The sequence below is a fragment of the Ruditapes philippinarum genome, unplaced genomic scaffold, assembly GCF_026571515.1.
Source record: "Ruditapes philippinarum isolate M1 unplaced genomic scaffold, ASM2657151v2 ctg2452_1_1_1_1, whole genome shotgun sequence".
NCBI lineage: Eukaryota > Metazoa > Mollusca > Bivalvia > Venerida > Veneridae > Ruditapes > Ruditapes philippinarum.
This window is the reverse complement of record NW_026854954.1, coordinates 1,554-73,642: the sequence shown is the minus strand read 5'-3', so window position 1 is coordinate 73,642 and position 72,089 is coordinate 1,554. Positions and strand designations below refer to the sequence as shown.

The 72,089-nt window shown below is 32.7% G+C and overlaps 5 protein-coding genes across 8 annotated transcripts; 3 read left to right on the top strand and 2 right to left on the bottom strand.

Annotated features, from left to right (window-relative positions):
• Window positions 1-7,452: 7,452 nt before the first annotated feature.
• LOC132741591 (forkhead box protein E4-like) lies at window positions 7,453-10,053 on the bottom strand. Its single transcript, XM_060729794.1, has 3 exons — window positions 9,659-10,053; window positions 8,348-8,615; window positions 7,453-8,007 (listed from the first exon to the last, which is right to left on the bottom strand). Exons 1-3 carry the CDS (start codon window positions 9,899-9,901, stop codon window positions 7,526-7,528), a joined length of 993 nt encoding a protein of 330 aa, XP_060585777.1. The 5' UTR covers window positions 9,902-10,053; the 3' UTR covers window positions 7,453-7,525.
• An 8,801-nt stretch (window positions 10,054-18,854) lies between these two features.
• On the bottom strand, window positions 18,855-22,896 carry LOC132741589 (forkhead box protein unc-130-like). 2 transcript variants are annotated; one of them, XM_060729793.1, is made up of 2 exons: window positions 22,770-22,896; window positions 18,855-20,238 (listed from the first exon to the last, which is right to left on the bottom strand). In XM_060729793.1, the coding sequence occupies exon 2, from the start codon at window positions 20,233-20,235 to the stop codon at window positions 19,198-19,200; it is 1,038 nt and encodes a 345-aa protein (XP_060585776.1). In that variant the 5' UTR covers window positions 20,236-20,238; window positions 22,770-22,896; the 3' UTR covers window positions 18,855-19,197. The 2 variants fall into 2 exon arrangements, with proteins under 2 accessions (XP_060585776.1, XP_060585775.1); XM_060729792.1 differs by having other exon boundaries at window positions 22,774-22,895.
• A 5,804-nt stretch (window positions 22,897-28,700) lies between these two features.
• Window positions 28,701-36,450, top strand: LOC132741588 (uncharacterized). Its single transcript, XM_060729791.1, has 4 exons — window positions 28,701-29,414; window positions 34,424-34,570; window positions 34,912-35,015; window positions 35,368-36,450. The coding sequence occupies exons 1-4, from the start codon at window positions 28,826-28,828 to the stop codon at window positions 35,752-35,754; spliced, it is 1,227 nt and encodes a 408-aa protein (XP_060585774.1). The 5' UTR covers window positions 28,701-28,825; the 3' UTR covers window positions 35,755-36,450.
• A 2,943-nt stretch (window positions 36,451-39,393) lies between these two features.
• On the top strand, window positions 39,394-47,576 carry LOC132741593 (transmembrane protein 53-A-like). The gene is made up of 3 exons (XM_060729799.1): window positions 39,394-39,484; window positions 44,852-44,970; window positions 45,321-47,576. Exons 2-3 carry the CDS (start codon window positions 44,903-44,905, stop codon window positions 46,357-46,359), a joined length of 1,107 nt encoding a protein of 368 aa, XP_060585782.1. The 5' UTR covers window positions 39,394-39,484; window positions 44,852-44,902; the 3' UTR covers window positions 46,360-47,576.
• A 3,612-nt stretch (window positions 47,577-51,188) lies between these two features.
• LOC132741592 (uncharacterized) lies at window positions 51,189-71,562 on the top strand (the record flags this gene model as incomplete). Of its 3 annotated transcripts, none has more annotated exon segments than XM_060729795.1 (7): window positions 51,189-51,333; window positions 54,995-55,483; window positions 56,022-56,295; window positions 58,631-58,775; window positions 67,147-67,490; window positions 69,746-69,872; window positions 71,453-71,562. In XM_060729795.1, coding segments are annotated over 6 exon segments (1,452 nt in total), but the record flags the coding sequence as incomplete, so codon positions are not given.
• Window positions 71,563-72,089: the final 527 nt, after the last annotated feature.

Below are 72,089 nucleotides of genomic sequence, written 5' to 3'. Positions count from 1 at the left end.
CTTTTAAAGCTGTTACTTATAATACCATTATAAAGCTAAATTTTCCTTTTCTATCACGATAGTTTAAAAAATATATATTTGTCTTAATAGATCTTTAAAATGAATGCCTAGTATTTCGAAGTGATGTTTGAAATAATATCAACAAATGCACTAAATGCCTCATGATGTTGTCCCCTTTGCAAAACCTGTAAATATTATTGCTGTGCCACGTGCCCAATGCATGTGATATGTACGTGCAACTCTTCATCTTGGTGTTCATAAATCGTAAAGGTGTGAAACGCGTGAACAAAACACAATAAGTGCGTAAATAAGAATCCCGTGACCGGAAATGTAGACATTCCGGCCAGTTGACCATATCGATCTGCATGGAGCAATACAATAGACGGTCCAGTACATCGACAAATCTTTAAATAATTATGCTGATTATTGTATATCATTATACATGTATGTCATAGGAAAATGTTGGATGATCAATAAGTTCAGTTATTTTCCAAAGAAACAAAAGCAAGTTTTTTTTATAGAAAAATGTTATCAATCCAAATCAACATTTTATTTTTATGTTATGCCCCTTATGTTGTTATTGTGGTTGTATACCACACTTATATGTAATTATATATATAGTATATAATTATGACTATCAAACAATTTTCAAACATCGAAGAATATGTAAAATAATAATAATAATAATAATAATAATAATAATAATCTTTTATTATAGTGACATGTGTTTTCGTACATGAAAATTACATATATACAATGTAAATAGGTCACCTTAACAACAGTGTAAAATGCACGTGAATATATACAAATGGACAATTGAAATAATAAGAGTCTGTGTAACATAGTTACATATAACAGCTGTTTAGAGGCAAAATTAACGTTTAAACATAAATAACAAATGACTACTTTAAACATTAGGAATAATGGTTCTGTATTAAACTTAATTTGTATAGAGTCAGTATAAACGCTTAATATCATAAGAGTTGTGGTGATACCGTAACATTTAGTTGAAATTTGTCATAGCTGTTTCTCAAATTACAATATATCCGTATTATAAATTAAATAAAAGTTAATACAAATGACCTTTTCAAGAAAATGTGGGTAATAATCGATAATGTTACATGAGGTTCATATATATGTACAACTTTACACAGACAAAATAAAGGATGACAATCTAAGGTATTTACTGATGAAAATCACCGCATACTAGTATATAACATACTACTTCTGATATAATAAGCATTAACAATAAATCATGCACATTTTCTAGGGTGAGTTTGAACCAAGAAAACAAGTTTGTCTTTGTTTGATTTGCGTATAAATTCATCACAGTTTAAAATGTTTCCAAATATAACAGATCTTGTGTTACTATAAAGAGCACATTCAACAAGAAAGTGAGTCTCGTCTTCAACTAGTCCGCTATTGCACAACTTACACAGTCTTTGTTCAGGGGATTCACCCACGTACCGTCCGGTTTCAACCCTTAAGTGGAAGTATTCCGGTTCTGAATTGAGCAAATAAAGCCCGTTCATTTCTTTTTAAGTTCAACTTAACATATTCCTCACAAGTAAACTCAGTTTTAAATGTTCTATATACTGCAAATATTTGTACATATTATATGTAATCATTAAAATATATGCATTAATTTCTTATTGAAATATTTGACTTTATAGAATTTTTTTTTATTACCTCCCTTATTTACATGAAATGTTAAATTCGGTAATATCTTCATAAATTATGTTTTTTGGAACTTACAAAATTGATAAATTCTTAATTTGAGCATCAAATTTATGATATAAAACCATAAAAATATGTTGCAGGATCTATAAAAGGATAATTTAAAGAATAACCTTATAAGGATTGCAATGAGTTTGTTGCTAGCTGGCATGCATGTATATTATGTTAAAACACGACTCAAGTTTGATTTTCTCTGCAGTCAATTTATTTTGTTAACGTTAATCCTCGGATACGGACAAAAGCCATTTTGGGACTTTCTCAACTGCTAAAAATAAGATAAAAAATTTCTCATTTCTCATCTTCTTGAAAACTGATAAAAACAATCGCTTACATGTAGAAGCTATTGAAATATTTTGCTGTTTATATGTGTGTTATTTCTATTGATTTTTTCATATTTTATAAATTAGAATATTGACCGCCAAAATGGCGGCCCCTTTTGATAAGGGAGGAAAATATATATGTATTAACCGAAACAAATATATATAATATTATATTGCTTACACGCTATTACTTCACAAAACAATCACCATTTGTGCTATGTACAACAATCACATTGAGATATATTTTGATAATTTGTCGTGATACCTTCTTTTGAATATTTTCATCGGGTGTATGTTTCCCCGCCTCTGCTCGTAGATTTTCCCGCGAGAAAATCTTTTCAATGCTCAATGGTCAGACAGTATATTCATATTTATTTTTTGTGGTTTAGTTTTAACTTGACACATCTCAGATCTTGATGATTTTTGGTATGCAAACATATAAATATGAAAGCTTTACTTCTGCAGTATTATTTTATAAATAAACATCATTACTATGACGTCAAAGCGCCCTCTATCGGTGGCGGTGAAATTGCGTCTTTTTTATCAATAAACCGAACTGTTCTTCACAATTTTCATCCGATTTCCTTCATTTTAATTTTATAATGTTCAGTAAATGTATGTGTTTGTAATGATGTCTTTCTTTAACATTAACTTAATAGTCTGCGATTCTACGTCATTTTTCTCTACGTTCCGACGTCCATATTTGATGCAAATTATCGCGCGATATCGCATTAAAGATTGTGTAATAAAAAGAATTCAACACGGTGAATTTTGCTATAATTTTCCGAGAGTGTAGTGAGAAAGTGAAGGAAAATATTTATGCAATACAAATATAGGGTCAACGCGTAAGATATTTTGCTATTACTGTTTTAAAATAAAATAAAGGGTGAGTGAAACGTTATGATTTTGGTGACGTTAATAGATGTTGGCGTTCAAAGAATAATACCAAATAACAATTTTCTTACGTCAAACATAACGATAGTAAGTATAAACAACACAGGGACTTGATGAAATGTATTTTTTTAAATTGTTGATTATTTTCTCATTGAAAGCATGCGCTAGATGAGCACATTTACAATGTTTAATCCAAAAATCCCTTTTTAAATACTTTTCTAATTTGCAGGCCACAGTTTCATACATCTTTTAATTCTAATTTTATAATGTGATGTTGTTAAAGTGTTATATTATTATATGATTTAACTAGTTTCAGTCCAAAAAAATAAGATTCACATATTGCTGTATGAATGAAGTAAGAATATTAGGTCGCTTAGCTTATACCCGTAGAATATTTTATTCAGCCTTTAAACACTTTCATAAAATCACATACAGGCAGACGAGCCTCGGTGTCAAAGCACATAGTAAAATACAAATAAAAAAGATATGCATACAAATGTGCCGAAATAAGTGATAAATAAAAACTAGAAATAATATTCAAATATGTTAAAGGGACTCCACTGAGGTTTTTTGACATGATGGAACTGAAAATATTTTTTCCAGATAAATGTACCATTTGATGTAGGTTTATACCATTAATCTTTGTGCAAAATTTCAGAGCATTCGCGCACTTTGTTTTTCCAGAATAATTATTAAAAATGAAAAGCGTTTAAACGCTTTTCACCCGAATCGGGCTAACAAAAGCATAAAAATTACGATTTTCAATTTATTTCAAAGTATATTTATAACTATCTTCGCATATATTTCTGTTTAAAGTGCCCGGCTCATTTATGTAAGAAATTCAAATGTTATGTGTTTGGCTTTTCAACCTCAGTGGAGTCCCTTTAAGAATATTTAAAAACAAACTGTACAAGAAACAGAAACCTTATATTTTATTTTTATTTTTTGCTTACCATTTTAAGTCTGTGCAATACATAGATTATAAAATTATAATCTAATTAAAATGTCATGATAATTAGAAAATGAGCACTTATGTGACAAACTATAAACTATTTTGGAAGCAAATTCATACTGAATAAAAAATATATAAGCAATATTCGCAACTGCAGACTCGAATGTGAAACACCCAATATAACCATTACTCAACTCGGACTCATTACGTTTTTTCATTACTGTACAGTATAACATAGCGGCCCTCAAGTATTATTTATTTCTAAAGAGTTCCACTACATTTTACCTCTGTAGAGCAACCACTTTAGGCAACAAAGGGCATTTCTCTGTAGAGGTTATACTGTATATTTTAATTAAATACAAAATATAATTATTAACTAACTTGTGCAACTTTTGTTACACTGAATACGAATAATGTATTATGTTGACGTTATCTAGTTCATGATTAATACAATACAGTTTTAAAAAACAACAACCTCAAAACACACACCAACAACACATGTTTATCATATTAGCAATAAAATGGACTTCTCCCTCATTAACGGAGATCATAATCAGGTTTTTAACTTTGAATATTCTTCTTTTGCCACGTTGTAATCGGTAAAGTGGTCTTACGCTGAATTCGGAAGGCATGGATTCGAGACACGATTGCGTATTGTACTAATAGATTATCTTTTAGAATTGGTAACTATGTATGAAATGTTTCAAGGTCCACCTCGGACTCCTGTCATTCATTTCCAAAGAGAAGTTGATACTGTGAGAGACACTGGTTTCGTTAAATTCCCTCCGCTTTAATTGAAATACTGTTGAAAGCGGCGTTAAACCCAATATTAAAAAAAATAAGAAGATATAAAACATAAAATGCATAGTTCATTATTTTCATAGTCTCTACATAGCACTGCATTATGTGCAGACAAAAAACGAGCTTCTCCCACAACCAAAATCACACAAATTGAAAATCCTACATAATCGCCTTCAATACAAGGGAATCTGTATTTAATATGCAAAATTCTCCGCTTCTTAACATACAAAATAAATCAACGGATCTTTCGCCTCTAATCGAGAAATGATCGCGGCTTCAGGTCGACTCAAAGATGCGCTAGTAAACGCATATCGCGAGTCAGCTAGTTTAAAATAAATAAGAATATCTATAATTATGTGAAATACGTGAGAAATTAAAGCCATAGCATGAGAGCGTGATTCCTGCTTTAAATCTGAGTCTCACGCTAAGTGCAGGGTATTTAGCTGCGAGAGAAAATAGAATAACTGATGGCTGTTAATAAATAAATTTTTATACGTGTAGAAAATTTTTGAATTAAATGTCTGCTAGATTTTATGATATAAATAAGACTACTAGTGAATCATGACTTACGTACAAATCGTTGCTACTTCCAGTTGATCATATATTTTTGAAACGTAAATTTGATTCATTTCCTACCACAGACATAGATGTTATTTATGTCTCTGTTCCTACTTACTGATATATACAAGTCAAAATTGTTACATATGATAACATGGAAGTTTATGTTGTACCGAGATACACATAACATGATGATATTGCGACTGCATCAGCCTTTTCATTCTTTTTTTCTGACATTCTTTGCAAAATTTATGTTTTTATAATTTCCCCTTAGGTGGCCTTTTAATTATATCTTTCAATATTCTGAATTGTCTTTCAGTCCTCGAGGTATTTATATCCATTCGTTACAGTTTTTTCAGCGATTGATACCAACTTTTGCAGACAGTTTTACCCTGATTTGTTGTGCATGTATATAATTGAAGATATTCATCGAAAAGCAGGCATCTGACAGGACTTTTAAAAGAACATTTTTACGGAACATGTCTACATACTATTGTTGTTGATGGTTTTCACACATTGTTATTCCTGTCAGTATGTTATTTATCGAAAAAGTCGTGAAAATTTCCTTGAGAAAAATATTTGACGTCACCAAAATCATTACGTTTTACTCACCGTCTATTTTATATTCAAATAGTAATAGCAAAATATCTTACGCGTTGACCCTATATTTTTATTGCATAAATATTTTCTTTTATGACTTCACTATGTGTTAAAAAAATTATAGCAAAATTCACCGTGTTGATTTTTTATTATTTCACAATCTTTATTGCGATATCGCGCGATATTTGCATCAAATATGGACGTCAGAACGTGAGGGAAAATAACGTAGAATCGCAGAGTATTAAGCAAATGTTCAAGAAAGACATCATTACAAAGACATACATTTACTGAACATTATGAAATTAAAATGAAGGAAATCGGATGAAAATTGATAATAACAGACCGGTTTATTGATAAAAAAGACGCAATTTCGCCGCCACCGATAGAGGGCGCTTTGACGTCATAGTAACGCTGTTTATTTATAAAATAATACTGCAGAAATAAAGCTTACATATCTACATGTCTGTATACAAGAAATCATCAAGATCTGAAATATTGTCAAATTTCGGTCGGAAAGTAGCGAGCTACCTTAAATAACACAAGTGTCAAACAAACTAATAAAACATTTGCATTAATTAAAGCAACCCTTATTGTATCAATGCTATAATACACATTCTGTTGTTTTTCAGCTATTTAAATATCTTCTTTTCTTTGTTAGTCTATATTTTGAATATTTCTGACCTTAAAAGAATTCAGGGATATAGGCATATAGGCAAAATTAACAATGTTCAATAAAATTTGTTTAACTTGGCATGTTGTTAGAATATGATAATAGAAACATTTTAAGCGAAACAAATTTGGGGGTCACTGTCTCACTCCCGAGTTATCTGTCCTGAGTTATATGCTATAAAATCTTGTTTTGTCTATTCTGGGTCATGTTTTTCTTTTTATTGTTGATCACAATGCATAATGACAGGTAATGCCATGTCTTATTTCTGTTTTTTTTCTCCAGTTTTTTAAAATAGGCCATTTAAAAAAAAAGCACAGGGGAAATAGTCAATCTGCTCTTTAATTTTGCACAGAAGTTAACTATATATATAAAACAATCAAATCAAATCATTGTTTACCTACATTGTGAAAAAGTTCAATTCAGGGGCAAATAACTCAATAAGGAGGATGGTAACGCCATTTTTTTGCTTCAAATGTTATTATAATCTAACATGTCAAGTTTTAAGAAATTCTATTGAACAATTTAATTTTGCCTATATATGTCTGTATGAAAACTCCCGAAAACGTCTCAAGTTAGCAGCAACTTTTCTGTCCTTTTATTGACTTTGGTGTGGGGTTGTTTATTGTTTGTCTCGTGGCGTTATAAAACAATCTCTGAATTCTTTCAATGTCAGAAATATTTCGGCTGAAAAACGCCCATCAATGTTTGTATAGATGTATAAAAGCAGTGAAATATCGGTTTGCAAATAGTGAAACATTCAAATATTGGGAGAAATCAGGAACACCCTGGGTAAGCAATATTGGACAGCCATTGCAATCATATGGAGAATGATTATCAACATAAATATAATAAATTATCATTCAAAACAAAATAGAAACTACAATATATAAAGAATAATTTAATAGAATTTATCATACATATTTACAATTTATATAACATTTTTATACAGAGAGAGATATAGCACATTTCCACCAATATAATTTTTCGATCATGTTACCAACTCTGGAATTGTAAATTCGAAGCCATCTGTTGCTGTGCAAAAGCTTGCATTGTGAACGCTGCCGAGCTTGCCTGGTCGGCCAATAGCTTGTGTGCGGGCAAGGAGGCTGACGATGTCTTTGACTGCTGGTCACTTAAAGCGCATGCGGAGAGGTAACTTGTTTGTGGCTGACTGGCGTAGGAAAATGTACCTGCTGACGTAGATTGCTGGTGCGCCTGCGCGAGCTGAGGGTAAACGTGGGGTTGTGGATAATACATCGAGGACCCACCAGAAGCGTTGTTATACGGGTGAAAGGCGATGTGTGAAGCCGTCATAGGAACGTATCCGATGTTGTATCTATGAGCAGAAGTGACATAATGTTGATTCGTATCTTTTAGGCATTTTCTTGCACGGCGTCTGGCTTGGCGTCTGCGAAAATCACCGTTGGCAAAGTCGTCAATACATGCTGGGTGTATGGTCCAATAGTTACCTTTTCCTTTAAAAGAGAAAAATTGAATAAGACTCAAATGAAATGGCTAGTATTATAAACGATGACAAGTTCTCGTGACCTTTATAGTCGATCTAATCAATGTTATTCAATCAGAATACATTCACTTGATATAGATCCATGTTCACATACATGTATTCTTTGATTGTACATGTAATTTTGTTACCCCAGAACAAGTAGAAAAGCTGCTTAATTATTGAGTCCACGAGAAAAAAAGCTCATTTTAATTCCTTAACATTTGACGCATTTTATTTTTTAATTTTTCGAATAAAATATCTGTTTTTTAAATCATAATACTAATGTACTCTACATATTTTAAGGATCTTACCATTATCGGCTCTTCCGGCTTTGATGAAGCACTCGTTGAGACTAAGATTGTGACGTATACTGTTACGCCACGCCTTCTCGTTGTTGTTGTAGTAGTCGAAATTATCCATCACGAACTGATATATGTCGCTGAGCAGCATCCTACGCTCTGATGTACTAAGGATTGCCATGGATATAAGTGCGATGTAAGATTGGGAAGGCTTATCTGCTGCAATGTCCTTCACCTTTGATTTTTTACCACTCACATTTTTTTCCAATGAAAGCAGGACCTGAATAAAAATAAGAAAACAATGTTAATTTTCTTTCGTAATTCCTAATCCTAGGTAAGTCACGTTAGTTTTTTTGGTGTTATTTAAGCAGAAAAACAAGGAAATGTGATTTTTGTTTTCCTTTTTCTTTTAAGACAGTTTCTTCTTTTATTTTAAAGTACACATCATTCTACGCAATTTCTGTTACAATCTCGTGGATTGGAGACAATGACATTGCTCATTGTTAATGTTGCTAATCAAATGTGTTGCCCACTCGACAATAGACATGTTTATTTCCATTCTATAAATTGTCTACATGTATTACACTCTTTTTTTTATAAAGTCAAAGGGCCATATAAAGCCTACACAAATTCTATTATCTATTAAGATTTAATTTAGAACATTAATAGTTGTTTCTTTGCCGTTAGTAAAATAAAGTAAAGTATTTGCATAGATGACCAGTGGAATAATTTAGATGAAAACATTGTTCTCAGTGAAAGTGTTTTGACATTTAAAACTTTACTCGACCGGAGCTGGCAAAGTCAAAGATTTAATACAAGTGACATTTACTGAAGTTATCTTGATAATACTGTATAGGAGGAGCTTACAAGCCATCTTGGCTTAAATGCTCAGAAGGAGGAGAAGGTAAAGGTAATGACATAGATAACTTTGTGTACACTTTGGTAATTTTTCGCGACAATTATTTAACATTTAGCACTACCCTGAGTCTACTACAAAACAACTTTGCCATTCTTCCCGCTTAAAAAACAAATCTGCCTTCATGAGTTAAATTGGCCCACGTTTTTGTTTTGTCTCAATCCTAATTCGAAATACGAAGATCCAGATACAAATCTTATAAATATTCTAATATTTATGTACATGAAAATGCAAACATTGTTTTAACCAAAATTATTTTTATTGTTATTTTTATGAAATTATTGATTTAATTCGCAATGCATGTGAATATGAAAAGTCAGATGTTTTTCTTTTCATTTTACTTGCATTAAATGTTTTTCTAAAATTATAAATGCTAATATTATTTTTAAAATGAATTACTAGCTTACCTCTGCAATCGAGCTGTCTTTGTCGGACTGCCCCGGCTCCGATCTAGATGGCGAGTGGTCGGACTCAAGCCCGCTGTCCGTTGGTGAAGGGGTCTGCCGGCATCTATTTACTTGTGCCTTCTCCATACTGTCACCAGTCTGAGCTGCGTTGTAAAGACTGATTCCAAGATTCTCCCTTTCGCTTCTTAACTCTTCCCTCGTGATAAAGTCAATACTGAACGGGTGCTGTGTTCTTGTATTCATATTTTTATGTAATATATCAAATATTAATGAATTAAATAAGTAATATGTTTCAAAAAACCAATGTCCAATTTTATAAATAAAATCCGTATTCAAAGTCCGTAATCAAATATTCTTTTCTTGAACTTTTTATGTTCTTCTTCTTAAGGCTTCAGTACCAGTTGTAACGATTTCACTTTGCTGAATGTGTATATATACGGACGACCTTTGACATGACGGTGTTCAGCACTTTGTTGTTCACAGCTATTGCAGCTTGGCAGATTCGCTAATCACAACTTGGCATTTTGGCCATACATCACTCTTCTATGTTCAGACATTAACTTTATTTATTTATTTACTTACAAAAATATGTTTTTCATCAATTCTTTATAAAAAAAAGTAAAATAAAAAAGATATTAAAAAAAAAAGAAATAAATTTTTAAAAAAAATGGTTTTTGCTAGATGCCCATCCTAAGAACTGTTGCACAATGTAGTTTGTATATTTGATTTAAAGATATCTTTTTATAAGATAAATACATATGTATAAGCAATTGATCCAGTATATCTATGTATACCTTGGGCGTGAATTGTTTAATCAATTGATGATTTAATCAAATTATTTAAAAGATCTGAATGTTAAAATTGGTGTAATAACTATTAATAACTACTAACTTGTTCATTCATTCATTCATTCATTCGTTCGTTCATTCATTCATTCATTCATTCATTCATTCATTCATTCATTCAATCATTCATTCATTCATTCATTCATTCATTCATTCATTCATTCATTCATTCATCCCTTTTGTTTGTATGGGTGTATGCTGTACAATGCATTATACTAAATAAACTTTTTGTACTGTTCTGTTATTTAATTAAAACTTTAATGCAGCACACTGAGACGAGAAATTTCAGCCACTATCGCGTTCGAGCACGACTTTGATGGTCACAGTACTGTAGGTAGTTTAGGGATCGGATTCTTGACTGGTTGAACAAGGTTTAAGCCTTTATTAAAACCCAGCTTATACATTATACCAACCACTATTAGACGAATTATTCAATACACCCAGAAGACTATATACTTGCAATTCAAATAGGTAAAAATAAACCATATGTTTCATTTAAATGATGCAGTTATAATTTGGTTTTTCAGAGATGCAAAAAAAGATCTCCCCCCCCCCCTCATTTTCAAAAGGAAAAGGGAAAAAGAAGAAGAAAATAGTAAAAAAAAAAGCGCAAAAATAATAGTACATCCGTGAAAACGGTTTATTGGCATCATTTGTAAATATTGTCGAAACTGTGAACAACATAGGTGAGCAATATTTTACCTGTCACTACCCAATTTTCGAATCCCATTGTCTGCCCAAACAAATTATGATAGTCTCGGTGTTTCATTAAATCACAAAAGAGTTTGTAAATGTTTGACGCAGTTTTATATTGCCATATTACGGTCAGATAGAAAAATCAATCACACGTGATATAAATACATCTTTTTTCCTATATTTATTATTTAATCATTTAATCATATATAGTAGAAAACTCCTTAGATATATCAATTTATCTGGTGACATTTAAGTCTGTTCCGGTGTTCTATTTAAAAAATGAATTCCGCAGATGATATAAAAAAAATATCTTTTTCTTTCAACACTATGCTTTTACAGTTTTTTCCCCCTTCTTTTCGCATCGGGTCCACGAAATGTGGAACCCCATCTATTGCAAAAAACTTTTCTGAAAGAAATAAGTTACTTTATGATCTGAAAAACGTGATCTAATTCTTTTCTTAATCATTATTTCCATTGTATAATATAACATCATGTACAGCAACAAAATATTCATAACTTAACATAAAAAAGTTACAAAATATTTTTTTTAAAGTGACATTATGGTCATTGTTTTGATGGTCCATTTGAGTTGAATTGACTATATATATATATATTGTTAAGTATATTTATAAGAATACCATTTTATTTTCGTTTAATAAAACATTTTTCATAAAACACCTCGTGCGTCAATATATATCATGAATATTAAAATCAATGTAATAATATGAGCCGCGTCACGACAAAACCAACATAATGGGTTTGCGACCAGCATGGATCCAGACCAGACTGCGCGGAGACATGCAGGATCCATGTTGTTCGCTTACCAACCCTATTACATGTAGAGAAACTGATAGCGAACAGCATGGATCCTGATCAGACTGCGCGGATGCGCAGGCTGGTCTCGATCCATGCTGGTCGCAAACCCATTATGTTGGTTATCATGTTGGTTTTGTCGTGATACGGCTCATATTCGTAAAGTTATGTTTCAGTAAGGAAACCATCTTTTTGATATTCAACAATAAAATAATGTCACAATACATATAAGAACAGAACAGAACATATATTTTATAACTGTTCTGAACATATAAGATATGTATACCTGCTACTTAAAGGCCCATTGTGCCTCAGAAATACTATCAATTTTATTTCTCAAAAACTTTTTTTGCATCAACAACAACAACAACAAAATCTCATTTGCTATATACGCTTTTTTTTGCTCACTTTGCAATTGTTAAAATTGTCGGAGTTGGTATTTGTATTGAGTTCAAAATACTTCTTTGTTTACATTTTGCTACCTTTACTACACATAACTGCACGTTCAGTGTCACATTCTCCATTTGTTAAACATATAATATGATTTTTAACATTATTAATACTTTATTAAACACATATTTGGCACTTATTAAGATAAAAAAAATATATGGATTTATGAAGCATAATGTGCCTTTAACACAAGTTACCTTTATACGATTATTATTATCATTATTGTTGTTGTTGTTGTTATAGGAATATGACATTAAAAGAACTTCAACATGAAAACAACAAAGATTTCGAATAGAAATTTAAGTATGCCAATAGGAAACATTTCTTGTAATGTCACGGTGCATTTTCAATAAAGTGGTGGATATTCTCCTCCTTAAAGATACGCCAAATAACATTTTTTTTCTTATTTAATGTTTTTGTTGTTGTTGTTGTTTTCATATCTAAATATCTATTCTTCTTTGAAGATTAATCAAATCATTCAAACTAACAGTGAATAGAAACGTATTAATTGAATGTGGACTTATTCTTTATTCCGACATTGAAAATTAGTACGGTCGGCCGCATCTTACATACGGTTCTAGAAACTTTACGCCATTTTACTTAATGTTCAATATCGACAGGGTAGAAAATCTGAATACCTAAGTTGCATTATTTTTGTATGCGAGCGTTTGTGTGTGTCATTAAGTAAATAAATTCGTTATGATAGTGACTTGTTTTGAAAAATACAAGAAGAACGCCAAGCCCGTTTGTCTCAAAGACAACGTTCACAGCAGATTATAAGCTGGGAATGTCTGAATTTTGTAAACAGAGCATTATATCACATTTTAGATACATGTACATGTACTTGAGTATTACGATGTTATATCATCACATTGGCATTGTCAATAATTTTGTCCACATTTCCAGAACGTGTATAAAGCTATTGATCTGCTACGTGCAGTTTACAAAGTTGTTGTTTGAATTTTGAAAAAATAAGACCTCCAGAGAGGCTTCTTTGAAAGAAATATGTTTGTATATGTCCTTCAAAGGGCAAATTAAAAAAAAATGATATGCTCTAATTATAAGTTGCAAGAATTTGTTTCGCATTCGAGCTTATATAAAAATCATTTATAAAAGAAAAGTTTAAACAGTGTTTTCTCCGAGCTAATTACGAATGATGTGGCGTAATGTATAAACCCGGAAGTGACAAAGTTTTGTAACTAACACGATTTCAATGTTTGATATATCTATCGATATTATATCGATCAATCAAATCAGCACCATGTTTAGAAGAGAGAAAATGCCATGGAAATTGATTGTCTTAAGAATGAGTACCTTATAGAAAGTACTAATATCTAATCTTAACGAGTCTGTAAAAAGGTACATCAATTATTCTTGTTATGTTATTTCCACTGAAAAAAGCCTTTTTATCTTGAATCGATCTTGGTAACAGTTTACAATCCGCCTCTAACATTGGATGTCTTTTGTATTTTTTTTTTGGCGGCAGCGAAAACAACTTGAAAAAACTGCCTTATCATAAAAAGCTGTAATGTAGCTAACGATTTATTCATTTATTTGTTTCTATTACAAAAAAAGAAAACATTATGTCATTGCGATAAAACAGTTATAGTATATGAAACTCGTTAGTTACGGGGGTATAACACTGGCTGGGGCGACATCTCGGGATGTTTCTGCAAAAAAAATTGTCTCGGCCTAACGGCCTCGCCATTTTTTAGCAGAAACACCCATTGATGTCGCCCCAGCCAGCGTTATATCCTCGTAACTAACTCGTTTCATGTACTATAACTATTACGTACTTCTCGTACTTCTCATGTTTATGAAATTTAAATGTCACTTTAGATTCTGGTTACTTTCATGATAAATGGACAAAAGGAGGTATCGTTTCTAAAAGGTCGATGTTAATGACGTAAAAAATCTACTGGGATATTACGCCAGTAAGTTTCTTTTCCAAATTACGATATTCAAACTTTAAAATTGGACAATGAACATAAATGTGCTATAGATATATATACTTTTATTTCCTCCATATTTGGAGAGCAAATTTCTATCATGATTAAATGGCAAGCTGACAACAAAATCGTATGTTGCACTAAATATTTGATGGGTGATGATTTTAGTCTTATTTGAGCTCGGCGCCGGAAATTCCATACGTCCGAGATCTCAGCGTCCATGCTGGTCCACTGTAGATATCACATCGTGGACGTCTTTTTCATGCCGATCTTCCTTAACTTGTTCTTGGTTCGTTGGAGGGAGGACAATACTGGCAAGGCACCATGTACCGTGACGGCAGCAAACATGCAGCAAACATAAAACGGCTCTTTTTAGCGCCACCCTCCCGAGTTGGTCATGGCATGTCAACCAGAGCTGCATTACTGGTACTGGTACTGGTACTGCAGTACGTACTGCAGCGATTTTGCAAGTACTGGTACTGATACTGAATTACTCTTACAAAATTTTGCTAGTACTGGTACTGGTACTGCATTACTGTCTTAAAAAGTGGTACTGCTACTGCATTACCCAGTACTTTTGGTTTTGATAGAAATTAAAAATAGCATCAATTTTTCTCATAAAATAAAGCTGTAAATTACATTAACTACATGTTATTTTTGTGAAAAAGTAAGTTATCAAATCTAAAGATAATTTGCTGCAATATTCATTCAAATGTTAACAGAGTATACATCATAAAAAGCACCAAAGACTTTAAGTAAAAATTAAATTAAGATTACTAGTAAAAGAGCAAAATAAACACTTATTAATTTCTTCTATTCTAAATTACAACTACAACTACAAATATTTTATTGCATTAAAACAACATGTTCCAAAGCAATACAATTTTTTATACAAAGACATGGTTTACAGAAGAGCACAATAATATAATATATGTATCTGCATTAAAGATGACTAGTTATTTCGCAAGTTTGCAAAGATAAACGTCTGTATCACAAGTAATAATAGATTTACAAATTTTTAACCAGCATATACCACTTTGATTTTTGCTAGTAATACTAATTTTGTATTTCAAACTACATTTATGATAAACAGAAATCCCACCAGAGTGTCTCCCTTTTCTAGAATTTATAGATTTGTTACCATATAAGTGTTCAGTATAATAGCCATCGATATTTAAATTATAATTAAATAATCCCATTTCAAGTGAAAAAAGTGATATTGTTAGCACCATAAAAAGTTGTTATTTACTTTGGTATAAATTGAACAGAGGTGTGAAGGTGTGAAAGGCAACAAAAGACTGTTGTGTTTTAATTGTATTTATACAGCTGACTGGTTATTAAACAATTAGATATGACATGAATATATGTTGAAAATATTGTTTGTAAAAAGTATGTTAAAACTATTAAGTTGTAAATATGTTATGTTAACTTTAAAGTAAATTATGATTTTATTTCTTTGCTGAATAATATTTGCAATTATTTGTTTGACACTGTATTTATTCAAACTTTGATGAATATATAAAAGTAATGGTACTGATACTTAATTACTTCACCAAAAAAAGTACTGGTACTGCAGTACCGAGCTAAAATCTAGTACTGGTACTGGTAATGGTACTGCATAATTTGCCAAGTACTGGTACTGGTACTTAAGTACTACACCCTTAGTACTGATGCAGCTCTGATGTCAACCAATCGTCTCTGGTACTTGAGACGACTTGACCTTGACTTGTGCCTTCTCCGCGACGTTCAAGCCTCGGAAGCGAGAATATTTGATGGGACTAACGAACTTTAAATAAAGAATCCGACACGATTTGTTAATTTACATGTATATACAGACCCTGCGCTAACGTGATAATTTTAAAGCTCAGATGAAGTGATGATAATATATCCCGGTTCGTATGATAGCTTTATAGATTTGTGAAGTAAAAACTGTTAATTTTTCTTCGCGCCCTTGAATCATGTGACATTGTTAGTAAATAAGAGTTTCATGTAACTTTTGTAAATACACGTACATGTAAAAGGTAAGGTCCGTAAGTATAACTGACAACAATTGGCATAGGTTAATTAATAATTAATCTTTCCTTCACAGGGAAGGGTTTTGGCATGATGAACTGGAATTTTTCCTTCGAGATTTTTTTACGCTATTTAATTTAGTGATTTGGCGACTTTATCTTAATTTCTTATTATAACATTGAAAAGTAAATCGAATACTCTTCAATAATTATGGTTAATTTACTGTAACAGATGGGGACCCCATACGAGACTCTTGTCTTCTGAAACTTAAATGAACTCACAATATTGAAATAAATTACTATCTGAATTACCATAGAGGAATATCTTTACCTATGTGTGTGCGCGCGCGTATGTGTATGAACAAAATAAATCGGGTTCCCGCTTATGGGCCTCGATGGTAAAAAAAGTTAAACGAGGTTATGAAACGAATAAAACATGTATTTAGAATTACATAAAATGGGAGTTCAGCGGACATCGCACTAATTTACAACATTGACATGCGACGTAAAACCCAAAACAACATTGACGTCTTCCATATATCTGACGCACTCGTGGCCATTCCTACTTCCTGTTGATTCTTGAAAGTTCTCGCAACAATACTGGACAAGTGAATAAGTAGTTACATTGTCTGACTAAGGTCCCTCTTCTCCAAATCCCTCCAGAGGCGTGCACGTCGCGGAGAAGGCACACGGCAGGTCAAGGTCAAGTCATCTTAAGTACCAGAGGTGATTGGTTGACCTGTCGTGACTAACTCTGGAGGGTTGGCGCTAATGAGAGCCGTTTTTGTTATCGTCAGTATGGAACATGATGCCTGGCCAGTATTGTCGTACTCCTCTACCACCAACGAACGAAGAATGGGCTACAGGAAGATTCAGCTTGACAAAGACGTCCCCGATGAGACTACCTTAGTGGACCGGCAAGGATGCTAAATTCCCGGACATATGGAATTTCCGGCGCCGAGTATAAATAAACCGAAATAGAAAGAGACTAAGGTCCCTGGGGTCACTGGTCAGATCCCTTGCTACTCAAACTTAATAATAAAGTCTCTCCGATAGTAGTTTGAACCAAGTATTATGATTTTGTATACTCAACTCTATACCTTTCTCATGATAGAACAATTTTGTTTTGGCACATAATACTTCAATAATGAAACATTTTTCCTGTTTTATAAACAAACACGAGTTTTATAACGTTTAAACTATGGTTTTAGAGCATGTTAGATACTTATCAAATGAAGAAAATAGCACTGAATGTAAAAATTATTTGAAACAAAATGTAAACAAATTAGTATTTTGACTTCCATATAAAATACGAAATCACTATAACTATACTCATTACCAAAAGGCAACAAAACCAAAATATAAAAAGCTTATGAGAACTAAAAATAAAAAATGTCTTGGGCATAGTGGGCCTTTAATCGGAAAATGCCACATCTACAACAACATAAAATACAGTATTTAAATAATATGGACATTGGTGTTTATCATGGAATTATTTGATTGTCTTTCTGCTTATAAGATATTATGTACACCAAATGCTGAAAATTCCAAAACATTCGAACTTTATTTTTTGGAATAATATCTAAAAATCGTTCTGTTGTTTTTCAGTAACTGATCACGTTTGTTGTTCCTAGCAAAATATTTTACGATCACAAATCAACGCGTGCGGGGTTCCTCACTATCACCGTTTCTTTTTAGAATTGCTTCTTGAAATAAGTTAACAATAGCATTTTATTTTTATTTATGTCTCATTATTGCACAGTATTAATGTATTAAACTTTCTTTTTACAAATTAAAAATATTTATTGAGCCTAAAAGAATTATATATAAACTTTAAAAACTAAAGACACATGAAATGAAAAAAATATGGTAAAATAAAATAAAATATTTGTAATTTTAATTTTTTATTTGTAATATTTGTAATTGAAAAACAGTAACAACGTAACAGCCACCGTAAAAAACAAACATTTACATTGATAAAGATTAGTTTTACCTTAAACTGCTTCTTAGATAAGTCAAAAACAGTCATCTAAATAAATACCTTACAATAAACAGAAATAAAAATATACCAGAATTAAAGTACATGTTACAATTATCATTTCCCCTTGTGGCTGAGGGGTTGCCTTTAAGGGTCGAGGCATCAGAATTGCAGCCACCGTTTATGCCTGCGTGATAGTAAGAGGCGACTAAATGAGTTCCAGCATGTAGGTGGGGGTGGGTGTTAGATGCCTCAGACTTAATTCCTAATAAAGGGAAAGGAATTTAGCTCTTCTTCTTTTATTGACAATCCCTATTGCTTATTTTGTTTACATTATTGTTTTCTTTGTCTTTGAATTTTTCTTTTTATACAAGCACAAATATTGATAAGGTAAGGTTATTTAAAGAAAGAAAAAAAGAGAAAAAAGAACGTGAAACGTATTCCAGTATTTTATTGTACATATTATAAAAACAAATAAATATCGTGTCACAAATATATTATTGATTTACATTTTTTTTAATAGTTATAAATAAAGACTGCTTAACATGAATTCGGCATAAAGGTAAAATCGGTTTTGGAAAGTCTGTAACGTTAGTAACACAATAGAAATATGATGAAAAATACTGCAAAATCGATCATAAATCGCACATAACATAGAAATTATTACTTATATCTTGATCTATTTACTTTTCTTAAAATCTCAGTACTTTTTTTCCCAAGTTTTATTTTCTGGACATATTTTGGTTCATCTGGAGGGATCGAGTGGATGCATCTTTAAACTGGATTTTTTTTCTTGTTATTGACCGAAATATGGAGGCTGTTCGTACGATTCTTGCCAGTATTGTCCGTATGTTTGAGGTGGCAAAGCATTGAAATGACGTTCTACATAGGGATAACACTCCGGTCGATTAGTTTCCGTATTACCACACACATTTACGTTAACATTCACGTTCACCGTTGACTCTGCAGGTGGCGACGTCATGCTACAGTTATCACGACTGAAACAACGCCCGTAATACGGTAAACTTGTACCGGGATACGTCATTTCTGTTTTAGCTGAGTCTTTGTATTCTGAGCTGGACAAGCGCTGCCCTTGTTTCTTGCAGTCTTCAGACTGGGTACAAGTATTTGGGTACCAAAAATCAAATGATTTCACCTGCTCAACGCCCATTGTAGAAAGGAAATTAGACGGAACTATCGTTGAAATCATAGGTACATATCCATCATGGCAACAGTTTTCAGCCGACGGGGTTGGTGGTTTAGCAACCTCGGGGCTGTTAGAGCACAACCGTTGTAAATCTTCATCACATTTCCTCACTTGCCGACGGGCCCGCCGCCGCCGGTAATCGCCTTTTGAGAAGTCATCTATATTAGCTGGATGTATGGACCAGTAGTTCCCCTTTCCGTTTTCACTTCTGCCACTTTTCACGAAGCACTCGTTTAAACTTAAATTATGTCTAATGCTATTACGCCAGCTCTTGTCTTTCATTTGATAATAAGGGAAGTGTTCCGCAATCCAATGGTATATCTCGGACAAAAGCATTTTCTTTGCTCCAGACGATTGAATAGCCATTGAAATGAGTGCAATATAGGACAAACCAGGCGATTTCGAATCACTCTCTATATTTGAATCACTGTTTGAAATGTTAATGTTTTTTGTTGTATCTATTTTTCTTTTCTTTGGTTTGGACGCATGTCCATCTTTACAGATCTCTTGGATTGATGATGATTTAATTTCTTGTGTAAGTTCTGAGTTTGATGAAGCTTCACTAGCACCCAAATCACATTCAATTACTGAAGTTAACGCCGGCAAAGTAAGATTTTCTTGGTACATCTTCTGTAAAAAGAAATAAGATTATAGTTTTAAGTATACGAATAAATGATATATAACAACGTGTTATATATAATCATGTTGTTTTCCGAGACAAATTACTGTATAGATTGTCAGCATGCGATAAAAACATAGTCTTTTTTTTTAAATCAGAAAGGACTGGAGCTAATGCAGAAAAAAAACAATAACAGGAGCTTACTCATAACTTCAGCAGAAAAAAAAACAATAACAGGAGCGTACTCATAACTCATCATCATCATCATCATCATCACCATCATCATTATCATCACCATCATCATTATCATTATCGTACGTCGGTTTGTAATAGTTCTAAGGCATTGTCTTTTTAATTCAATTCAAATAACTTAAGGCTTTTTTTATTTTCATTTCGACATTTTATATTTTTTGAACACTTTTATACAGATGAGTTAAAATGAAGGCCCATTGTGGCTCAATAATGCTTTCATGTTTATGAGTCAAATACATTTGAGCCGTGTCACGACAAAACCAACATAGTCTGATCAGGATCCATGCTGTTCGCTTACCAACTCTATTACAAGTAGAGAAACTGATAGCGAACAGCATGGATCCTGATCAGACTGCGCGGATGCGCAGGCTGGTCTGGAGCCATGCTGGTCGCAAACGCATTATGTTGGTTTTGTCATGGCGCGGCTCAATTTAATTTATTTTTGATGTCCTGTTATAGTTTCACATTTTTGGAACAGAATGCCAGAGAAGGGATAACCAGAGTCACAGTCAAATCCTTTAACAAATGGACTGTGGCTTTATATATGTTGTAAAAGTTTAAAATGTAACATGTTGCAAGCAAGCCCTAACATCCCTCAACGCATTAGAAATTTATTTTAAACAATTTCGCTGTACATAAGTTTTAATAAGTTGTGAAGAAATGAATCGTTAATTGTTACAGGTACAAGCATAAGGCATATACAATAATAATGTGAAAACGACTTTTGTATTATTTTCCAAAAGGCGAGTTTGTTACGAAATATTATTGTTAAATATATCAGAGAAACTTTGTATTTTTTCACATGCTTTCTAAATCGATCTGAAACGTTTAACCTTCACATAAATCAAAATGCAAATGTAATGAAATGTCATAAGTGTATAGTGCAACGTTCGAATACATTATAAAACATAAAAGCTTTCACAAAATACCATAATTAAATCAATCATAATTCATTAACTCCTTACAAATTTGTATAAATGCGTAATCCATATTTAATGAAATTTAAATTTAATTATGTAACCACGACGTTGGAGGTATACATATACGAGAGACACGTTACGTTAACGCTGTCAATGTATACGTTATTTAAATCCTAGATCACACGTAGTACAGTGCAAGTACGAGAATTTTCAACGTTGTTTCATAGCTTTTGATGCGTATATAATAAGTGATGTATAAAATTTATTTACATTTACTTATAACATAGAAACAGATAGGGAAAACTTTGAAATAATGTGAATAACCAATCATTATTATTATTATTATTATTATTGTTGTTCGTGCTCCGTTTATACTGTACTGCAAGTGATGTACAATAAAACCTTCGAATAGAGTCCATCGTGATGGAGCCTAACAAGAACGACCCGTATTTTATTTTCCTCTCTGAATATTTACAATAAAATCTGTAGTCACCATCTTCCAAATCAGGTCTGCTCAGAAAGACAGTGGTGACTGTATATATAAGAACCTGTGATATTATAGTTATTTTTCTATGTTTTTAAGCACATTTTGCTCCAAAAATCCATATTTCTAGTATAAAAAAAATAGTAAAAGGTTATATTATATAAAAAACACGAGGGAAGATCAACGATAATTCTTCATATATTCTTCATATACAATAACAAAATGTTTCATATTTAATTAAACGTACAAAACAAAATTAATAGATAAATATCTTGTAGTGAATTCAGTTGGAAAAGTTTAGATTTCTTTTCCAGTATTGCTGATTTGTTAATAAGAAATTAACGCTAAATGATAATAATGATAACAAAAATAATTTATCCAAATATATCATTTATTTCTTTATAAAATATATACTATACTATCCTTATTGGCTTGTGTGCATTTTAAATCTAATTTATTATAAATAGAGTAATCTGATTCATCATCATCATCATCATCATCATCATCATCATCATCATCATCATCATCATCATCATCATCAAATTCTTAACCATTTACAAAATATGCCATTAATGGTAAATGGTAATATAATGATAATAATAATAATAATAATAATAATAATAATAATAAAAATATTGATGTTAATTATTATGAAAATAACTACAACAACAACAACACTAATAATAATAATTATTATTATTATTACTATTATTATTATTATTGTATTATTATTATCAATAATAAAATTTATGATAATTATTATTATAATAATAACAATAATAAACAATAATAGATATAATAATAATAATAGATATTATAATAATAATAATAATAAATAATAATAATAATAATAGTAATAATAAATAATAATAACAAGTTTACATACATACTGCCTTTGTAACAACTTGAAACTCGTATTCCACTCTGAACTCCGTGCCGTACCGTGTTCGTTTTAAACTTTATTTAATAATCCGTCAGAGATACGGGGCGCATTTATAAATGAACGGTACATTTAGGTAATCAAGTTTATATCGGGGGTATCTAGTATTTTCGTTTCCGAACAAGTTCCTTCAAGCTGGACTGAAATCTATGGGAAATTGCCCGTCTTAATTTGAATATTAGAACAAACGTGCAAAGCACTGCTAAAATGCCAATAATTTTGACCGTATTTGTATAAGAATTGATGAACGCTGTGTTATAAACTGTGATCTATATATTAAAGAAACAGTTTAATACGGTCTCGTGACAAATTATGATGATATACATTAAATATTAACTTTCTTCTGACATTATATCAATAATTGGCTAAAAAAGTTCCAGTGTTTTGGTTGTTTGATTTTTTAAATAATTTTGCAATTCTTGTTATTCACGATGGTGTATATTAAGGTAAAACCTTAAATCACATTAGAACTTTACATTAAAATATTACAAAATGCAGCGTGATTTAAAATAATGTTTGAAAACGTCAGGTAATTGACATGCAAAATAATAGTAATATAATGTCTTTCAAAAATGGCAAAAATAATGTGTCATTAAAGTTGCAAAATGTAAAGAAAATAGTATTTTGACTTTCATACAAAATACTATATCACTATAACTGTACAATCTGCCAAAAAGCAGCAGACAAAAAAAAAATGGTGCTGACACATTATTTTACATTTTTCGCTACTTGTTCAGGTAAAAATCAATTATAACTTGCTCTAAAATCATTATCTAAACATTCAACAAATTCATTTTTGACCATTCTAAAGAAATAAAAACTCGTTTCTGAGGCATAGCGTGCCTTCAGTTCAAACGGTTATGCAATCGTAACAACTCGGCAATCTCCGTCAAGTTCTTGAAGTCGCCTATTGAAAGTTATGCAGGGCTCTTCTTCTTCTTCTTTCTTCTTGTCGTTCGCCCTTCTACAACGTCACCCCAGCCACAGCGATGAAATGTGCAGTCTTCCGGAGGGCCTCAAGGTTCCCGTAGAGTTTCTCCTCCAGTGGGGTGCTTGCTGGCCACACTTTCCTTCGCAACTGCTCTAAATGTGGGCATCTTTGTAATAAATGTTCTGCCGTTTGATTTTCCAAGGCACAGGAGCATAGAGGTGATTTGGACAGCTTTAGCTTATCATGCATGTGTGCGTTCAGCCTGTTGTGGCCAGTGCGTAGCCTGACAAGCGCTACCTGTTCAGCTCGGGTAAGCAGATGGTAATCATCTTGTGCTGTCTTTGGCTTCATCAGTGCCTTTATCAGCGTAACTTTCTCCTCATGCCTTACGGTGTTCTGTGGTTGGTCTCTTTTGGCACCTAATTTGGCTAAGCTGTCTGCTTGCTCATTTCCAGGGACTACGCAGTGGGCTGGAATCCATTACATGGCTTACAGCTCTGGAGAGTTCTGGTAGCCGACCTAGCTGCTTGGATTCATGGATTCATGACTACACTGTCATGCAGGGCTCTCTGGTTCAACAACGACGTAGAAGCGAGATTCTGGCCCATAACAAAAAAATATCCCAGAATGTTGTTTATATTATCAGTTCTGTACGTAGGTTCTGAATCTCACGAGTCATTGACTCTTTGGCCAAAGGTTTTATGAGTCATTGATGCATGTTTCTCTATCGTTATGTGTTATTGTTATATATTTTCATATAAATGATATAACGATCTTAACTGAGGAAAAATGTATATATATTTGTTAATAAAGATTATTTTACCAAAACATATTTTTTTGTATATTTACGTATCGGAAATGAATCGACTTTCGTACTTTTAAGACGTCATCACAAAAACAAAAAACAAAAATTTACAACAACAATCATTTGATTCGTTCTCGAATTGTTCGCTTTCATTCATTTTTACCCTCACATATATCGTTTTCAGATAATGAATGCCGTTTTAAATTTAATCATAAATGATCAATAAATATCGTTGTTTCATAAAATGAAATCACACAAACTCAAATAATAATTAAATAACGTTTTGCCTACATCCTAAATCCTTGTATACCGGATACCCACGGAAATACCAAGAGACGCTTCAAATCCGAAAGATTGCAAGTAACCTTCATTCTTTTTAAAATTCTTTTGGGAAAAACAAAATAAAAAAATAAAAAAAAAACAGCAACAAACTTTTGACTTGATACAATTAACATAGCATTTAAAAGATAGATCTAGAAAATGATATCGTCGCCTTAGTCCTATAGTGAGCTAACCACCATTTAGAACATTTTGAGTTTTTCATACGGTTGTATTCGTCTCAGAGAGAGCTATCTCCTCATGTCCTTTTATGAAGCGATTTGAGTCCCCGTTAAAAAGTTTCTCAATCACAGTTTGTGCTATCTCCATAGTTATTCAAGAGGTTGTTAGCATTAGACTCAGGTTTGTTTTAGAGTTGTGGCAATCCATACAGTAAAATATGTTTTCTTAATTCCAGATTGAGGTTTATCCTGCTATCTTTGTTTCAGACTATGATATTTCCAGTATAATGTAGTATAATCTAGTTACCGTACTATAAATAGTGAGCAACATTTAACAAAATTGAGCTATGTCCAAATTTAAATTGTAAATAGATCTAAATCAGTAATCGAAGGATCAAACATGCTTTCAATATACTTACTGTACATATCATCCTGAATATTCTGTACCTAATTTTTTTTTAATCGACCAAGGACAACTACAGAAATCGATCTTAAATGTTTGAATGCGTTTTTCTAAAAATGGTAAACTATGGAGTTAGAGATCATTATAATAATTATTATGGTGGCGTTTCTGAATGAAACTGTCCACCAACTGTCGTTTTTCGGTAAATGTACCTTACACACTAACGTATATGCTTCATCAGTGTGCAAAGATATATGGAAAAAATGAAATTCATATAAATTGAACACATTTATAATCATTATATTATCATGAACACATAAACTACAAAGTGTATTAGAAATAAATCGGGTTTTTTAATTGGTGCCTTTTGGTATTTTTAATTATGCACATGTGTTTGGGTTATTGGTTACTGGTTGTCTCGTTATTTTGGACAAAACTTTAAAAAATGTCATTTATGACTCAGTAATTAAGTTATTTTGTTGAATGAGCTTAATACTAGAAAGTTTATTTCCGAAACTCCCTTAGATTATTTAGGGATTTTGGCGTCAATGAGTTTCAGAAAGATCCTTTAATTAATCTACTAATTTTAGAATGGCCAATAAGATTCCCTGATTTCAGTTTGTAAATTTGAAATGACTAATGAAAATCTTACTTATTTTCAGTTCTTCCTGTATATTTTACAGGAAGTCAAACCGTTCTCCTGAAAAACAATAAGCACATGGGCACGTTTTAGTTATTAGCACCACTTAGCACTTGGCCAACGTGTCCATTCAACTTTTTGTAATATCAACACTTTAGAATTCCAAGATCAATAAACCATACGCATGTGAATCTCATTAATATTCAGTAAACAGTGAAGGATGGTTGCTCTGCTGAGGTCTTTCCCCTATGAAGGATTTCCGAATCAATTTTCCAACACCAACGGGATGAAAAGTGGGCCTACGTACTTCGTTTAGGTCTTCGCTTATAAACAACAACTGAAATCAAAGCACTGAAAGTGCTAATGCGGTAAACCACGTGGTATTTTTATGTTTACGTAAATAATAAGTGTACTCTGTGGCTAAGCGCGCATAATTGCACAGGTGTTATCCAGTAAGTAAACATATATAATCAGAAGAAATGAAATCTAAAGCGTGATCTTTCTGGATGTTATAAACAAGCATCTTTTCAAAGCAACATATATCTACTCGTATAATTCAACATGAAAACTAAATCGAATGAAAATAATTTTGCAACATAATTCAACGCTTTTTTCTTATTTTTGAATTTGAATCAGAGGAAAGTTTTATTGCGAGGAAACAGTCCGTGACTAATTATATAAGTACTTCAAAATTTGCAGGAATACTGAATGCAACTATTTACCCTTATAAAACTACATGCATGCTTGTTGGTCAGTAAAATCAACTGGAAGACCTCGCCAATATTTGATGGTCGAAATTGGCGAAGCCACGCACCAGTTACAAATGTACTTCCCCATATCAGTACAAAAATCCACTGTGATCCGACCGTCAAAGACATAAGTTTTTTGTTGTTGTTTTTCGTTGTTTTTTTTGTGTGTTTTTTATCAATTTAATTTTAAACTTTAATACTTTCTATCACTTTTGGTTTCTTCCGTTGAATCATAATGCTTAATGTATAGAACGTAAAACTTACTCTAAAACTAACTTTTTATCATTGATTTTTCTCCGGTAAACAAAAAACCGCCATCTTTCCCAACACCGGAAATCGAAAAAAAAAAAAAAGAAAAAAAAAAAAAAAAAGAAAAAAAATGCAGGTGGTTTACCACAGTAGATAATCCTGTCTGATATGCAAAAAAGTCCGGCTTTCATGCTAAACTCCGATTATGACGTAACTTTACACGTGGTGGTGCTGGTAGTTTTCACTCCGTAACACGGCAGTAAGCCACATTGGGTTTGTACCAGAACACAATTCAGCCATCGCGTCTTTCTTGGGCAGATTCTCAAGCAGTTTACCAGTACCAGTTGTCTTCACTTTCGCGAGGAACTGATTCACAGTCCAACGCTCTACTTACTGAGCTAGTTTAGAGCTAACCAGGCGGCTCTTAACAAGATCAGGTATTTCAGAATATGTTTCTGGTCACTTGAAATCCGCGTCACGTAAGTTATAGAGGATGTCATACAGGACCCATATTTTCCTTAAGTGTGTGTAAATATGCAATAAAATCTCAGGTCACGATTTATATATTTAGACATGTGAATGTCGCTGAAAATTAGCACGGAAACAAATTAGGCACTATCTAGCCTGATAATCATGTACGCATCATTAATTCATTTATTTCATGTTAGAATCTCCAGCAATGATTTTATTTTTTTACAAAATCACTTTTTGTCGCTCGGATGCGCAGCATTATATCACTAAAGCAACGCACTCGTGATATAATTCCTCACATCCGAACTCCAAAGATTTTATTAGCGATAAAATCACTTTGGAGGATATATTTTTTCATAAAGTTAATATTTTCAACAATGTTAGTCTACATTTATTCCTTTGTACAGACTATAACTGAACGTACAAAATACGGAATCGTTTAGTTCACATCTCTACATCGGTAATCGCTATTGACCCACCATCAATGACTCTCGTGTTAGACCTATAAGACTTATAACTAGTATACATGTATATGTAGTGGTGGTGGTATTAGTAGTTTTCACTCCGGATCACGCCAAAAAGCCACATTGAATTTACCAGAGCACAGTTTAGCCACCACATCGTTCCGGGGCAAGCTGCCAAGCAGTTTACCTCACTTACTTCAGTACATAGAAGAGCAGTGGTACAGTGCGAAGCGAATACTAGAAACTGTAGACCATGTAGATGTATATTTAATGCGCAACATATAAAGGTACATATTATGCTCCAGGAATGAAACTAGGGTGCGTGAGCAAAAAAAAGGAGGTAATTAACCGATATTTTGAGAGAAACAATAGGTTTTTCAGGTAAAGGACATTAAAAGAAATGACCGAAGTCACTCAAATATTACCAATAAAACTCGGATGTGTTGAAAATAAAGAAAAAATATATTAATATTCCTTTTATCATTTTTTCTTTTTTGTTGATATTACCTCCATTGTATACATTTCATACTTCCAATATCCACTTTTGTTATAAACACTTACACACTGTATGAAATGTGTCTGCTTAGTCGTGATAAACATAGACAAACTACAATAATTTTACCGTTTTGGGGTACTTATCTTTAAAATAGTAGACTTTTACAACCGTATGCTTGTGATGGAACCAAAATTTGGAAATTCCAAATTCGTATTGAAGTCATGAAATAATCTTTTTGTCGGAAGGAAAGAAGTGTTAATATCAAGTGTTCAAAGTTGAACTGTGATAAGCAAAATGATGAATATACTACCAGAGAAAACGAAAACTCGAAATGTTAAAAATTTCGCAGTTGCACAGTGGTTACGTAACATGCCGGATCAGAGGGATAATAAGATATCCGCAGAACAGGAACGTTTGAATATTGAAATGAAACCGGAAAAGGTATCGAATATAACAATCAAAGTAGCACAAGAGTCTGACGTTGATGATCAACTTAATGAAATCCCGTGCAACAATAGCAGTTTAAACGCTTGTTCGACACGGCCACTTTCATTGCACGGAAATAAATGTTCTTTTGTAGACTCGGAATCGAAACAAAGACGAGACGCATCAGGAAATGCAAGGCGCGTGAAGTTCGATGTGGAAAGTCAAAATGAAAACACAGACAACATACACGAGGATGTCGAAAAGCATGTAAAATTTTATGACGTCATTATTAGAACAGCTGAAGAGGATCATGCTGTTTTGAAAAGGAGTATGACACAATTTCTCAAAGAGTCATCGACTAATGTAAGGAAGGAGAAGAAAAGTGCCTCTGACAGAAAGTCTAGAAGTTATAAATATATAACTCAAGTTGACGACTCTGAACATCGTGAAGAAACAGGTAAAATACATTTTTAGTTTAAAAAAACAACAACAAAAACATCGTCTTACATTAATAAAGGCTAATTTTATTCATTTATTGAAGCTTATATTAATTTACAATGGGTTATTAAATGGAGTCAACAGTTATAAATAGGTAGTTTTCCTACATGAAAAAATACCTATTAAAGCGGGAATTAAGCCTACAGATATGTGAAGTAATTTTCATGGAAGCGGGATCTTACAGCTTGACAAAGATATCTTTGATCGTGTGTATAAGAAAGATTTTTGTTTTGAGAAATACTTAGATATATTACCTTTCAATCTTTGTAGAATACTTTGTAAATTCAGAACTATGAACCATCTTTTACCTATAGAGAAAGGTAGACATTTACATATTGAAAGAAATCAAAGAATATGTCATTTATGTCCAAAACAATCTCTTGGGGATGAATTCCATTACTTATTTGAATGTCACTTTTTTAACTCTCTTCGTAAAAAGTTTATTGATTTGAAATTCTCAAATCATCCTAATATTTATAAATTAGAATCTTTAATGAATAGCTTTGACCAATTTTATTAAAACTTGCATTATTCTGCAAAATTATTATTTCAAAATTTAAATAACTCATTCTCCCGTAAGTCATTAATTTTTCAACTTTATGAATGTATAAAAATTTACATAGAAACAATTTAGATAACTTCGGTATAAGACAAATCATGTCCAAAAAGTAGAGTCTAGTCATATATTATATGTTAGTCAAATTGATTTCCTTATTATATAATTTTATGTTTACATGTTTTGTTAATTACTTTTGAATAACTGTTCATTATATTGTTGATATATCATAACCTTATGCATATTATATGCCTTGGTTTTGAATAAATCTTGAATCTTGAATCTTGAAGAAGAGCAATCATCTCTAGAATTTCAGTTTAATAATTTATAATTATGATTTTTGTTTTTTGTTTCGGTGTGTTATGGGGGATGTTTCCTTGTTATTGTTTTGCTTTGTTGTTGTTGCCGGGTTAAACGTTGCACCATCACAGTATAGGTCATATGGCGACTTTTCAGCTTAACTTATGGAAGGGGACCTCAGGTGCCATTCCGGGAATTATTTCAGACCTGAGTAGATTCCGTAAGCTAGCTAGATAGCTTCCTCACTTGAAAGAATACTATGTCGCAGATGGGATTCGGACCCTAAGTGATAAGGGTCAAGTGGTTATTAAAAGGCTTTTTACTTCAGTTCCAGTATTTAAATTACGATAAAGTATCAATAGTTGGTCGTTGTCAGTAAATGTCTATAGATTTTCTTGTTTTATGAAATACATTCTAATGATGCTTAAAGCTGCACGCCTCCAAGATGAGTCAAAATATTTCAAGAAATTCAATCTTTAGAAAATGTATTAAGATATTAAGATCTTAAGAAAAGTGAAAAGATTCAATATTTAATTAATTATTTACATGTTATGTGCGATTAATGACTGATTTTGCCGTATCAATCACTATAATTATATTGCGTTACTAACGCAGTAAGAGGCATTTATGTATATTTTGACCTCTTTTTGGAAATTTACGTTGATTGTAAGTGCCGTTTACAATGTGTTAATTACTTTCATTGTTCACTTCACAATATTTTACTTTTAAATACATTTTGCAAAAAAAATCGTGAAAATTAGCATTAATCTGAAGGCATGCTGCTTTAATTTATATCGAATTATAGCGTATGGAGATTTTTCGGCTAAACACTTACTAGATAATTTATTGAAATTAAGATCCAACCTGAATAATGTCACATGACCTATTACTTCCTTTACAAAGTGTTTACATATTCTTTTTTCCAAACTTATCTTTGGAACATTTCTAAACAGATATAAGAGTCTAAACTGATAAATTTTAATTGTAATACTACACAGTGTGGCCATACCACGTGACTATGACGTCATTTTCGGCATCATTTCCAAGACAAATGTTGCTCGATTCGGAATTGAAAATAGCCGTAAATATTTTATTTCTGTGCCAATTTCTTTGGGATATGCACCAATCTACGGGGAAAAATATAAGCTTTCCACAGAATATTGGATCGTCATCAGTTTATAAGCCGTTTTATCAAACACTTTGCATAACCTTGGAAGTTGCTTGTATTTGAGCGGGCTTCAGTTGCAAGCTCTTTCGTTTTCTGGCGTTATCTGGTCTACGCCATGATCAAAAAGTCAGGTTTACATCAACCGGGAGTACGGAAGGCAAAACTCTACCTAAATATGTTAATATTTTTATTATGAATGACATAAATCTTACATTTTTCTTCAATTGTCAATTCTGGCACCTGTTCCAAGTCGAAAAAAAGGACTACAGTTTAAAGCTGATTTTAGAATCTGTTGTAAATGCAAAGCATCATGCCTACCGTACTCTTTCTACAATTTAGTTTTTTATTGTTGATCTTTCACATATAGAGATTGTGGAAAAAAACTAATGTTTCTTAAAGCAATTACACTTACATGTATCGCAATAGTGCACAACACGTAGATTTAGTCCTGTCGAAAAATAATATTTTTGGTTTCGTTTTGAAGATGTTTGAAGTATTGCTCATCTTATCCTATGTAGTTAAAATGTGTTTTATTCTATTTCACAATGGCGAAATTGATAAGAAATATATGTGCTCTTAGTGAGAGAAAGAGTTAAAATAAAAAACAAAACAAAACTTTTGTATGCTACGGAAATTGTTACACTTTAACGCGAGTGTTGTAAAGTTATAAGGTAATTTTTTTCATTCTATTTTATGTAAAGAGTAACTGACAAACACTGACACACGTGAATGTGACGAATAGGTTCTTCTGTCGTCAAAAGAGAGACTTTTAAAAGGTATATATTTGGAATTGCCGTATTATAAATTTCTATAGAGTTTGATAAACGAAATCACAATTTGAAGTACTATGCACATTAATCAGTATCAAAATCAAGAATCTAATTGCCACGCGCATTAACATGACGTTGACATTTTATGCTAATTAAACTATAAGCACTTTCATCATCAATAAAGAGCGAGAGAATGGAGACCATGTGGAGTAAACAAAGTAAAAAATAGTAAACAGATAAATGATTTTACAAAACAAAACATTCAAAAAGACGGAAATAAATTAACAATGATTATCAATAATTATATGAATATTTACATTAAGATCTGTAATAGCAACACCGGCAAGATCTATAACTGGGGTTCATATGACACTGATGCGTCCATTGAATAATTGATAGCTAACATAAACTAAGTAAAATTACGATTACTTTTGAAGAGTATATTCAATTTTTATACTTCAACTGTCAAATGACTTACTTCTTTATTTACATATCAGATAATTCACTTATTTGGCAAATGTATTATGTTTATCATGTTTTAGATTTTAATATGTGGTCCTTTTTAAATCTTAAAATGCTACAAAAATCCTGTTGAGGACATCTGCATGTCATGCCGCGTGCAATAATCCATGCATTTACAGCCAATGACCACATCGATAAGAAATAGTCCCAAATAGCCCTATCGTTTTTATTTAGTTGAAAGAGACATTATTGTTAAAACATTCTACTCGATTTAAATGTTTTCAAACCATAAATATTCCGTTCCCTTCCTCTCTTTATTACAATGTGTATTAGTGAGCTCTCTGATAAAGCTGGGTTGACTGATATAATTAACTAAATTTGTCAGATATGCAGTTTATTAACAGAAATAAATGCAATAATAAAATAAATAGTGTTTAGTGTTCCTAAGTGAACGAAGTTATATCCAGTTCACGAAAAACGGTTACCGTGGGTATGAAAACAGGATGTAAAAATATTTTTATCAACGAGTGCCACTGTGTTAAAAAGCTGAATATATCATACTAAAACATTGCTACAGGTTCTTTACCAAGTATATACGAGTATATATGGTTATACGTATAAATAACTCTTTTCAAAAGAATAACATTTGACTTTAAAATTGCCGCGTTGAGGCGTAAAGTTCCCTTTTCACAGTATACAAATGGAAGTGATCCTAAATGTGCACGTTCATTGGACAGGCTAGCTAAGTCAAACCGAGCCTGCAACATTTTCAATTTGGCCGTTTTTGGCGATATTTAGAGTTTCTGTTTTCTCTCTATTTTGAATATTCCACGTTAAGTATTGCTTCATGACACTAAAATAGATTTTTCATAATCATTACCGTGAAAGAGAGAATGATTATATTCTTTACAAATGCTTTTTACGACTTTTAAAATCACTTATAGCGCAGCGAGTAAAAATCATTTAAATATTCATTTGTGTTTATGTAAATCGTATAATAGTAAATAAAATGTTTTTCATGGTTAACATGATAATAGAAAGAGAACGGTAGGCATGTTGCTTTGCATTTGCAACGGGTTCTAAAATCTGCTTTAAACTGTAGTCCTTTTTTCGACTTGGAACAGGTGCCAGAATTGACAATTGAAGGAAAATGTAAGATTTATGTCAATCATAATAAAAATATGAACATATTTAGGTAGAGTTTTGCCTTCCGTACTCGCGGTTGATTTAAATCTGGCTTTTAATCATGGCGTAGACCAGATAACGCCAGAAAACGAAAGAGCTTGCAACTGAAGCCCGCTCTAATACAAGCAACTTCCAAGGTTATGCAAAGTGTTTGATAAAACGGCTTATAAACTGACGAAGATCCAATATTCTGTGGAAAGCTTATATTTTTCCCCGTAGACTGGTGCATATCCCAAAGAAATTGGTACAGAAATAAAATATTTACGGCTATTTTCAATTCCGAATCGAGCAACATTTGTCTTGGAAATGATGCCGAAAATGACGTCATAGTCACGTGGTATGGCCACACTGTACAAAAAGTACAAGTCATTCAAATGGTCGTACACATGTGCCAAATTCGCAATCTTTTCCCAAATTCTCTTTCATTTCCTAAAAGCAGTGTAGACTTTATTAGTGTGGATTAGTCCATAATGGAAGGTCTAAACAATTACATGAATGATGAATACATTACTTTCTACATTGGCTAGTTAATCCTCGAACAACGGTAGCAGACGACAGAAACATTCGCAGTAGAAAATCGTCATCAATAGTGACGAAGGACTTTGATGACATCATATTTGAGAATCAAGCAATACGGACGGCAACGTCGGGCTTGTCATCGCCAAAGTCTTATTGTGAGTAAATATTGTATTTTATCTATTTTGTATTTATTTATTTATTTATTTATTCATTTACATTTCCATTTAAATTATTCATTTATTTCAAATATGTGGCACTGCTGCTTTTTTATGTTAATCAAAGATCTAGAATTAATGGAATGTTACGTAAATCATACATTGTCGTTAGGACCCAAATTCAGCAATTTCGTGGTTGTATGTGTTTATACAATATCCGTTAAGTCCTTTATATCTTAATGAGTACCTCACCGAATAAGAATCATTTGATTTTTCCATTCGGAAACGGAGCTTGAAGTAAAATAAGAATTGATCAGTTTTAACTTTTTACCATTTATCAGCGGTCTATCAGTCCGGTAGATCTGGCTTTTCTGCAAAGAGATGTAACAGACAAAGACCAAAGAAGGTGTGTCTGAAGTACCTAACAGGGACAGAAGAAGTGCAGGTAAAATAATGTTTTAATATGACAATTATGAAATCTTTGGGAGATGTTCGAAAAAAAGTCTTAGCTTTAGGAACGCAAAAGTATTTCTTTCTTTGATGCCTCCTCAATACATTTAAGAAACGATCCACAGTTTAGACCCAACATGAATATCCATAGCGACTGCACATTCACCGGAAATCATACACCAGAAAAGTTTGAAATGAGGTTGAGATGTCCAATCATCAACCATGCGGTTTTTGTTGTTCTTTATGTTTGTTTATTTTCAAATAACACATTTTGTAATTACAGTATTTTAAAAGTCTTGTGAGATTTTGTTACAAAAATATTCGTTTTAAGGTGTATTTTTTTTCAGACACCAGTTATTAAAGGGCTTGTGGTCGATGTAGTTGATAACCAAAAACCAAGCGTTGTTAGGGCTTCAAAGAACGCTAATATACGCGAGGAATTCGCCCTCCGGCAGAAAGTGGAGGGCTACAGGGCCGTGTGCAGCCAGAGTATTAGTAGAATAAACCTAGCTCAGAGAAAACTTTGCGGCAATCTGCTGAACTTAAAAAAGAAAAAGGCGGCATTGGCTCAAGCTGAAAAGAAACAAAATGAGGACACTTTCTCCCTCAAAACTATGACAGAGGAACTTTTCCATCAGAGTAAAGGCTATTTTCCTGACACGAGGTTAGAGACGCGAACATACAATTTTCCGGCACTCTCTTACCCGAAACGGAGAGTCCTAACTATAAATTAGCTTCAAGCAAAGACAAAAATGTGGTATTAGTTTTATGACCACTATAGAAAATGATACAGTCAACATAAAACAACTTGGTGTGATTTTCTTCTTATGCATTGTAATTCTAAGTTTTTTTGAAAAAGACTTCTTTTTTGAAAATGACTTCTTTTTCAACTCAACATGTTTATCCAGTTTCTGTTTTATTTAGGTCTACATGTTTTAATTATTAGATGACAGCCCAAAAAACTTCAGAGATGCGTGATATCATGATATTTAATTTTGACACAAATAGGAGGCCATGCATTCCAGCGAAATGGACTGATTATTAACATTATCTTGTTGTTGGGACAAATTATGTTATGTCCAAGGTTCTAGTTAACATGTGCGATGTGAATCTATATTTTATTCTAGCATTTATCCCGAGAGGATACAATAAACGATTTAACATTAAAAAATTCTGATTTTCCTTTTCATTAAATGGTTAAAGCATGTCACTATATGGTGCAGTAACTGCTGACTCAAATTTGTCTTCTGTGTAATGATGTTCCAATAGACTGTATACATGTAGTTTACACAAAGTGTTGAATATGTGTGAATTTGTAATTTCGATATTTCTATTTATAGTTATTTCCAAGATAGTTTTCATGATAATTTATTTCTGAAATAGAATACATATGTATCTTAAACGAGTTTATTTCTGTTAGATTTAATTTATGAAATAAAACATAAATATTTCGAAATGTGTTTGAGGGTGATATGATTTTATTTTTACGTTTACCATCTAGATCACGATCGTAGGCCACTTTAAATTCGCCAGAGCACAGTTTAGCCACCACATCGTTTCTGGGCAGATTGTGAAGGAGTTTTTTTAATATCAGTACTAGTGCCTTCACTTTTACAAGGAACTGATATTACTTCTGTACATGTCTGAGCACAGGTACAGTACGAATGACTGTAGAAAGGATTTTATGATCAATCATAACGAAAGTGACCTTCACCGTCCGGGAATCGAACCTGTGTCACCTGATTCGCAGCAAACACTCAACTAATATTGTGCCTACCGGGCGGTGTCCGTAGGTTACATGTATATAATTTGTTTACAGTAAATATATAGAGGATATTTGTTTAGTTCAGTGTAAGATCGGAATATATTTCACCGAGTGAGCACCGTGTGAGCACCAAAAGGTATATTAAGAAATATGAACTTTTGGTGTACACAAGGTGAAATATATTTCGATCTTACACTAAACTTAACAAATTTTCTTTTTATTATATGCAAAGAAACGTTTTAAAAAGACATTTAACCTAATACTGAATGATAAGCGCGCCAAATAATAATACAACGTGACGTCATTTACGACGTCACGTCATTAAGTTGGTACCCAGTTCTGTGCACGCTGGTATTTCACTGAAACAACGTAAGGGGCTTAAATTCAAAACAATGAAATTATCAAAGTGGTAATTTCACTGTTTCAAACAGTGAAATTACCAGTTTTATATCGATGATATATAGAGGATATTTGTTTGTTTTGCATGTAAAATTGAAATGTAATTTCACTGAGTGAACACTAGATGCAATATTTTCACGAGTGGCGTAGCCACGAGTGAAAATATAATAGCTGGTGTTCACGAATGAAATATATTTCAATCTTATATGTAAAACAAATAAATTTTATTTTTATTTCATGCTTTTTAAGTGATTTTAAGTATTTTTTACTGATTTTGCCGCGTAACGTCGCGCATTCTCCTTTGTGACGTCATCACATCATGACGTCACATCATCAATTTTGAAATATAGTTCTGTTAAATTTCTCTAATTTTGTTACATTTTTAACATGATGTATGGTGACATCGACTTTCTTTTCCTAAGGAAGCAAAATTTACGTATGACGGCATTTATTTCTGCCTGTTATTCCATTTAGTTTAATTTTCTTTTCATCAGCATTCAGATATAGTCGGCTACAGTGAAAATTATATTTTATAAATTTCACTAGTGGTTTATCAGAATATAATCATCTGATATATTACAATAAAACACTGGAAAGCATGAAATAAATTTCTATAAACCACCGAAAAGCATGTAATAAATGATGTTCTCATAATCTTATGGTCGATCATTGAAAGAGTAAAAAATATTGTCTCAAAGAATATCATTGTTATTTAATACACATAAATATTGTACTTGTACATAAACGAATTGTGATATTTGAGTTCAGTTATAACCCTTTAGCATTGATTTTGCGTGCCTCTCTCTCGTTGCCAGAGAAATATACGAACATGTATATTTCTTAAAACAGGTATGCTTGAAGTATTTTTTTTTCTTTTTAAATTAGAAGTCGGTCATATTTTACGGTATATTAATTTTTTGTCAAATTCATTCTGATTTTTAATAGATTTCCAGTGAATATACAGGGATCAAATGGATAAAAGTAGATTTAAATCGGTAATTTGAACCATTTTCCCTCACTTGTAAGCGCCTTTAAGAGTGCTGCAACCCCGTGCAAGCGTGCTTGCAAGCGTTTCATGTATATATCACGTGTGCAAGCGTTTCATGTATATATCACGTGGGCAGTTTCATGTATATATCACGCGTATCATGTGGTCATAAATTCGGGTTCACGTGTGGAATTATACCTGCTTAGGAATACATTCAAATAAACTAAATCATGCAATTTAACAATTAAATCTGTAAGTCAGACATGCCAGAGGAGGAGATGGGGCTACGTGTCATGACCCCTCTGGGATAAAGCACCTCTGAGATGTGGATATCAACTTTACTTTCTTTATTGAAATTCACACACAAACTAGTGAAAATCTATAATATTATAGACGTTGAAATATGATTTTTTTTCAAAACGGCTTATTTTAAGTTTTTTGAATATATATAATAAGTGTACGCAGAGACATAGATAACATAGATAGTTTTTCTATGTATCTGGTGTACGTGCTAGGATTGACAAATATAAGTTACTAATATACATTTTATTTGGATTTTAAAGGCGTTTTGAGCTCCACACCCCAAGTGTCTGTGATTTTAAGTTGTTATAGGGTCCTTTAGATATTTTATTTAATAATAGAAAAATTAAAATATTCTATATGAAAGACCGTGGTTGCAAACGTTCGGAACATTAAACAAATTATTGAAAAGATGAAGAAATAAAAATTCATACAAAATTGTTAAATAAATGTAGTTACTTGAATATATATTATACACATGAAATGTTAAAATAGACACGCACTACAAAACATGTATGCGAGTTTGAACATGTGTTCGGGCTTACGTCGAATTAGTCTTATTTCAAGGTAACTGCTACTATTCCGACTCAGGAATAACCCAAAATTTACAAAAAACAACACGGTTTATTACGGCTGGGTAAAACTTCTTGTTTTAATTAAAAGGATCTCTCATTATACTGTATATATTATGCCGAATTTTGAAGCAGCAGATAATGTTAAATTCATAATTACTGTATATTCTAATAGGCCGTACACTCATACACAGATATACATACAATATATTAAGCTCAATGACAAGATATTTAGATAGACCTATAAGAGAAACAATTTCAAAGCGGTTATAAATTTGTTATAACGCATCACTGTCGTCTCGTTCCCGAGTTCACTGTCGTCTCGTTCCCGAGTTCTGTCACACGGGTACCGGTTACAATCATTTACACATCCGAAGAAAGTCACATGACAAAATCACATGATACAGTAATGGCTACTGAACAGAAGAAGCAGTTAGAATGTAAACATGATTTTCTTTAACTAGTTATGCATAATTATGTTAAGATTTCACTTAATAATAACATGCCAACCTATTAAAATTACTCTATAAAAGTAAAGTAAATAAATAAACTCATTCAATTCATCAACATTCCATTTTTTTAAATCTCTCGATAGAATCCGGGTCAGCTCGGCCCTAAAACATACTCGGCCCCCGAGTCAGCTCGGCCCTATTCCAACTCGGCACGGGTCAACTCGGCCCACTTTTAAAAATGGGTAAAGGTTATCAAAGGACTCCTATTGTCACGAGCTATTATTATTAATCAATGTGTATGTTAAAGATACCGATTAATTAGGTGATAATTATGATAGACTCATTCATTCAAATTTGATTAGAAGCTTATGCTATTAAGTAAACACGTTTTTGTTTCATATTTTTTTGAAAAGTACTTTACAAACGAAATGCATCTAGGGAAACATATTTTTATTATATATTTATTCACAGGCACAAGTATCGGACCTGGGAAGAAAAAATATGAAGTATTTTTATCAATCTGTTCATATTTTTTTCTTCCCAGGTTCGATAATCATGCCTGTGTCTATATTAATTTTATCGAATCTGCAAGACAAATAAATAACTTTTTTTTCTAAATATACTTTATTTCAGCAGAGGTACAATGTATAATTATTTAATAATAATAAGATATTTCTTATTATTCATTTACCTTAACAACATGCAAAGCAAAGTAAATACGTTATATAGGCCTATATATTTTTGTAAAGTGGGCCGAGTTGACCCGTGCCGAGTTGACCCGTGCCGAGTTGGTATAGGGCCGAGTTGACTCTTTTCCTCTCGATATATCGATACTGTATCGTGGACCACAGGCGCTAGTCACATTATCAAATATTTTACATAATCGGTCTATATATGTATATAATCTTTATATACATATATAGACCGATTATGTAAAATATTTGATTATGTGACTAGCGCCTGTGTCGTGGACTAACCAGTTCTCAAACCTCTAAGCATTCAAGAGGTCTTTTAATGTAAATAAATATATCTTTATAAAAATTCTTTACATATGTACACTTTAATCTTTATGTAAAATTTGACTGAAATTCAACCATTAAAAAAGCACTATTTCCATCTTGGAAAAGCACAACCCTCTGTTTTAAAACTAACATGGCCTCTAAGATAAGATAAGATTAGTTTTATTTCAAGTCGGCAAGTTTTCAACATTACAACATAAGCTCTAGGAGCTTTTATAACCGACTGTAAATAACATAAAGTATAAGATCAACAAAGATAAAACAGCTACAATAAAAAATGATTAGACATGATATATATACATCACATGCATAAAATAGACCTTTTAGGATATATTTATAAAAATGAATCATATGCTCAAAAACTAAAAATGATAGTTTACCCAAATCTACATCACTAGCAAAGTCTAGTATCTAAAAATTTACTTAAAGTTCAATAATATACCGAGTAATCAATTAAAAATTTAATGAATTATTTAAATAAATAAATAAATAAAAATACTAAAAAAAACAAAAATAAACAACATTTTTATATATAATTTAAATATGAAAGACTATGGATTATCAGACTACACAAAGACAGAAGGTATTAAACATGTAAGTCATTAGTTGAATTCATTTAACAGCTAGCTTGAGTCTTGCTGGAAAAGATAAGCAAAATAAAGTTTCCTTTTAAAAGGAAAGGCTTGCACAGTTGTGCCTTCATCCCAACATATTTATTTGTTTTTATTTTTGTAAAAACGAATACTGGTTGGAGAGATAACTCCGACACTAAATCACATATTTTTTGCAATATTTTAATTATCTTCCAGTATATTTTAAATATTGAACCACCTAAACAAAGTTCAGTTCAAAGACTTTACATTACACCACAAAAACTATGTATGAAAATGGAATCTGGTACTTCTTTAAGGTCTTGAATGAGGTATACAAAACATGGTCTTTTTACCCCACAACAGTAGATAAAGTCGACACTTAAATTTTTAAGTAAAAAATGACTGGAAAATCAGCATCAATAATTTATTTTTACATCTTATATGGTTTATCTATTTTTGTAAATATTTTAACAATTTTTCAAAAATCTTTCCCAAGTCAGTGGCCTGTGGTCAATACATTTCTAACTACCTTACTGTAATTTAGTAAAAAGAACGTTTTGAAGCAGTTTTTGCCTACAAAAAGTTTAGGTTATTTGAAAAACATTAAAAATTCTACCAAATTATAACAAATCATCACATTCTGTCCTGTTCCTATAATATTAGGTGATCATGTGCTTGTTTGTTGAAAAACAAAGCTAAAACAATTATATTTATCAAGTGTCGGGGTTATCTATGCGTCGGAGTTATCTCTCCGACCAGTATTTTTGTCAAAACGATTTGAAATCTATTCTCTATTGTATAAAACTAATAAAGAAAATAATCAATCGTAAAAATACTAACGTGAAGATCTATCATACTGAAAGGAAACAAGTGTGCACATTTCATTTAATTAATAAGCATGTTCCCAGATACGATGCGCTATCTATAAATCATCACGTGGTAAGGTTAATGATATGCATGGGCTATTTTTAGATTACCTCACCAAGTTCAGTAGATCTAAATATAACTCGATCATGCACTGTGTGCTTTGGACCACCCTTTGAAGACGGAATACTACTACAGTCAACATCCTCTATTGTGTAAAACAAATACAGACAAAAAACAATTATAAAAGAAACTAACTTTTGCGTCTTGAAAAAGAATTGAAACGGAACAATTTCGTTTATAATTTATTACGGTTTAAATCAATAAATCAAGTAAAAATACGAATCCTATTTATATAAACAAACTGGGATTACCGAAGTAACTAAAATAGCTTAGATTTCCGTAATATTACTTCGTCTGATTCCGCAGTATGACAGAATCGCCCGAATTGTCACGATTGCAATCGGAAGTACATCGGCTATTATCATTAATCCGAAGAGTGACGGAAAAGGCCGAAAAGTTGCGATTGGCACGATTTCAGCTGGTTTCCCGTTCAATCATGCACTTATAAATGTAAGCAGAAAACCACCTAACCGGAACAGGTTTTCCAAATGAAATGGCTTGCAGCCGTGGCTGCAAGCCAAAAAACAAAACAACAAAACAAAAAGCAAAATCAAAACAAAAGATCACAAAATAAAGCAACATCCTATCTAGAAACTAAATGATAATATTAACATAAGCAGGGAAGAATAGCAAAAACACAATAAAGAACCTAATCTCAAACCCCTTCAAGTATCTCTAAAATTCTACTGTTTAGTTTAGCCAATGAAGTGATTGTTATATGACTATCACATGGCAATGAAGTACCCTACACGATGCAGTTACCTGCTTTAAGATATTTTGTCTATAATATTCATTTTCACAAATAGTTAATGGTGTATTTATGGGACTTACAAAGGTAATCAGTGTTAGCGATTTTCCCTAACTTTACTGAGTACCTGGGACTCTGAGTAATAGCAATTTGTATGACATTACGCTAAGTAATAAAATATGTTATGTAAATATTTGTACCTATGCACTGTTTTCATTTGACATCAGCAGACATGTCTGTCAGAAACTAAGCTTTTATGCACACAAGTTCAGAACATCATAGTCACTTCTAGTAAAAAAAATAACAGCACATGAATGAAAGGTTTGAGAATAGGTTGGGTGTGAGATTAGGTACTTATACGATACATAATATACTAATATATAGACCTTCATACTTGCAAGGGCACAACCCTTTAGACAAGACCTTTAAGAAGTCTTAGTAGACCAGACAGAACTCAACCTTGACTCATAAATGACTTTGACCTTCAAGGTCAAATTTTTGAATTTTGCTTGATTTTACTGTAATTGGCTATACTTTATACAGCTTTAATTGTCTTCATACTTGAGCTTCCAAGGACACAAGAATCTTTTTTTTTTTTGTTATTGTTGCAATTGCTATAATTGGCTTTAACTTTGTAAGTAATGAATGTTTTGTTATTATACTTTTGCAGAAAATTTAATTGAACTTGACCTCAATTTGACCTTGACACCTATGGTCAAGTGATTTTGCTTCAATTGGCAATAACTATTTATATATGGATTTGATTTATATACTTGTACAAAAGAACACATATGACAAAACAAACATGTTGAAATATTCTTATATGACCTTGACCTTTCTGTGACATTGACTGTCAATGTCAAAATATTGAAATTTGCTTTAATTGCCAAAACTTTGTTATTTACTCACAGATTTGATTAAATATACTTGGACTAAAGAGCACATGTAACAAAACCTACATGATGAGTAATTCAAATGTTACCTTGACCTTTAATGGACTTTGATAGTCAAGGTCAAATATGAAATCTGGATTTTATTTGTTACAAAACAATTATGTTTTGTAGGAGTACTCTTTACTATAATATACATGTACTTCCTCTGATGTGTAATTAAGAAAAGTCCAGAGACTGCTGCAGACTTCCCGAAAGTTGAAAAAAACTGTCAGACATTCGGTCTGACAAACCATGAAAATCTGTCAGACCGAAACCAAATCTGTCGGACCAAATAAAATTGATCAAAATCAATGAAAAACTTGTGTTTGTATTTCTAAGACACTTTTTGTTTTTTACTTTTTGCCGTAAAAATCGGCACAATCCGTACAGCGCATTTTCATCTCCTCCCTGTCATACACCAATGATTCATGGTTCTGCTTCTATTTTTCATTAAATTTTGTCTCGGGTCTATTCTTTTCATCCTTTTATTGCTGTTCTGCGTAGATTTTCGTTTTTTCCCAGGTTTGGCACCTTTAGCGACGCCATTTTGTATACATGGGCTGTGACTAAAAAAAGGATTGGAGCACCACACTAAATACCGTATTCCGGTATATACCGGACAAGGCGCTTGAATGATAAAATGCTAAAATCTCGCCTTTTTACCCAACGGAATGAACTTAAACAGGTCTAATTCATCTTTTCACACCGAATTAAGTACGATAATGAAGGAAAAATATAAAAATCGGCGAAAAAAACGATATTTGTCTATTTTGTGATCATGATTTCTGCAAGCGTCCAGAGGTACTGCTCCAATCCTGTATTGAGCTAAATCCGTATACATGCGGCTTGGATACAAGCCGGACAGTCGGACCGATCCGAAATAAAAAATTGTCGGACCTGATCAAAATTTATCGGACATGTCCGTCGGACCGACGTATTTCGGGAAGTCTGCTGCTGTGTGCCCCCACTTGGCAGTGGCTCTTGTTCAACATCCATTGACCAATATATATATTGTATTGGAATCAACTGTTTAAAATAATATATGAATTGTCTATAAAGAGCATGTTTATTTGCAGGACAAGTGTTACTGAATATCTGGGCGGCTAGACTGTGTTTTAAATACAGTGATGCTTGCAGTACAGAAGAAAAGTATAGGAGTTATGACATCTTTAGACACTATTAACCAAATCAAAAGGTATTAGATTTGTGCTTGTTGTTGTCTACTGTCTATATAACTTTTACATGTTATGTATGATGTATATCATACATGAATTTTGAAGGGTGCAATATGGCAATTGAAAGCAGCAATCATAAAATTACATATAAAGCTATATATTTTACGAAATATTTTTATAAATTTATCAACAGTAAAATTATAGTTGTTCCAAAGGGTCAATATCGAGTATATCATTACAATATCATGTAGTTTTTTTTAAAAAATCTTCATTTTTGTTGATTCCTACATTATCCAGGCAGTTGTTTCACTACCAAGTACTATAGTATGGTGTTCTACTGACAGCTCTTGTTTTAATTTTATTTTTTTAGGCTTTGTTCACAATGTGACCACAGACATAATGGTGTCTTGGTAGAAAACTCATATATGAGCCTTGAATCTGTCCAGAGGTCGTTATCAGAAATGGGAAGGTCTGCGTTTCACACTGTGGTGAACAGTTCAACCAAAAAGGCAACCGGTCATAATGGAGTGCTTGTACATACACCTCAGACAATCTGTTCCAGTCAGAACCTATGTTTGAAGATGGCAAATGCATCAGCTAACAATGCCTCCTCTAAAGAATCAGCAGATGTTTTGCAGAATTTTGAAATTCGAAGGGCCAATGGCAATCAATATTCAACAACATTAGTAATAATTTTTGGATTCTACGGTGCTCCAAATAGTGCTGTTATGAAGTATTGCGACTTATATCACTCATATGGATATGATGTTATATTTATTCATAGCTACCTTAAACATTTTGTATGGCCTAATAATTCATTAGGACTTGCCAAAGATTTGCTGGATTTTGTGGTAACAAACTGTCCAAAATATGAAAGCATTGTGATACATGCTTTTTCTATGGGAGCATACAATTTTACACTATGTATGAGTGAAATGTACAGAGCTCCGAAGCAGTATTCATGTATACAGAAAAGAATTCATGCAGTTGTGTATGACAGCCTTACTATCGGCACGCTAAAAAATATGGCAGAGGGAGTCGGCAGGGGATTGTCTCGAAATAATGTGATTCAAAGAATAATTCCTCTGTCCATGTCACTGTATTTTAAAGTGACCAATAAATACACTGTGCAGGTATATGAACACTATATAGAACTGTTTAAACGAAAACCTTTGCAAGTACCAACACTAGTCTTTTACTGCAAAAATGACCCCATGTCGAAATTCAGTGATGTTGAAGCTATGGTTAATGACTGGGAAAAGAGTTTCAGCTTCAGTGTGACAAGTAAATGTTGGGAAATATCCAAGCACAGTGCGCATCTGCTTCAACATAAAGATGAGTACACATGTACTTTGGATCGTTTTTTAAAGAGTGTGCCAGGTCTGGTAAAGATTGAGTCAAAAATTTGATTTTTCTTCCTGCATATCAAATGAAAATATTCAGACATGAACAAAAGTGAAAAAATCGAGTTATAAAAGCTTATATTTTGTTTGCTTTTGTTTGTTTTTAGCTCAGCTGAGCATCAAGTGCTCAAGGTGAGCTATTTTGATCACAATTTGTCTGTCTTCTATCAGTGCGCAGGACCAAATAGGGATAGGGGGACATCTACAGTTGTACACTGTAAGGGGAACAAAAGAGAACAATAGAGTTCATTCCTTAACAATAGAATAATCTACTAAACAAAAGAAGATAACAAAAGGTATGGCCCCTTATGCCATTTCGGCAGATTGTCCATCGTCAACTTTCTTTTAAACCACTTCTACCCTGAAATCACTGGGTTAAATTTGATGAAATTTTCCTGGGATGCTCCTAGCATGAAGCTCTACTAAAATTATTTAAAGGGTTTCATTGAAAGTGCAATGCCAAGAGCTTAAACACATAGTATTTTGTGTCGAGCATCATTTAATGAAACTCTATAAAAATCATTCAAATTATAGCCATGGTGTCAAAATCAGCCCTGCCCCAGGTGGTCATGGCTTTTCCTTATACAGTATACACTTCTTGAAAGCTTAAACCTTGGGACCTTTTTTTAAGCTACAGCTATGAAATTTGGACAATTTGCACATTTTTAGCAAGCTTCAGATACAGAACTGAACTTTGACCTAGATTTTAATTTTGACCTAGTGACCTACTTTTAGTTAACAGAGCTAAAGCTATGTAATTTGGACTATATGCACAGATGCAGAATTGAAATTTGACCTAGACTTTGACACAGTGACCTTTTTATATTGAGAGCTACAACATTGGAAGTTGAACTACTGCCACAGATTCAAGTGAAGATCTGATATATCAGTTGACCTAGAATTTGATCCAGCAACCAACTGCATGTACAGTTCCAGAATGATACAAATTTGAACTTTGATTTTACCTAGATTTCTACATAATGCCTGTTCATAGTCATTAATACCTCTGTTATTTGAGGCATTATACTCAGGTGAGCGATGTTAGGCCATCATGACCCTCTTGTTATTTTATAATTCTGTATTACTGTTTTTAAATCTTGTACAACAAATCTAACTATAGTATTCTACAAATTTCAATTTTCATATTGTACATAGACACTTATTTCAGTGAGAAGAAATTCTGCTGTTTATTGATATTGCTGCTGAATAAAATGTAAAGCCTATATGATTTGTGTTATACTACTTGTCAGGAGTATGTTCATGTTGTTTATTTGTTCCTTTTATGCAAATAATGTCCAATTACTTCATCAATTTACATTATCAAACTGTATTTTTCAAACCAAATTTTTTAGCTCATCTAGAATTATGATGCCAAATGTACAAAAATGCTGTCATGTTGGCCTGGATTTCTGTTTACTGGTTTTTAGTCCCCTACCGGTTTACCGGAGGGGACTTTAGGTTTACCCTCCGTCCGTCCGTCTGTCCATCTGTCCGTCCGTCCACAAAACTGGATCCCGCGATAACTTGAAAAGTACTGAAAATATTTTTATGAAACTTGGTATATGCATAGATGGCAGTATGGAGATTATGCACGTCTTTTTCTTTTCTTCCTACGTTGAAAATTCTGGTAGCTATGGCAACAAACAGGCTGAAAATATGGCAAATTTTACACATAAACTGGATCCAGTGATAACGCAAAAAGTACTGGAAATATTTTTATGAAACTTGACATATGGGTAGATGGCAGTATGGAGATTATGCACGTCTTTTTCTTTTCTTCCTATGTTAAACATTCTGGTTGCTATGGCAACAAATGGGCTGAAAAAAATGGCAAATTTTACACATAAACTGGATCCAGTGATAACGCAAAAAATACTAGAAATATTTTTATGAAACTTGACATATGGGTAGATGGCAGTATGGAGATTATGCACGTCTTTTTCTTTTCTTCCTATGTTGAACATTCTGGTTGCTATGGCAACAAATAGGCTGAAAATATGGCAAATTTTACACATAAACTGGATCCAGTGATAACTCAAAAAGTACTGGAAATATTTTTATGAAACTTGACATATGGGTAGATAGCAGTCTTATCTGTTCTTCCTATTTTGAAAAAATATCAGTTGCCTTGGCAACAAATAGGCTTAAAACATGGCAAATATAACAATATTTGTGATTAGTCAAAAAGAGCTGAAAATTTTTATGAAATTGCATCTTTAATTCAAGGGTTATCTCCTCTTTAAGAATTTTGCTTTTAAAATGTTATATTTTGATAACAGGGGTGTTTCAAATATTAACTTTAGAGTGTCCTTCAGTCCGTCTGTCTGTCTGTGCTTAAAAACTGTTTCCTGTGATCACTTTTAAAGAACTTTTCCAACAAATTTACTTAAAATAGAGAAAAATTGAAACATTAGTGAATGTCCAATGGCCCTTCAGAATGTTGATGGGGTTCTAACCGGTAGGGGACTTATGGATTGCTTGCAATACTATGATAATTGCTTGTTTGTGTAGTATCACCCTTTGGAAAAAACTTCAAGGAGCAACTTTGCAACAGGACACCCTTAATGGTTTTAACAATTTGTGAGAGTGTATCGTAAAGTGTAAATACATGATGAACTTCTTAAACGTTACTAAGTTACATTTACATCATTTTGTCTGGTCGCACGCAAACCAAACTCACTCCTGAGCCTTTACTTAGTGTCCAAGACAAATTTTGTGAAGAATCGTCATTGAAGTTGAGAAATATTTTTACTTTTTCTGCCTAATTCAATATGTCTTCATTTTCAGAAGCGAAAACGCCTGTTAGGTTCATAACACTGTTTGCTTTATTAAAAGTATGACACAACCCCTTTTTGTAAATATATTTTTTTTTATTTTGCCCCCGTTCGTAGATAAAGGTGTATATAGTTTTGCATTGTTGGTCGGTAGACCACTTTGATTTCAGTCGGAACCACTAGACCCACTGCCTTTAAACTTCATAGGTTTATCATCCTCATTAAGTAGAAGACATACCGCTACTGTTGTTGTTTTGTTTTTCTTTTCTTTTTATTGTGTGTGTGCTGATACATGAAGGTCAAGGTCACAGTGACCTTGAATGTGAAAATTATGTCTGCTCATTTACTAAAGAACCATTTGACTCACAGCCTTCAAACTTCTTAGGATTTTCACTTTCATCTAGAATAATACCCCTCTTGTTTTTGGGCACTGATGTTTGAAGGTCACAGTGACCTTGAATGTGTTAACCATTTCTGCTCAATTACTAGAGAACCATTTGATCCACAGCATTTGAAACTTGAATGTGAAGAACTTTTCTGCCCAAACTAGAGAACCATTTGACCAACAGCCTTCCAACTTCATAGAATGATCACTGTCATGGAGAAGAAGACCTCCTTTGTTTTTGGGCCAACGCATGAAAGTCAAGGTCACAGTGACCTTAAATGTGAAAAATCGTTAATTAATGCTTAATAACTAGAGAACCATTTGACCTGCAGCTTTTTAAACTTTATAGGATAATTACCCTCACTAAGCAGATGATGCCTATAGTTTGTTGGTTTGGAAGCTTGAAAGTCAAGGTCACATGACCTTGAATATGAAGAACGGAACAAAACTTCTACATGCAAAAAGGGATTTCAATAAAACTTAGCACAAATGTTTCTCTCTTGTATGCATTCCTATAATGCCCACATCTCTGTAAAAAAAACTGCTGACGGGCGTATTTTGCGATAATGTTGCCCTTGTTTTGATTGGTGATGTGTGAAGTCAAAGGTCTCAGTGCCCTTAAACATGTAAAAAAAGTTTCTGATCAATAACTAGTGAGCCACAGCCTTCAAACCTTATAGGAGGATCACTCTTATTGAGTGAAAGACTGCCATTGTTCTTGGGCATCGATGTATAAGGTCAATATGTGTCACTGTGACCTTGCATGGCTAAAAAAATATCTTAATGGATTTACTTCAAATAGTTGTTCCCCAGCCTTATCCACATCTTACATACTCTGTTCCCTTAAATTGTCTCACCTTTTACTGTACCTTTATTGACTTAAGGATGTGTTTCAAACTTTAAATAGTTGTTTACTTATCTTCAGTGCACCAACACACATGACACGGTTCTAAAGTCTCTCATTTACATTATATGAATAAATTTATAGTTATGAACATCAAAAATCATGAAGTGAACTGTCAATTATTATTAGTATAACAGTGTGTCGCATTAATTAAACAAATAAGTAAGTGGTCCAGACAGTAACAAAAAAAATGCTAGACTTTAGAATCTGTCCTTTATATTCTAGACTTTATCTTTTGTCCAAGGTAAAACATGGATTTTGCAGCAGACAGATTCTAATACTGCTCCCCAAAAAATCAGGTCCGGGATGTCTTAACAGGGTCTTCCTGGTCGAATTCGGGTACGTTACAATACCGAAATCCACTTGATTTCGGTAAAGTTACCGAAATCAACTTTTCATTACCGAAATCAACTCGTAAAAAAACTGGTTAAAATATTGCTATTATTTCTTCATTATTTGATGAAAAATAGTGAAAATTATAGACTTTCAGTTAAAAAATCTATTGAAAATATTTTATTTTAATGATGTTAAATATTAACAAAAATATAATAAAAAGGTTTATTGTGGTCACAGGCGCTTGTCACATAATCAAATATTTTACATAATCGGTCTATATATGTATCTTTATATACATATATAGACCGATTATGTAAAATATTTGATTATGTGACAAGCGCCTGTGATTGTGGTTCTATAAGTTGATTTCGGTAATGAAACGTTGATTTCGGTACTTTTCGGTATCGTAACGTACCGCTAAAATTCAATATATAATGGTACGGTGCGATACGGAATTTAGTTAAGCTAGTAAACCAGGAAGTAAACCGGAACTCCAACGACAACAAACATCGGTCGGCAGCATGACTTTTATTCCTTTTTGACATGCAAATGAATTGTTATAATTCAATCCATTTTATCAGGTTTGTGATAATCTAAAATTAAAACCTCTACAAAAGTTTATTAATTCATTGCCCTGGAGTCAAAATTGGCCAACCTTGAGCATCACCTGTTGAAAGAGACTGGTAAAGGTCTAGTCTCAATTTTTCGACGGCAAGACAGACCGATTTTATAATCTGATATTTCATAGATGTCTGTCTTTACGTCTCAACCAGTTACGATCAAAACTGTGTCGGAAATCGAGCCGAGCAAAATTTCAATTTTTTCACTGCAACATGAAAATTTTCACACTGGCATGTATATTTGTTCAAATTGTTGTTATAAACCATACATTGTCTTTAAAAGAATCATAAAATGACAAAAAATAACTTAAATTACCTAAAAAACTTTAAAATGGTACCTGTCGCTGAAATGTAAACAGCGAACGTGATAACCAATGAAAACGTTTTATTTTCATTTAAACATATTAGTACACCCGAGGAGGCTGCACGCGGTAAACACATACAAAAGCGCTATTTTTAAAGGTGTTAGTAAATATTTTGAATTCATTTAGATTTAGAAACCACTTGTGATGAATATATCCTTCAAAATTATATTCTCGTACGCTTGTCGCTGAAAAAATCACATAGTTTTTACTGCGAAAACCCGGAAGATCCCTAGCACAAGAATTAATTGACATCAAAACATTTACAATAACAGTCCACATAAATGATCAGTATTATCAAAATAAAAATATCTTTAAAGAAACAAATAAATAACAGGCAGATTCTATGAATGTGCCTAACTATAATAGAACGACTTAAGTTAACTACGCGCTCTCTTTTTTTATCCCGACCTTTAATATACGTACCTTTCCCGACAGAAATATTTAAATATTAAAAATTTTGTAAAAGAAAATTAAAGCATGGTCCAAAGTACCTAGTATTCGTTTACCCAGTTGTGATTTAATTCAAGAGATGTTGTAATCATATTGAATAGAAAAAACAAATGAAAAACAAGCGCCATCAAAGTGCCCTTTTTCCCCCTTTCCTTCCTGTACAACTAGAATTGAAGTAGTCAATAGTTTAATGACAGAAAGTCATGCAGATCCTTTTGTCTACAGCGGTCAAATTTTGTCCAGAGCAGGGAAATAATTATTTCACGCGGTGAAAGACGTACAGAAATGAATGACGCTTGCTTTGTTCTAGCGCAACGTATCGTAAGTTGATCAGATTATAAAATCGGTCTGTCTTGCAGTCGTAATTAATATCTAGACTAAGTCCATCTGTGATAAAAGTTATGAAATTCAAATCTTGGATACATTAAATGAAAGAGAAATTTAAAGAATAATTAACTAGTTTTTTTTGTAAATATAAAAAGCACATGTATACAACATGACTTACAGTCGAGGATCCTATCGTATCGGTGGTTGTAGTTATTCGATCAGCGCGTAAATTGTTTACGGCATGGCTTCAGTCATGCTTTAAATTATCAACAGAATTTACGAAAATCTTTATAATTTTTTAGGTGATATTTGCCTGTGAAGTGATTGATGTTTATAATATCTTTCTTCCAGTCTAATTTATTGAAATAAATGAAATGGAAAATTATAAATAAATAAAAATCGCCGAAAAATCGTATGTTAGAGCTCTTGAAAGATAAGCAAAGAAAATGTAAAATTACTCCGCATAATCTTCGTTTACAACAAAAACTGAAAAAAAAAACTCCGCTATTTATAACACAATTCATAGAACTTATACTTTGGTTTTCTTACATATATGCGGAAAATGATCAGACATAAATGATTGAGGGGATATTCCTACGTTATCGCGTGAAAGAGTGGATGAAATTACCGATCGCGTTAATTACTGGAAAAAATGTATTTCTAAATCACGTTTTCTTGATATTAGGAAATGATATTCTAATTTTAAAATGTTTATTATTATTTTCATTTCCCTGTTATGATTTGAAGATTGTGTAAGAAAAGAAATAGATATTAAACAGCAAACTCCTTGATAAACGAAACATTGGAGGTTGATACACTTTGTGAAATATATAGTTATTTATCAAGTTTCAACAGTGGTTTGAAATCTTCGTATTAATAATGATAATAATAATAATTTTAATTAAAATAATAATGATAAAAGGAAAACGTGTATCTTTCCCGGAGATCTTTTATTTTTAGGGTTGTTTTGTTGTTGTTGTTGTTCTTTTTGTCTTTTTTTCTAGTAGCCCCATTCATTATGTTGGTACTTTTTACGAAGTGACATACAGTAACTAACAAACTTTCTAAGAAATATGTATACATTCTCGTCAGTTTTAATATAATATATATATATAGATAGCAATTGCAAAATGACAGTATCAATGCCCAGGACGTGTGTATTAATCTGTACTAAACGTTTGAGTTATTGCCTGGATACCCTAGTTAATTTATTCACTAAAGGACTAAATAAAACATTTGCAGACGAAACAACCACAAAACCCGTTTTCATGTGTACAACGGAATTCCCGCAGTACATACTGCAAGCTAGTGAGATTTATCAATACACTACCGTTAGGTAGAGTTTTAGCGGTGTAAAACAAAAAACGTTGATATGAGTAGGAATTTGTAACCATTGTGCATTAAAAACATACAACTTTCTGATCAATTTTCATTAAATTAATTCTATTTTGAATAAGCTTTGCAGGTATGTATTTTTTTTCAAGAAATGTTGAGTTTAAATAAATATTTGAAGCCGTCAAAGTTAGCGACGAGATTCTGGTCGCTGGCACATACACAAAGAAGGAAAACTTGCCGCATTGTTTTGAATCATAAGTGGGTTGTGCGCGAAGGGCGACCATCGTATATATAAAAAAAAGCCCTAAAGCGCACAATTTGTTGGGCTAATATGAATCATACCTCCCTGGTCAAAATTGGTTCCTGCCCCAGGGGGTCACTTAGTTTATATAGTCCAACTAATTGTACTGCGCGACGAGATATTGTGCTATTTTCGTGTCTGGGCAATAGCGACATTCTGCCCCAGAACGAAAATATCTCAGAATCAAGCTTTGGCACGTCAATATATTTTGACTATTAGTTTATATAGCCTGTATGAAAGCAAATTTGATTAGAAAATGCTCAAAGCAAAAGATTTTATATAGTTAAGATATTTGCTATGTGGCATTGTCTAGTTAACTTTTGAAATCAATTTAGTTTGGTCAAATGCAATGCATTGTAGGTGAGCAATGGAGACCCTTGATGGCTCTCTTGTTTTATAATATTATTAACCCTTTCGCTGCCAGAGGGTTGTTTATTTATTTATTGATCACCTATTTGCCAGAAGGTTTTCTAAGAAATTACTATATTATTAATGAATATTATTATTATTATTTGTTATTAGTATTATAATAATTATATATGTTTCCAAATCTGCTAGTATAATAATAATTATTGTCGATGGTATAATTATCTATATATTTATTATGATAACTATTATTATTATAACTATTATTATTATAATTATTATTATTATAATTATTATTATTATTATAGAAACAGCAAAAGCCGTCCATATGGCAAATACGCCGAAAATAATAGGGACAGCATATGCCGTCCCTATGGCAGTGAAAGGGTTAATGATTTTGATAATTATAATTATATCAAATCATTCAGAACAATGATCCGCTAGTCATTATAATAAACTTCTATATTTTTGTTTTCAGATTCCGTATGGTAAAAAATGTATCAAGATAAATTGTAATGGGTGCTGGTGCATCGATACCAGAACTCCCAGAGGCTACTTTAGCGTCTATCACACTATCTAGCACGTCAGAAACCAGTAGTGGTTACCATAGCTACACAGAAGATAAAGACACTATTACCAAGTTGCCATCTATACAACATCAGACCAAAGTCATGGCAAAGCGCCCTCTAGCATCGAGACCATCTTTGATTATAGGGGCCATAACTAAGCAGCAACAAGATAAAGAGGAGGAACTAGAGAAAAAAAATGTACTCAAGACACCGGAACTGAGGAAGGTGTTCGAGGGATTTGAACAATGTAAAAAATTTCTTACAGATGCCTCTAAAAGAAATGAAAAATTTTATGAATCACTCAATCACATGCTTCAAGACAATATGATTAAAATATTCACAAAGTTTGACAAAGATGAGCAGCGTATGGTGATGGCTAATAGATTAGCCAGAATCAAGTAAGAATTTATATCAACATGTATATAAGTAATAATGAATTTACACATTTGGTTTTTAATGTATAAATAGTGTTAAATGTTTTATGAGATACCGTAGGAATGTTTTAAGGTTTACTTTTGAGAGATTTCACATTCAATACTGTCGGATGAGGCTATGTACTTTGAGGTGGCAGCTCAGTTTTTGTATATTACAATATAAATGGATTGCTCCAAATTCAAAGCTAAGTAAATCTATTACATAGCAAGTTTACAGGTAATAACAATAACATATTATTGTCACTTGAATGCAAGTAATTATAGTGACTTAGCAATGCAAGCAGTTTAAAAAGAGGCTTTAATACTGTTACAAGAGATGCTGCATTTTAATTTATGTTAGCACAAAGTAATTTACTTGCAAGGTTTTTTTTTGCAATATGTTGTATATATATAATTAAATGTATATGAAAATAAGGTAGGACATTGTTGTGCTAGCCCACATCAGGAACATGTTTATAGTATACATCTCTGCCCACATGATACATACAGTTTAATATTTCAGCATTGTCGGAGCATTGGTTGATTACTATAACTTTGTGTATGATGACCTTGATGTGGATGGAATAAACACTGGATTTGTTGAGGAGGTGAAAGAAAAAGAGGCCCAGTATCCGGGTGACCATGGCTCTCTTCTGGTCCTCACAATTCGTGAAATACTTTGGAACTATTCGGATAGCAGTCATACATTTTCCGAGAAGATTTCACAGACTGACTTGTTCCATAAACTTGCACATGATCTAGATATTATTAGAGAAGATGATCTTGCGGATATGGCGGTACTTGTTTGCTTATTTTTTTTATGTTTTTCTATCTTAATACATTTCAAATGAATACTTATACCATTTGCAGATTATTTAAGTTCAACTCAAAATATGAAGTGTACGAGAGATGTCCTACTCCTACCCAGATGTCTTCATTCAGATTCAGATTTCAGATTAAAGTTTTTTTATTTAGCTAGACTATTCACCCTGGCGTCCAGGTGTTGGCGTAACACTTTTGATAAGGTTTTCCATGCACATTCATATCTCATCAACCACTGAAGTCATTTGCTTGTAAATTCATACACTTATTTAAGGACATATAAGGAGGTCACTTTTTAAGGCCCATAACTTTAGCATTGATTTTGACAGAATTATGACCTTTTTTGAACTTAAAAAAATTGTGCTTAAAAAATTTTTGGTTTGTTTTACATGCAACATCAGTCTTCAAAACTACTTACTTAAAACTTAATACTGTTCTTTAAGATCATAATTAAAGGCCACTTACCAAGGCCCATAATTCATGCATGTATTTTAACAAAATTATGGCCCTTTTTGAACATTTCAGTTTTACATGCAACATCAATCTTCTAATCTACTGAAAGTATTTACTTGAAACTTAATACATCACTTCAGGTTCATAATAAAGAATCACCTTCCTTCTCTGACATGGATTTTGACTGAATTTTGACCATTTGTGAATTTAGAATATCTTTTGTTCAAGTTTTACTTGGAATATTTATCTTTCATATCACTACTGATAGTGTTCTCTTGAAACCTGATTCATGCATTTTGAATTACAATTCATGGTCACTTTCAAAGACCTATATTAACCCTGGCATTGATTTTGAATGCTTTAAGGCCCTTTGTGAACTTAACAAATTCTTAAATTTCATATCCAACACTCATAACTATATTATGTACATTATTCGTATTTTTGTGGGGAAAAAAATCTTCCTCATTGTAAATTCTTCATTATCCTGGGGCTCTTTTTTTTACTATCAGACGCTGATAATAGTGGAGGATGCTGTCCAAGAGACAGCTATAGTTGAAAAATCTAATTAACAATAACTTGAACTAATATCACTTCGGATCAAAATTATTTGTATAGTAAACTGACCACTGAAGATTCTTACCTTACCTTATTCCCATATCACAACTATCGGATGGTTATACAAGTACTTCTAAATAAAAACAACAGCCATGTATTGAACATTTATTTTTCATGATTTTTTAACCATTCACACTAACAATATAGATGCATCGAAACATTTGACATTAAAATATCAGTGTTTGTTTCTATTGTCAAAATGCTGAAACTTAAAGCACAGTGCCATGACAGACATAAAAACACATTTAAAAAAGTGTACGCTCAAAGTTTGAACATTACATTGTAAAAATTTCTTGTAGCTAAAATAATTTAAGATCGTATCAGCACACTTGAAAGGCCGATGTTTTTCACACCTTGAAATTCACAAAACAGTGTTTTTAGTCTTTTTACACATCTTTAATGAGATTTTAAGATTGAAAAAGTTGCCCAACAGATAATGAGTATAAAATATAAAATATAACACTTGTAAGTTGTTAATTAAGCAGACAGATTATCTGTCACTTACCAACGGAGCTCATCTTCAGTTGTTTGGAACGGCAGAGATCACGTTTTCTTACACATGTCAACAATTTTGTAGCTCTTTGTTCTTTTAAATATCGATATAACGTTGGCATTGAAACGTGAGAATATTATTTGTTCCATGACCTAGTTACCAAAAAGAAAAGAAAACATGGACAAAAGCACGTACATAATTTATGTCAATCCTATATATGACTAAAAATTTTCCATTAATAAGAACAGGAAATTTATGAACATTGAACCAGACCAAGCCTCTGATATGAGTATTGCAATTTAGCTCATTCTATCATATTTATTATTTGTACCATTAAACAGGCTTTTGCATGTAAACTTTAAATCTCAAAGATTGGCATCAGTCCTGTTTGTATAAATTTATTATAAATTATGCACTTTATAACCTTTCATATGACTGATAACTTTTTATCATTATGACTTATAACTTTATATATTTAAGCCTTTTGTAGATCATGGTCCGCACTGTCCAATATTCAGTCACTCGATATTTAGGAAATTTCCCTAAAAATGCTTAATAGATTTGTCCAGATTAAAGGATGTTCGCTTACTAACTCTATTACAAGTACAGAAACTGATAGCGAACAGGATGGATCCTGATCAGACTACACGGATGCGCAAGCTGGTCTGGATCCATGATGGTCGCAAACGCATTATGTTGGTTTTGTTGTACCGCGGCTCATTATATAAATGTATTGTGTTTGATTTTAGACAATTGAAGACATGGATTTGTTTGCTTTTAACTCAGCTGTAGGAATTCTACATAACTGTGCTAGAAACCCGGACATTGATAAAGAGATATTCAGGAGACTTAAACTCACAGAGTTGCTGCATCCATTCTTAAAGTCTACTGTTTGTAAGTTACCCTTGAAAACCTTGAAAAACTATATATTACGAAAAGGTATAAAACTATGATGAAGGGTTTGTGTGTTGTTGGTAGAACGAATGTTTGCAAGAAGGTAAGAATCAAATCAAATTGAATGAGTTTTGGTTCGTTATGTTCATACATATTATTTGTGCTTTAGAGGAGTGATAGGTAAATATGTCTGAAAATATTTATTGATTATGATGTATTGTTGGGTGCCCTAATGAAATTCATCCTTGTTCTACGGTCAACAACCTGACTGTGTATGTCAGAAAGTCTCAACAAATTTTTCGTTAAGGAAGAAAACAATATTTTTATCATCAATGTTTAATTAATGTATCTGCCAAATTTCTTCAACATTGAAAGTTTGGATCATTAGAAAATATAGTGTATCAAATAGCGTATCAAACTAGCACAGAAAAATGCTAAGGGTAATGAATCATGGCCACCTGTGGATACTTTATTAGGAATGCTTTACTCATTGAACTTATTCTATAATAATTTGTGTTTAGAATATAACACAAAACATGATGGTAGTACATTATGGTCATGGTGCTGTCGGTCCATCAGTATGTCTGTCTGTTCAAACAAGTAGGTATGTAGATTGCTATGGGAACAATTATATAAGAAGCATAATATTTCCTTTGATGTTATTTGTATAGAAAGCTCAAAAATATATGTGACTACTTTTTTCCTTTATGCAACTAGAAGAAAAATAGAGAGAACAAAACAGGAGCCATTAGAATACCAAAATGAGGATTGACATTCTGGGTTTCTGTTAACAATTTGTTTCAGCATGATAGATTTTGGAAAGATATAAATGATTGAATGATTGTGTATATAGTTGGCACATAAGTATGTTATATCAAAGTACATGTTAAATTTTATTTTCACTTCAATCATCGTATCATTGGTAGAGTTATGCCAGTTCAAAACAAATTTATGCCCCTTTTTAAGCAAATTTTCTGTTCAGCAAGATAAATTTAGAAGAATTGCAATGATTGTCTTATGTTTTGAATGCTAGTAGTGAGCTATGTCAAGTAGTCAATCAGTCATAGGTCAAGGTCAAAGTGGAAGCTTCAAATCAGAATATAAATACAACAATATTCCAACATTGAAATCTAGCCATAATTAACAAGACTGTTGATGTACCTGACTTTGGGGTATTGATTCTTTGCCCATGACTTATTGGTTTCCATGATTGATGGTTGGGTTATGTATACATGTCACAAACATTCCTTGTTGATTGAGTTATGCCCCTGTATATGCAAATTTTCTGTGACATCATTAACTGTGCCATTACAATATAATTCCTCAAACCATTGTAAATGACATTAAGTCATGATTTCCATGTAAGTATGGGATTGGGGTTTATACATGTATTGCCTCTCTAGAAAATTGATTTTCAGCTGCTCATGTGTACTGCACTCTATGACCTATTTTACAAAGAACTTTATGAACCATAGAGGAAGGGTAAACTGGGATTGCTTAAATCCCTCAACATATTTGTACAATTTTTGTGCCCCCACGTTAGTGGCGGGCATTTAGATTTACCCTTGTCCGTCCGTCCGTCCGCACTACCGAAAAGGGATAGGGGGCCATCTAACTGTAAACAGAACAAAAGAGAACAAAAGAGTTCATTCCGTAACAATAGAGTAAGGGGCCATTGGCCCTCTATTAAACAATAGAAAATAACAAAAGAAATGGCCCCTTATTCCATTTCGGCCGGATGTCCGTCCTTCCGTCCGTCCTTCCGTCCGTCCGTTCACTTTTGTGTCGCACGTAACTCAATAAGTATTTGCCCTAGAGTCATGAAACTTTACAGGAATGTTGATCAGCATGTGTAGTTGTGCACCTGGGTATTTTGGTCTGGATATTTTTAGTATTTTCAGAGTTATTGCCCTTGACTTAGTAAAATTTTGCAATTTTCAACTTGTGTCGCATGTAACTCAAAAAGTATTTGACCTACAGTCATGAAACTTTACAGGAATGTTGATCAGCATGTGTAGTTGTGCACCTGGGTATTTTCGTCTGGATATTTTTAGTATTTGCAGAGTTATTGCCCTTGACTTAGTAAAATTTTGCAATTTTCAACTTGTGTCGCATGTTACTCAAAAAGTATTTGACCTAGAGTCATGAAACTTTACAGGAATGTTGATCAGCATGTGTAGTTGTGCACCTGGGTATTTTCGTGTGCATATTTTTTAGTATTTTCAGAGTTATTGCCCTTGACTTAGTAAACTTTTGAAATTTTCAACTTGTGTCGCACATAACTCAAAAAGTATTTGACCTACAGTCATGAAACTTTACAGGAATGTTGATCAGCATGTGTAGTTGTGCACCTGGGTATTTTCGTCTGGATTTTTTTAGTGTTTTCAGAGTTATTGCCCTTGACTTAGTAAAATTTGGAAATTTTCAACATGTGTCGCACGTAGCTCAAGAAGTATTTGACCTAGAGTCATGTAACTTTACAAGAATATTGATAAGCATGTGCAGTTGTGCACCAGGTATTTTCGTCTGGATTTATTTAGAATTTTTAGAGTTATTGCCCTTCACTTAGAAATTTTTTAGCAATTTTCAACTTGTGGTGCAAGTTTCTCAAAAAGGATTTGACATAGTCATTAAACCTTATGGGCAGGTTGCTCAGCATATTTTAGATTTTCACCTGAGGTTTCGCTTTTGGATTTATCCAGTATTTGTAGAGTTATTTCCCTTGACTTAGTAAAAAGATTGACAGAACAGTGGCGCGGTGGGGGCACCCGTGTCCTATGGACACATTTCTAGTTTAATATCATAAGCATATTGATTGACATGAAAAGCAAAATATTTAGTTCTTTATATAATATAATTATTATAAAAACCATTTTATATTTTCTGAATTAAGCCCCATTCAATGTCTATGTAAATTTAGCTGCGACCCTAACAATTATGACATAAGGTGACATGCTATACCAAAATAGATAATCGCATACTGTTTTCAATTAGCTTGTGTGTTTGCGGGTAGAACTTTTGTTTCTTTATGAGATTATGAGAATAGGGGGTTGTCATATTATCCTGCCAGTTAATTAGAATGTAACAGCTCAGTAGCCGTCTTGGGAATGCCAATGTACTTTTTGATGATTTTGTAAATTTATAAGTGAAATACATTACTTTTTTATTTGTTCTTTGGTTAACATTTTTTCATTTTACAATTTAGATCACTGGCAATCAATACATGTATAGGCTTTAAACAAAACATGTTAGTACATGTATGTACTTATTTACACATGTATACTAGGCTTTAAACAAAACATGTTAGTACATGTATGTACTTATTTAGTACATGTATGTACTTTGTATTTGAAAGATTTAATTAATATATGATAACCTCTTAATGAGTAAAATGGTAATTACTATCATCAAGTTTATGTGTTTTTTTTAACAATAGCGCACTGTTTTACTTTCATTATAACATAACAGTTATTATGCCCCCACAATGTGGGTGCATATAGCGTTGCACTTGTCCGTCCGTCCGTCTGTCAGTCCGTCCGTCCGTACGTCCCGAAATCTTGTGAACGCAACTCCTTTTAAACCGTTTGGCAGATTTTGCTTAAACTTATAGGGGTGAACAACCTTAATGTGAAGATGGTAGTAAAGGAAGGAATTTTCGCTGCGACCAAATTTAACAGACTTATGGCCCTTTGTTGATTTTTTCATTAGATACTATGTAGAAATTTTGTGAACGCAACTCCTCTTAAACCGGATGGCAGATTTTGCTTAAACTTACAGGGATGAACTGTCAACAACCTTAAGGTGTAGATGGTAGTAAAGGAAGGAATTTTGCAACCAAATTTAACAGAATTATGGCCCTTTGTTGATTTTTTCACTATATACTACAGTAGAACTTCGGTAAGTCGAAGTTGAAGGGACTTGCGTAAAAACTTCGACACATCGGGACTTTGACTCATGAATCGCTCTCATTTCCATGACAAAATTTCGACCTGTGACTAGTCCTAATTATAAGATCTATAACGAAACCTATTTCATGTTTTTCCATCATTAATCTGCTATTTACATTTTACAATGATAAATATAGCATGTTAAATAATTATTATTATGCTAATTATTTGGACTACCCGTTGATACAATAGAGTTATAAAAGGCGTAACAATACGAAAGGGCGATAACTAAACCAGCTTATAGTAAATATTTCGCGTGTTATTCTCACGCGGCACCGGGTCAATGATGTTTTCAAATGAAAGTAGTTCTTACTGTTTACTTTCAAACAAAGGTGCCCGACGCATGACCTGGACCCCCACCCCCCAACCCCACACTACAACCCCCCATATTTTCAAAAATAAAAAATGATCATCTGAAACCTGTAAAACACTATCCAATATGCATATTATGATCAAATTAATAGTTTCCAACAAAAATATAAAATTCTATTGTTAAGTAATAAATTATTATTATTATATATTGGGGGGTTGTAGTGTGGGGTTGGGGGGTGGGGGTCCAGGTCACGCGTCGGGCACCTTTGCTTTCAAATACCACTACGGCAATTAAAATAGTAACGATCAAAGCATTTTATCACACATTTTATCGCAAACAAAGACGGTTTGAACACACGGCTGTGTAATTAACACCTGTCACACAATGTGATTGGAAATCGTCTTCGCAGCCAGATAAGGTGTGAAAAATGTCTCGAGATGGAAGGTGTCGAAATAATCGAACGACTTCGACTTATTTGTGGTAAATTGCACTAGATTTACTTTATACGGACCACAAAAAAACTTCGACACATCGAAAAATTCGACACATAAAATCTCGACTCATAAATAGGTTTTTATAAGGAATATATAGGGGAAAAAGTCGGGACTTTCATTTTTCTTCGACACATCGAGCAAATCGACTAATCGAAGTTCGACTCATAGAAGTTCTACTGTATGTAGAAATTTTGTGAACGCAACTCCTCTTAAACCGGATTGCAGATTTTGCTTAAACTTACAGGGATGAACAACCTTAAGGTGTAGATGGTAGTAAAGGAAGGAATTTTTGCTGCAACCAAATTTAACAGAATTATGGCCCTTTGTTGATTTTTAGTTTTCAACTTGTGGCACATGTAGTCCAAAAAATATTTGACCTAGAGTCATAAGATTGACAGAACAGTGACGTGTGGGGGCATCCGTGTCCTATGGACACATTTTTAGTTCTTGATGGAACAACAGTTCCATCTTCGGGAACATTCTTTTGGCATGTAGTGACTGTAGATGACTGAAATAGTGATTTTTCTTTTTTTTGAATTACTGAAAGCCCCGATTGGTTGACAAAAGCCCCATGACCAAAAATAGCAAGTGATAGGTCACATGTTATTGATCCATCCCTAATTGATGTTTTCTTTGGAGAGAAGAACCAATTTATAAATGTTTTTAAAATATAAGAAAATGTCACGTGTAGGAACACTGTTTTGGTGGTAATAACAGGAAAAACATGTACCTATCGATAACTGAATTAAGTTTCAAGTTAATGACATTATAGGATAGGCTGAAACATCTTTAACTCTTACATTACTTTATTGTCTTTAAAAATGTTTTTTTTTCTTAGCCTTCATTATTGCACAAGGGATCTACTTAAAATAAATGTTTCTTATTTTTTAATCACATCATGTGTAACAAGGTTTTTATCTCTTACACTGTCCAATGCTTTCAGAATCAAGCCCTTGAACTTTGAATTTTCCTTAAAAAATTTTCTTTTTTACTATTACTTTATTTTTAGAATCCATAAAAATATGATCCTGATTTTCTGTCTGAACAAACTTTAATGAGACCAACCCGCTATTAAGAATAAATTTGCAAAGTCCCTTCAGCGGTCTCATTAAAGAAATTTTACTGTACTTCTTTATTTGTTGAGGGGGTAACTTGAAACTTCACATACCGTAAAATTCCTAATAAACGCCCCTCCCCTAATAAAGGCCCCCCAGGTCTTTTGATAAGGAAAACAATCTACTTATCAGTGCTGAACTCATAATTTAAGCCATTATTTTATTCAAATCATTCAGAATCCATTTTAATTTATAGTAAACTCAAATATGTATAATATGAACTTTAAAATAAAGTTATTTCCAACAATTGCTAACACTAAATATATTTACAGTGATTTTTGGATTTAGGAAAAACTGTGTTGTAATAATAGCCCCCCTTTTGGAAAATGTTTAGCCCCCGGGGGCGTTTATTAGGAATTTTACGGTACATGTTTTTTATTATCAAGGTGATAAGGTTTGTCACTCTAGCCTCAATATACCCAGAATTATCTCCCTCTGGAACTAAGGAAAAAAAATTTCCTTAAAAATTGTTACTTCATAATGTTATTTCTTTTATTCACAGAGATTTTAACTTTAAAACCTCATATGAGCCATGTCACAACAAAACCAACATAGTGCATTTGCGACCAGCATGGATCCAGACCAGCCTGCACATCCGCGCAGTCTGATCAGGATCCTTGCTGTTCGCTTCCCAACCCTTTTACTAGTAAAGAAACTAATAGCGAACAGCATGGATCCTGATCAGATCCGTGCAGGCTGGTCTGGATCCATGCTGGTCGCAAATGCACTATGTTGGTCTTGTCATGGCGCGGCTCAAATTATATGTTGTTTAATCATTAGCTGCAGTAAATGTGGTAAGGTTCATTAGCATCAATGTTTCAAGAATTATCTCCTTTAAAGTATTCTATGTTTTTTACACTTACTTATTTTTTTCTTCAGGGATATACTTATTGATGTTAGTTATATAATGCAAATATTTAAAGGCACCTTATGTTCCAGAAATGCATTGATTTTTATTTCTCAAAAGCTTTTTACTTTTGATGCACTTTTATAGTTTCTTAAATGTTACTCATTTGTCAATTACCTGAACCATCCTTTCCTTCTGTTGTTATTTGGCAATAAGTACATTTATAATGATTTAGTATTTTGTTTGGAAGTCAAAATACTTCTGTGTTTACATTTTTTCTACTTTTATGACATATTATTCCACAGTTATAATAGTGCTATTTTCTTCAAACAACAAGCATCTCACATGCTCTAAAACCATTATTTAAAAGAAGGTTATTTAATTCATTAATGCCATTTTTAAAGAAGTCAGATTGTATTCATTTCTTAGCCATAATGTGCCTTTGATATGTATAAATTACTATACAGAAAAAAGTTATATAGCAGATATAAAAAAAATAACTCTGGCCATACTGTTATGCATTGAAAAAAAAGCAGGCAATATTATATCTTTTTTTATACTCCACAAAGTTTAAGGGGGGTGGGGGGTGGGAGTAGGAGTGAGCTTGTCCTTAATTAAGTTAAGAATGAGATATCATAATCAAATTAATGTGTAGCATGCTTATGAGGGGGACCCCCTAGGTGCAAGATCAAGGTCACTGTTACTTAAAATAGAAAAATAGTTTATGGGCATTTACCTGAGTAAGGCATGAGATATTGTAGTCAAACTTGTTGTTTAGCATTAGTTTGTGTGGACTGGGATTGCTTCTTGACCCACCTATGTTCAATGTCACTGTTACTGAAAATAGAAAAATACTTAAAACTGTGGATGAAATTTGAGTTAGGAATGCAATATTTAAACCAGCATTAGTGTGTTGCAAGCTTATGTGCAGAATTCACTTGGGATTGCTTTTGGATCCTTAAAGCATGACTAAATCTTTGATTTCTTGCTGTATACACAATTATAGTCTCCCAATTAATTTGTAGAATAAAAAAAGAAATAAAGAAAGTTAGTCATACTGTATTTTGCAAATTTTCTCAGATTCAAACATTTTCATATATGAATCATTTCATTCAGTGGTGGTTCTGAATTTGCACTATTAAGCATAATTTAAAAATCAATCTCATAGTCACACTTGTGTGTAAAATTCTTGTCTTATAAATAACTTGTTCTGGTTGTCTTCATTTATTTTTCAGTTCAGTCTTTTTACGTTTTAACATTGTATTCATAAGACAGTACAAACTAAATAATAATCCCATAAAACATGCACAGGTCTTGTTGAATTGATCAATAGTTTTTTATAGGGACTTAACGCTGCCTGGGCCTGAAAATTATAACAATTATTTTAATGATACGTTAAATATTTTATACGTATATCTGGATCTGAAAATTGAATCCGACACCAAACTCTGATTTGAATGTCAAAGCGCACGGTTTCCACTTGGCTGAAATAGTTGATGGGCTTTTGATAACCCAAATTTAAACAAGAGCTCTGCATGTCTAAGTGATATGCCAAAAGTCTGCGCTGTCTTATGAAAACATCTTGACTCCAAATGACATCTCTACTTTTTACTGAATGCTAGTACTGACTGTATATGATTTTTGTTATCTTATAGATGTAAAGATGATAACATTGTTGGCATTAGGAAACATTATAACAGAAGAAGAGGTGTCGAAGCTTGCAGCAGAGGAAGACGTGATTGATTTCCTCCTTAAAGCCATCGTCAAGGCCCTTAACTCTGCTGACAAGAAAGAGCACGGTTTTCACTTGACTGAACTAGTTGATGGGCTGGCAGCTATGGCTCAAAGTGACACCAATAAATCTAAGATCATGTCTAAAGAGAATCTGCTACAAACTCTTGTCAAGATAATCGAGGGAAAAGTTACCACGGAGGTTCTTGCTTGCGTAAAGTTAGTTTGGGAACTGGCTTTCTTGTCCAATAATAAGGTCGCAATAAAGGTGATATCTTTATATTCTTTTAGTCTGTTACAATTTTTTATTAACTCCACTTGTCACAGATAAAAGTGGAGTTATTCTCATGACCTTTGCATGTCAGCATTGTTTAATCTTTTTGTTTAAAGGGACTCCACTGAGGTTTTTTTGACATGATGGGACTGGAAATAATTTTTTGAGATTATTACTCCATTTGATGTAGATCAATACTAATAATATATGTGCAAAATTTCATATCATTAGCTCTCTTTGTTTTTCCAGAATAATTATTATAATAGTGAAAAATGAACCAAAATTGAAAAATCAGACTGAGAATAGCACAAATATATGATTTTCAATGTATTTCTTGTATATTTCTTGGTTATATTTTATTTATATTTTGTTTTAAGTGCTCATGCTTATCTAAGTGAATATTTTTCACAGAAACTATAAAAGCTAGATCTATATTCACTTCAAACTTTGGACACATTATAACTCTTTAATGAGGGCATATAAATTAATTTATTGAAAGTTATGGCCCTTTTTTGACTAAAATTTTTTTTTGCTAGGGTCCATTTCACACAAAAAAAGAAAAAAAAATGTGGCATTCACTTCAAACTTGAAATATTATTCTTTATTATGAGTTGGTAAATTTATTCTGACAAACACTTTTGCAGAGTTATGCCCCCATTTCTATTTACCTTTTATCATAGTATCTAGCACTGAGAAATGTGGAGTGTTCTCTCCAGGGAAAGGTCTTGTTACCTTATTTGTTAACTTTACAGTATTTACAGAACTACAGAGAATTAAAAATTGAACATGCTGCTTTATAATAATAATATGAAAAGGAGTATATTGAACAAGATGGAACATAAATTCTGTGTAATTATACTTACCTTTGCCACAAAAAGCTCACTCAATCAATAACTAGGGAATGCTTTGGCATACAGACCTAAGATTTCAGTTAGAGGTTGGTCATGACGAGAAGATAACTCATACTGATTTTGGGGGTCACGAATGATTGTTGCCTGTTAGTGTGGTGGCGTACATATTTCACAAACATTCCTTGTTCTATATATCAATGCAACATAATAATTGTTCATATAGCCTATTGGTTAATTAAGAGTAAATATTTCACAAGCATAATTCTTGCTCTATTTATTATGCCCTGCCATGTAATGGCCGGGGCATATAGTGTTACCCTGTTTCGTCATTCCGTCCTTCCATCCTTCCATCATTCTGTCATTCCGTCATCATCAGTTTCCGTTCATTATCTTAAGAACGGTTGCACACATTCAACTCAAATTTGACATATGGATATTTCATGAGAAAAAACAGGTTAAGTTCGAATTTGGTCATGGTTCGATGATTTTTGGCAGAGTTATGCCCCTTTTACTTTGAAAATAATATGAAATTTTCAGTTTCCGTTCATTATCTCCCCAAAGGTACAACACATTCAACTCAAACTTGACATATGGATGCGTCAAAAGAATATGCAGGTCTAGTTCAAATTTGGTCATGGTTCAATGATTATTGTCAGAGTTATGCCCCTTTCACTTTGAAAGTAATATGAAATTTTCATTTTCCGTTTATAATCTCCCCAATGGTGCAACACATTCAACTCAAATTTGACATATGGATATGTTTTTGGAATGCCCAGGCCAAGTTCGAGTTTGGTCATGGTTCAATGATTTTTGGCAGAGTAATGCCCCTTTCACTTTGAAAATAATATGAAACTTTCAGTTTCTGTTCATTATCTACCCAACAGTGTTACATATTCAACTTAAATTTGACATATGGATATGTCAAACGAATGGGCAGGTCAAGTTGGAATTTGGTCATGGTTTGATGATTTTTTGGCAGAGTTATGTCCCTTTCACTTTGAAAATAATATAGATACATCTTAGGAATAAGCAGTTTAAGTTTGAATTTGGTTGTAGTTCAATGATTTAAGACAAACTTATCTTTCCTGAATGTTGGAAAAATTTTGAACTTTCAGTTTCAGCGCTCTTACTTTTAGCCATTATTTTGGCTACAAATATGCAATATGCTATTTTTAAAAGGTTTAGACTGAATCATTTCAGTGCCTTGAACATTGTATGAAAATGGTTTGTGTAAACATTGAAAAGTTTTAAGGGCTTTGAACTTAAAATGAAAAAAATAATTAATGCACCATCTGAAATTTTGGCTGCATGCGGGGGCATCCGTGGCATGATGACACATTTCTAGTTAAAGCAACATTCATGTAGCTTATTGATTGATAATGAACAGTTTTATTACAGAAAAATAAATTATTAATGACAACCTTGGATTCACTGCGTAAAAATGAAGACGCGGATGTTCGGACAGCTGCAAATAGTGCTTGGTTTGTTCTAGTTGATAAAGATGAGAGACTTCATCATGAAGAGGGTAAGTTTTGTAGAGGTTACTACAGCAATAGCTATTCTCTATAAATCTAAAATGAAAGTTTGAGGTTTTGATTTTTATTCTGCTACAGCTAGATTGAATGTTACACCAGTAATGTTATCATTGATGAACAATGAAATATAATGGCTGTCACATCAGTGGTGGAAAAATTGATCGTCCGTATTGCCCAGGTTGTCCCACAACATATACGGACAAGTGTAAATTTTCAATAATTTGCTATATAAATATCATACAAACAAGTTAAAAAAATGTTTCAGATAAAAATAGACAAGTAAATCAAAATCATAATTTGCCAGCCCTGGTCACATGGTATACTATTTCAATGTTAAAAAAAAATGGTATAGTTTTGTTACTATTACTGTGTCAGCATGAAGGATAGAATCTATTTTATTTCTGTAGGAAAGTAGTAACTGGATTCAGAAGGGTATTAAAAGTTTATTAAAAGCATGAATTAAATAAGATATAACCTCAGCCTGACGAATTTACCTAATGGATTTGCCCTGCATTGAATTTGGAACATTCCATTTAAAGTTAAAGGGATCTCAGTGTCAAATTAAATAAAAAAATGTGCTACCAACAGTGTCAGACTGCATGGATGTGCAGACTGGCTTGACTTGGCTCTATACTGGTGGTAAAGGCTAATCATTTTTGAATTAAACATGGTAACAGGGTAATATATATTGAATAAAAATACTTATAAAAAATATTATATTGAAAATATTATATTGAAACCATTTGGTTCCCAATCAATCCCATCTTCCAATCCTCTATTAACTTAGTCTCAAACAATATCAAAATAACTCCCTTTGTGACGCAAGCCTAAATCACTCCCAAATTTATTGTACTGCTGACGTGTTGTATTTCAGAAACATTTTTGTTCTGCACTCTGGTATGTGCAGACAAACTCTCACTATGCTGATGGCAAACTTAAATCAGTCTCATTTCCACAATAGATAATTGAGCTTTGCCATGACAAAACCAACATTGTGCGTTTGCGACCAGCATGGATCCAGACCAGCCTGCGCGTCCGCACAGTCTGATCAGGATCCAACCTGTTCACTGACGAACTCAATACAAGTAGAGAAACTGATAGAGAACAGCATGGATCCTGATCAGACTGTGCGGATGGGCAGGCTGGTCTGGATCTGTGCTGGTGGCAAACTCACTATGTTGGTTTTGTCATGGCATGGCTCAATTGTTTTCTTCAGGTTAATGTTGCAATATCAGTTTAAAGGTTGAATTTGGTATTTTCGGTCGAATGATGGCTATATTGTCTAATACAATGTAGTTGTTATCCAGAACTCAGCAAATGACAGTTTTTCAAAGATCCCTACAAACAAACTTTTAACGATTTATCTTCACGGTGTAATGATGTTCACAATAGATAAGTCAACCTGTTTTAACCTTATTTTCAAAGCTATAATTGAAAAAGTTTATTAATTTTTTTTGTACTCTATTCTTAACAAGGAAAACCATCAAACTTTGGTAATTATATTTATACCATCCTGCCCATATTAATTTAGGAATGTCTTAGTAGAAAGGAATTATTTTACTTTTACCAGTCAACCAGAAATCTTTAAAGAAGAAGTCTCCTGTTGGAGGTCAGGCTACACCAAAAGGAAAACACATCATGTTCAGTTACTGTTGGAGAGATAAGGAGACTGTCCTGAAGGTATGTTTTCACTAGCACATTTGTCATTAGAATTGTTTTTATTTATTTGTTATATTAGAAAAGGAAGTTTTTTTCATAATATAGAGGAGAATGGGAAAAAATACTCAAATTTAAAGGAGCTCTCCTCATGTTTAAGTGACAGGCTGGTCGGGATCCATGCTGGTCGCAAACCCATTATGTTGGTTTTGTCGTGACGCGGCTCATATGAGATTGATCAGTAGGTGGTCCACAGGAAAATTTACTTAAACAGTGTTGGTTGCTTGTTAAATTTTGATGAAACTCTAAAAAAATGACCATTCAGTGGTTCTTTACTAAAGTTTCTGAAATAGTTTCAGGCTGTTTAACAAAGTGGCCACCTAAATTAAAAATTAAAAAACAAACTATAAATAAATTCTCCACCTCAAGCACATGACAGATTTTGATGAAACTGTACAGCAATGATCATTAGGTGGTCCTTAAAGTGACCTTATACCCATTCAACTATTAATGATGATTGTACTGGTAAAAGTCAAGATTACTTTTCATTT

Bases quoted from the DNA above. Each gene is read 5' to 3' on its own strand.
- LOC132741593 (XM_060729799.1), top strand. From the start codon at position 44,903: ATGCTTGCAGTACAGAAGAAAAGTATAGGAGTTATGACATCTTTAGAC. The intron at 44,971-45,320 runs GTATTAGATTTG...TTATTTTTTTAG, and splicing joins ACTATTAACCAAATCAAAAG to GCTTTGTTCACAATGTGACC.
- LOC132741588 (XM_060729791.1), top strand. From the start codon at position 28,826: ATGATGAATATACTACCAGAGAAAACGAAAACTCGAAATGTTAAAAAT. The intron at 29,415-34,423 runs GTAAAATACATT...TACATTGGCTAG, and splicing joins TGAACATCGTGAAGAAACAG to TTAATCCTCGAACAACGGTA. The intron at 35,016-35,367 runs GTAAAATAATGT...ATTTTTTTTCAG, and splicing joins CAGGGACAGAAGAAGTGCAG to ACACCAGTTATTAAAGGGCT.
- LOC132741589 (XM_060729793.1), bottom strand. From the start codon at position 20,235: ATGTACCAAGAAAATCTTACTTTGCCGGCGTTAACTTCAGTAATTGAA.
- LOC132741591 (XM_060729794.1), bottom strand. From the start codon at position 9,901: ATGAATACAAGAACACAGCACCCGTTCAGTATTGACTTTATCACGAGG. The intron at 8,616-9,658 runs GTAAGCTAGTAA...ATTTTTATTCAG, and splicing joins AAGACAGCTCGATTGCAGAG to GTCCTGCTTTCATTGGAAAA. The intron at 8,008-8,347 runs GTAAGATCCTTA...TCTCTTTTAAAG, and splicing joins AGCCGGAAGAGCCGATAATG to GAAAAGGTAACTATTGGACC.